Genomic DNA, 72,089 nt, shown 5'->3' with positions numbered 1-72,089 from the left:
ATTAAATAAAATTATTTAAATCAATTATTTAAGCGAACTTATCTTTTTTAAGCTTTTAAAATAGAATTTTAAGTTTATGTCACTACTGTGAAATCACAACTTGATAGGTTATAGTTCTTCCCAAGTATAAAATGCTTTACATACCTAATAAATGATTTTTTAAAGTTTGTGACCCAACTAGATATATATTTTTTTAAATTTATTGAGGTATAATTACATACCATAGAATTTACCTGTTTAGAAGTCAGTGATTTTTATTAATTTTACCAAGTTGTGCAACCGTCCCCATAACCCAGTTTTAGCACATTTCCATCATCCCAATACAATCACTCATGCCCATGTACAGTTAATGCCCATTCCACTTCCAGCCCCAAGAATCACTCATCTACTTTCTGTCTCTATAGATTTGCCTTTTCTGGACTTTTCATGTAAATGGAATCATATGATATGTTGTCTTTTACATCTGGCTTCTTCCTCTTGGCGTAATGTTATGGAGCTTCCTTAGATTTACCTGTAGCCTGGAAACACTGATATATAAATGTCTGTTATAAAAGTGTCTGTATGGTGATATTGCAAGATGACAATTTCCTAACTTAAGCAAGGTTTGACAAATACTTGATTGGAAATTATAGAATATTTGAAATATGTCATATGACATATTCTGCTGGACTAGGAAGAATAGAGGATTCACTGCAATGTATGACCAGCTCTGACTGGGACTTTTTTGGAAATGAGATGAATTGTCTAGAATATTAGACAAACCTCATTTAACTGGTGGCCGAGGGGCCATATGTATTACTTCTAGAAATGTGAGGGGTTTGTATTTTAATTTTTCAAATGGTTTTTTATGTATGAAGATTTTCAAACACTAAAAATTAGAGACAATAATATTATGATCCTCATATACCTATCATCCTGATTAAACAATTATCATGATTTTGCCAATTTTTTTGTGTATACTTTTCTTTCCTTTTTTCTCCCTTTACTAAAGTATTTTAAAAATAAATCCCATATATCACTTTGACCCATACATACTTTAGTCTACATTTCTAAGAAGTATGGACTTTTAAACCTTTTTTATAAAGCATTATAATACTTCCTAAATTACCAAAGATATTTTTACTCACTAAGTTTTCATTTGGTGATTGTCCTGGGCCTGCTTCTTGCTGGTTTGGCTTCACTGGGCAGAAGGGTAAAACCCTGCTGAAGGTGGCAGAGAGCCAGAGAGGGAAAGGGAGCGCCCCGCATGGAGCTGCAAGAACTAGGTAAGTTCTTGAAAGTAGGCCTGAGGTCCTTGCATGAGGCCATTTGTCAGGCACCTCACATTCATTATCTTATCTAGTTCTTCGTTATCTTGTCAGGCAAGTATTATCATTCTCCTTTTAAAGTCTTAGAGAGGTTGAATAGATAAATTGCCCAGTGTTACACATAAGTTAGTGGTGGTGATAGAATTCAAAGCCAGGAATGACTGACTCTAAAATTGTCCCACTTCTATGCATGCCTACTATGTAACTGTTATTGCAAGACTATATTTTTAAGCCCAAATTTCTGTGCCCTGGGAAATACAGATTATATTTGTAGATGCATTCATTATTCTTTTAGTCTTTAATAAAGGCATAAAGCTTTATTTGAATACAGGTAGAAGTAGTAGTAAACAATAATCATGATATTAATAGTATCAGTAAACACTCATATAGTGCTTACTATGTGCCAGGTACTATTTTAAGGCTTTGCATATATTAACTCATTAAATCTTCCCAACAACTCTATGAGTTGGATACTATTATTGTCCCCACTTTATGGATGGAGAAATTGAGGCACAGAATGGTTAAGTAACTAGCCTGAAATCACACAGCTAGTAAATAGTAGAACTGGGATTTAGACCCTAGCAATTTGGGTCCAGAATCCAGGCAGTATGCCTCCTATTAGAAACTCAATATACACAAACTCACCTTATAGACCTTAAGATCAGGAAATGGATTCAACAAGCAGTGCACCTGCAGCTATCATGTGGGCTGATTTTGTGGGGCAGCTGTACTCTAAAATATTCTGGCCAGCTGTCTGCCTAAGGACACCTGTGTTTGTCAGTTCATGTGCTACCTAAACTGAAATGTGCCTGGCTCATATCCCATTGCTAAATGTACTTGCATATGTGATCCTGAATTGAACTTTTCAATTTGTTTGTTGATTTATTTGAAATTTTTGATTCTCCAGTACTGGCAGCTTGTTGTCCATTTGAGAATAAATCTACTTGTTCACTGAGAAAAGGCAGCAGCTTCTCCAAGTGTTAGAAAGTAGAATATAGGCTTAAAACATTAATAATCTATAAATAGAAAATATTAAGTGTCATTATTCCCTTACAGAATCAAGGAAGAAGAGTGCTAGAAATTAACTCACTTTTTAATTCAATGTTCAGTGGACACTAGTTTTCTTTTAAACTTCTAAACTACTCTGCTAAAAACAAAACAAAACAAAATAACTCTAAAGGGTTCACGCTAGTAGCTTGTGACTTTTAAAATCAGTATTTTTTTCCAAAAAGATATCGTTTGCCATTAAGTATCACTTCAAAAATTATGCTATGCTATTTAGTGTTGTTTTATTAAATGTTTTGAAGCTAATATTTTTCCCAAAATAACAACGTTCTCATTTTATAATAAAAAACATGGGGAGATTGAATGATATATGAGAGTATAATTTCCTAAAAATGTTTTTTAAGTATATTTATTTTAGTGCAAATGAAGTTTGTCTTTAAAGCCCTACTAATGGTTTTCAAGTAATGAACTATTGGGGGAAAATGAGAACATGAAACATTCATGTGACCCGTTTCTTGACACTTTCTTTCTTAAAGAGAGAATTTTAACATTACTGTTTCCATGAAAATCACATGCTAAAAACCTTATTGTGTAAAATAACTACCTATTTTCAAGTAATCTCATATTATTTGTGTATCAAATTAAAACTCCATATTAATTATAAAGTATGACCATGTGATGAGAATATAAAATTGCTCTCATTACTGTCTCTCATGATGGCCACATATTGCTCAGAGTATTATAAATTGGTACAAGCCTTTTAGAAAGCAATTCAGCAATACTCCAGAATGATTTAGATGTGAAAACCTCTTGAGCCAGTAATCCCACTTCTGAGAACTGGAGTAAGGAAATAACCTAAAATATGGGATACTATATTCATGAAGATGTCCATTGCAATGTTTTTTACAATAACATTGGAAGCAAGATAAATGCTAAAAATAGGAAAATTGTAATTTTGGTTATAACGTTATGAAACAGAGGCAACATTTACCTTTGAAATAGGAAAATGATATACAGACAGTCCCTAAGGTCTTAGTCCAATTTAGGTGGTAAAAACCAATTCATGTACCAAGACCCTTTTCTAAGCAATGCTTTACCATGGTTGATTCTACTACTACAGGTACTTGAAAATAAATGGTGGTGAGCTCACTGAGGGCTGAAGCATCCAAATTTTTCCTTTGGACCTTTGTGACTAATCTTTTGCATAGAGAAGACATCCAATAACTGTGGTTTGTGTGAGTTATTGATTGATTGAATGAAAGAATGTATTTTAAAATATCATTATTCTGACTGTCCTTCACAGTAATTAAACCAAATTAGTGAAGTTTACGAAGAGGGTTTTTCCATTAAGGCTAGCTTTTCCTTTTTTTTTTACCCTAGTGTTTTCTCTCCTCTACAAAATTGTCCATTATACCTGCTCATTCTCACTATTTTCTGACCTTTCCTACCTAGGATTTTGCTCTTTCGCATTAACGAGATGAAAGGAACTGCCCCACACTTGTGAAATAAAGCATTTGCCACCCACTGTCCTGCCACTGATCTTAGCCAAAATGGGTAATCTCTACTCAGTGTCTCATGTTCAGACATCACAAGAGTCCACGTTATCACCACTGGTATTATTTTCTGCGTATTAACAACATGCTCACTCTTGAGTGTTTTAAATGGCAGTAAGATAAGCAGTTCCCATATATAGCTTAATAGAGGTGGTATTCAGTACACCATCAGTTACTTAGAATACTTTTATTGGGATGGGTTTTTTCAAGTTAAAAAAAAAGGAAAGTTAACTTGAATGTAGTTTTTCTATTAAAACCACAAAACCCACAACAGTTTAGCAATCTTCCGCTGTTTAATGACTTTATGGCATTTGCAACCAAATGCAGTATAAAAGCTGCATAGGAAGCCCCTGCCACTCTTTGCATTCATCTGTTCCCACCCAATGTTTGGACCTTTCAAGCTAATTTTGTAGCATCCTCATCAAAATGCTCACTCCTAATATGTCTTTGGACTATCATCTTTACTTTTTCAGTTAGGTTAAACTCTGGCTGTAGTCTGACATGATTGTCTATTTTGCAAATGAGGGATTGGTATATCTTTCTTTCTTTTCTGTTATGTGGAAGTTAATGTTAAAAAAAAATTCCCCACAAACCCAAGGTCAGTAGTTTGATTTTACAATAGAGATCCTAAGAATTTCCCACTAAACTAAATGGTCGCAAATTTCTACATTTAAAATAACTAAACTTGCTTGAGTCTTTCAAATTTTCAAAAAATTGTTCCAGAGTAAAATGATATGAGCTACACTTTAAGTTAATGAGAATTTAGTTATGGCTTGCTTTCAAACAACTACATACTCTGTGATAGATCATTCCTTTTATTTGAGTACTTTTATTTGGAACTCAAAAGTATTTGTATGTATTAATATGGAAAAACCCTTTTCCATTTAATTGATTATGAAATAAAGAGAAAGACTATGTGACTTCTTAAGATAATTTGTTGACAGCTGTAGACAGCTACTCCCATTTCCTGAACACAAGGCTCTGCATGGGGGTGTCACACCACACTGGCAGTCATCCAGTTCCTCTGACTTCCCAAGCTCCTTCAACCTCAGCATTTTGGCCAAATGATGGCACTGTTTACAGCTCAGATGACACTGCCATGTTGCAATTGTATAAGCAAGAGGCCTGCCAGTCTTGAAGTTATGTACTTTTTCAAACAAAATTTTTATTTGAGGAAATGAAAATTATTTAAAATTCTGAGCATAAGATTATATTAATATTTTGATATGGTCTAACACCTAATTTGCATAATTCAAATTCATATAAGATACATCCATATCGTGCCCAGGGATAATCATCTATTAATGTATTTTTGTTTTATTTGCACAAGCAGATCACGTTCAATAGTCTATTCATTTTTTTTCAAGTAACAGAGATGAACTGCATTCTTTGACTAGATACCATAATTTATTGAACTATTACGCCAATAATGGAGGAATTGGTTGTTTCCAGTTTTGTGATATTATAAACAATGCTGTCATGAACATTCTTGTTCATATTTGTGGGTGAAGGTTTGCATGTTCAAAGTGTAAATACCTAACAACAGAATCCGGGCATCAAAAGACATGCTCATACAACATTTTGATAGATATTGTGAAATTGCCCTCCAGAGATGTTGCACCAATTCAAGTGTCCCATTTCCCCAGGTTTGGAAGGCAGGGGCTGAGATAGCATTATCAGCATCATTTCAGACTGAGAACCAGGCCCTCATTATAAATATTTATTTGCCAGGCAAAAGGGAAATAGATGTAATTCCAAGCTTGTGTGTATGTGTGTGTGTACATGTGTGTACATATGCATGTGAACATATGCACTCCCTGGCTTAAAAATGCTTGCATACCACTACTCTATTAAATCTAATTGTCTTGGAGCCAGGAGCCAAGTGCAACTTTGAGTCCTGTATCCTGGGACTGGGTTTCCAGAGGTCAGATAGAGTCCCACATTATTGATTAGCTGAAGCCTTCAGCACAGGTGATTCAGAAGCCTGGCTAACCATATCTGCAGTTTTAGGAACAATATTTGGCACTTCAGGAAACTATTAATAAGTGAAAGACATGGGCCAGAGACCCAAGGTTAAAAACAAAACAACATCAAAAAAACAGTGGTGTTCTGAGGGCCAAATTCCATTTGCAGAAATTCATTTATTCAGTGCTACTTTATGCCAGACTCTGCTTTAGGTGTTGTGGATACAGCCATGAACAAAACAATAAAAATCCTTGGTCTCATGGAACGTATGTTAGGAGGGGATAAAAATGATAAACAGAACGAGAGAAACATTTTAAGTTCAACGGTAGTAAGTGCTAAGGAGAAAAATAAGGCAGGGAAAGGGGATGAGGAGAGCCAGGATTTACAGTTTTAAATGGGAGGTCAGATAAGTTCACCTGAGATGACATTTGAATAAAGACTGGAGGTAGCCAGGTGGACACTGGGTGGAAAGTTATCTAGGCAGAAGGAACCTCAGGTACAGCAGACCTAATCTGTAGCGGCCCTGGTGATCAGCAAGCAGTGCATGGAGGGAAGGGCAGGGTAGTAGGAGATGAGGTTAGGGAAGAGCAGGGTCAGGTCATGCAGGGCTCCAAGGTCAGAGAGACAATTTTGGCTTTTACTCTGAGTGAGACTGAGTGGCACTGAAGGGCTTTCACCAGCGAAGTGTCATGCACAGATTTTCCTTCAAAAGTGGTCAGTTCCCAGGGTAGAGCAGGCAGACTAGTGTTTTACCAGGGCATTCCAGAGAGAGAAAAATCTTTAGAAAACTGAATGGTTTTCATGAGTTTTGTACTCTTTTGCACATATATTGGTCAGCAGAATGCTTCAAGAATAATTATAGGGACTTCCCTGGTGGTCCAGTGGTAAAGAATCTGCCTTACAATGCAGGGGATGCGGCTTCGATCCCTGGTCAGGGAACTAAGATCCCACATGCTGTGGGGTGACTAAGCCTCCGTGCCCCAACTGCTGAGATCGTGTACCTCAACTAGAGAGCCCACGTGCCGCAAACTACAGAGCCCATGCATCCTGGAGCCCATGCGCCACAACTAGAGAAGAGAAAACCCACATGCCACGACTAGAAAGAAGCCTGTGTGCCACAACGAAAGGTCCCGCATGCCTCAAGAAAGGTCCCGCGTGCCGCAACTAAGACCCGATGCAGCCAAAAAATAAATAAAATTTTAAAATAAATAAATTATTTAAAAATAAATAAAATAAATTTTAAAAAAATTAAAAATAATAATTATAAAAGTGATGTTATAATGAGTCACCTGGGGGAATTCCCTGGCAGTCCAGTGGTTAGGACTTGGCACTTTCACTGCTGAGGGTGCGGGTTCAATCCCTGGTCAGGGAACTAAGATCCCGCAAGCCGTGCAGTGTGGCAAAAAAAAAAAAAGTTGTCTCAGTAATTTACACAGAAAATGAGGTTATGGTATTAGAAGCTATAGCTCTAAGGTTTCAACTAAAATATGATGTTTATACTTTCAACAGATAATTAATGAGATGGGTAAAGATTTTTAAAAGTAATAGTTCAGGATAACCACTCTCATTGACAAAAGAACAAAATTATTATTCATCTTTTTTACTATGAGATTTTGCTACAAATGACAAGTTTTACTAAGAAAAAAGATGCTGTATTAAATGTCAAAGAAAGTAGCAGCTGTATAATATGATGAAGTTAATATTGATTAGAAAATCTAATTATTTCTATAATTTATTTTGGTCTATCCCAATACAGCTGTTTGTCAGCAGGTGAAGTTACTATTTAATTGGCATGACTGAGTAATTAGATGTATTCTCAGAGCGGCAATAAAATGAAATCCTCATGTCTCATGAATGTGGTTGAGGTTTTTGTTTTATTTTGTTTTATCCTTAGGTTTAACCAGCTGAGACCCAGAAGACTTCTTGTTTTATCTGGAGACAATTTTTGATTTAAAATATTTGGTAACTGTGTAGTTATATAATTGTTTTCATCATAAGAATGATGATAAAAATGTATGAGTGTGACAAATATTTGTGATGATTTACCTTTCTCTCATACTAAACCCTTCAGGACCTCACCATCTCCTTCCTGGGCTCCTGCAGGAGCCTTCTTATTGGTCTCTCTCACTACCTCCAGGCCTTTTCATCAGGTCAGTTTATCTTCTAGAAGAAAAATTTGATCTGTATACCATATCTTCTATATCAGGTAGTAATTCATTCATCTGTAAATAATTTAAAAAACTCTATTCTGGTGGCTTAAAAAATAGAGGTTTATTTGTCTCATGCATTACAAATTCTGGGGTTACAGTAGCTCCAAATTGCTTCCAGGGTCTGTCTCTTCTATCTTTCTGCTCTGCCATCCTTATTATGTAGGCTTTCACTCTGATGCCAGTTGCTACCTGAATGCAAGATGGCTGCTGCACCTCCAGCCCTTACTTCTATAATACATTCCAGGTAGGAAGAAAGTAGAAGGATGAAGAGGACAAAAAGATGCAGAAGTCTCAGGATAACTTTGCCTCATCTTTTTCCATGAAGGGAAGCTCTTCTCAGGCACTTTTGACTAGTTGCAAGGGAAGCTGAGAAATTGGATACTTTGGCTTTTAGCCTCCATAGTAGAAGTAGTCAAAGGAGAAGGTGGATTATTATTGGCTTTTGGATAGGCAAACCTATCTTTAAAAATTCATTATTGTGTGAAGTCCATATCTCATTATTATAATACAGTATAATGTCATAAAATGAGTTCTTACATAACTTTGGGAATTTATAGACAACTTATCGGCATTTTTGCTAATCTACTTGTATTAGAATTCTTCAGAGAAACAGAACCAATAAGGTGTGTGTGTGTATGTATATATATATATAGAAAGAGATTCATTTTAAGAAACTGAATTACATGATTATGGAGGCTGGCAAGTCCAAAATCTGCAGGGTGGGCCTGCAGGCTGTAGACCCAGGAAGAGACCATACTGCAGTTCAAGTCTGAAGGCCCTCTGCTGGAAGAATTTCCTCTTGCCCCAGGGGCGGCGGGTGGTAAGGTTGGGGAGGGGAGGTGGGGGAGGTGTGTCAGTCTTTTGTTCTGTTAAGGCCTTCAACTGATTGGATGAGGCCCACCCACATTATGGAGAGCAAATTGCTTTACTCCAAGTCTACTGATTTAAATGTTAATCTCTTCCAAAAACACCCTTACAGAAACATGCAGAATAACGTTGGACCACAAATCTGGGCACCATGGTGCAGCTAAATTGACACATAAAATTAAGCACCACCAATATACCACCTACATTAACCATGCCTGAATGTCAGGAAATAACATCTGCTAAAAGGTAGAGAGCATAGGGCTCATTTAGAAATTGAAAGTAAGACTAGACATTTGAGTAGGAAAAGATGGGAAAGATGGACTGGAGGAGTAAGAGGGAGACCATATCATACAGGGCACTGTAAGCCCTGATGAGGAGAGTCTGAGTGACTGAGGAGAAATGACCTTCAGGGGTGATTCCCTTACCTAAGTAGTGAACTAATTCTTTCCTCAATCAAGAAGGGTTTGCGGCAGGGAGATCAGCTCGGTGCTTTGTGACCACCTAGAGGGGGGGGATAGGGAGGGTGGGAGGGAGGGAGACGCAAGAGGGAAGAGATATGGGGATATATGTATATGTATAACTGATTCACTTTGTTATAAAGCAGAAACTAACACACCATTGTAAAGCAATTATACTCCAATAACGATGTTAAAAAAAAAAAAAAAAAAAAAAAAGGGTTTGCGGGACTTCCCCTGTGGCGCAGTGGTTAAGAATCTGCCTGCCAATGCAGGGGACACGGGTTCAAGCCCTGGTCTGGGAAGATCCCACATGCCACAGAGCAACTAAGCCTGTGCTCCACAACTACTGAAGCCCACATGCCTAGAGCCCGTGTTCCACAACAAGAGAACCCACCGCAATGAGAAGCCCTCGCACCACGACGGAGAGTAGCCCCCGCTCGCCACAACTACAGAAAGCCCGTGCGCAGCAACAAAGACCCAACACAGCCATCCATAAATAAATAAATAAATAAACAAATAAATAAATAAGTGGTTTGCATCAGAGAATGATCGTCTAAAAACCCCAAACACCAAAATAACTCAAAACGAAACCTAAAAACAACAGCAACAAAACTCAGTTATGTTAAGAGCAATGGAGAGTAAAAGATTTTAAGTCACTTAAGACATTTTCTCATGCATTTCCTCCCTTCGCCATTCTGTCCCTTCTTTCAACCAATGTAGTCCAAGTGAAGCTGACCTTGGATTGGCCTAAGTTAGTTAGCATGTCCAATCCCCTTGGCCTCAGCGGATAGCTCAGGAATGAGCCAATACGACACAATATATCATTTGCTGGAGCTTCGGAGAAAGTGTCCTCTTTTGCTGGATTTGCTAGTGTCACCATATGATGCTCAGAAACTGTTGTAGCCATGTTTCTATCCAGGAGGTACAACGTGGAGATAAAGCTGACACAGAGAAGACAGAACTATGAAATGGAGCTTGGTGATATATTACAATATGAGTCTTGGATCAAGCTGTAACTGAAACTAGACTACTCCTAAAATGTTGAGGCAGACAATTCTTTTTTATTTGATTTAAACCCATACAGGTTAGGCTTTCTGTCACTTGCAACAGGAATAATCTTAACTAATATATGTAACATGATCACATTTGCATTTTATAAAGCTTGCTTGGGCTACAGGGATAAGTCACAAGGAGCAAGACAGGGAGAACTGTTAAGAGTTGACTAGTAATTTAGTTGAGAAATGACATTGGTTGGTGCCAGAGTGGGGGCAATTGGAGCAGAGAGAAGTGATGGATTGAAGACAGGCGGGGTACTATATAGAGGATTTGGATGTGGGGAGAAAAGTTAAAAATGACTTGTAGGTTTTCTGATTTGAGCAACTGGATTGGTGGCACCATTCACTGAGGTGAGGAACCCAGTTTGAATAGGGTTTGCCTATAAAATGTCCATGTGAGATGACGAATGGGATACTGGATGTGAAATTCAACAGATAGAACTAGGCTGTTACAGATTTAGGAGTCACTAGCATATACAGAGTAAATGAAGTTATTTAGTGAGAAAGACAAAATACCAATATCTAAGAAACAGGCAAAGGAGATGAAGGAAGAAGGGCAGAGTACAAAAGGCAACTGATGAACATGCAGCACCACAGGATCTAAAAAAAAAAAAAAAAATTAGGGTTTAGGAAGGCCCAACCAGCCTGCAGTGGTAAATACTAAGAGGTAAAGCCAGATGGAACTGAGACGTTTCCTTTAAACCTAAGAACATGGAGGTCATTAGAGAACTTAGAACAATAATGGGTATGGAATCCAGACTGTACCGGGTTGAGGGTAAGTGAGGAGTGTGTGTGTGCGAGAAGGTGGAATCATCAAATGAGGAAAATTTCTTCAAGTTATTCCATTTCGCAGTAAAATTTCTCAAAAAATCCAGAGCTAGGTCATCAGTCCCCTTTAGTCGCTAATACTGACATATTTGGCGCTTGTACACAGTCTCATGTCTTTTTGGTTGTTCCTAGTTTGGAGGAATTATAAACCATGCTGCAATAAACATTATTTTACATATCAAAAAAAAAAGGTATGGATAGGATAGCACGAAACCATTATCCTTACTCCAGTCCTTGAGGTCCTATGTTACTTCTCTGGCCTAATACCTGCTACTCCATCCCTTGGTTATTCCATCCAGCCACAGCAGACCTTTGGTACTCATCAAACATAAGACACCCTCCTGTTGTAGAGCCTTTGCACTGGTTATTCCTTCTGCCTGGGATGTCCCTCCCTAAGATCTTACCAAGGCTCTCTCCCTCTCTTCTTCTAAGTCTGCTTCTATGTCCCCTCCATGAGACCTGACCACACTGTTTAAAATTCCAATTTGCTTCCCTAAAACTCTCATTCCAACCTCTACCCTGCCTTCTTCTCTTCATACAATTGCCATGTATAAGTTTTACAATATATTTCATTATGTTTATGATTTAGTTATTGTCTCTCCCCTCTCTAGGAGAGCCCTAGAAGGCAGGGATCTTTGGTTCACTTGTTCACTGATATATCCTAAGTGCCTGAATATCTTAGGACAGTGCCTGGCACATATTAGGAGTTCAATGAATATTTGTTAAAGGAAAAAATGAAGGATGGAGGGAGGCCAGTAGGGAGAGAGAAAAAAATGGAAGGAAGAAATTTTGCCCTGAAGAGGAAGAGATAATAGGGTTGTAGATAGAATCAGGGAAAGGATTTTCTAAGATGGGAGAGATTTGAAAGTATCTTACTGTTGAGGAAGGGATCCAGTAGAGGCTGAAGATATAAGAGAATAGGCTGAACCAAGTCCCTGAAAATGTGAGAAGACATGGGATCCAGAGTACAGGTGGTGGGATTAGCACTGGACAAGTCCAAGGCTGCAAAGAGTGGATTTAAACGCTGGTGAAAATTTTATCAAGTCTCCCACATGAGTGAACAGGCACAATTTTCACATGGAATTTGTTTTGCTATGCAATAGTTGGCTCTTGAGGTCCTGGCCTCCTTCTGGATCTGCTTACCACCAATCCTCCCCACTGTCCCCAGGCCCTGGGGGCAATAAAGAAAGGATGGATGCTGATGTGGATGTCATAGACTCACTTATTGGTAGAATCCCAGCTGGGAGTGCTGGTCTGGTGGCTCCTACTTTTTCATTTTTTTAATTTTGTTTTTCACAGAAGCAGGAGATTAGGTCATTTAATAGTACTGGCAGTGGTGGGCTTTGAGGTGTTAGGAGAATGGAGAAGGCTGGATATTTTTACTATGGAGAATGGAAGAATATTAGGAATTGCTGTCGTGGTAAAATGTAGAGAAAGCTCACTAGGGGAACACAGAAGAATTAAGTCAAGTTAAGGTCAATGTCGTGCATTCATGGTTGTTAGAACCTGCCCAATTATGCATTTTGCTACAGCAGCGCTCAGCAGCCCAGTTGCAAGCATGGAGCTTCAACCCCAGGGATGAGTTGTTTGTTTGTTTGTTTGTTTGACCAGGTAGGTGAGATAGTATGAGCAAGTTATTCAAGGCAGCAAAAGTATCTTGGCTGAAGTTATGGATAACGAAATCTAACCTGGATATGGAAGGGAGTGAAGGTACAAAGAGACTGATAGAAGGTTCTAAGATCCTAGTTGATTCTGATGTAAGAGGGCCATGGACCAATTTTTGAGAAATAGTGGATTTGAAATGATAGTTTAAAGTAATATTTTGAGAGGAGCTGAGTGAGAGAGAGACAGAGAGAGAGAGAGATGGAGAGAGGGGAAATACTGGCCGGACGGGATACTTAGTGTAAGAATAGGTGGTTACAGTGTGAAATGACTAACTTATTATCTCAAAGATGGAACAGCCTGAAATGATGAAAGGTTTAGGGTATGCCCAAGGGAGTGGGTGGCTGAAGTGGAGAGTGGAGTGGAGGTAAATATCACCAGAGGTGAGGAGGTCAAAGTACCAAAAGCCTAGGTAATCCATGGGGACCTTGAAGCCACCTCAGATGATGGCAGTACTTGCAACAGAGAGGCAAAACTATGAGCAAAGTTCAAAGCCATTAGTAAGTGAAGGGGAGAGAACTACAGGTGGGTAGAGACAAAGCAAAGATACAGAGTTGACTGGTTAAGGGTTTTCACACAATGGCAGAGAAGTGAAACTGGCCAAGAGTAGTTGAGTGCTTATTGTCTGCCAGGCTTTACATACATCAGTCCATTTCATACTCACAAACAACAACTCACAAACTTCATATAAAGTAGGTGCTATTTTTATTCCCCTTTTATGAGGAAACTGAAGTTTAGAGAGATTAAGCATCAACCAGCATCTCACAGTTCTTACCACTGCACTATACTTACTCATAAAATGGTCTAAAAGGTGTTTTAATACATTTCAGCTGAAAAAAAAATCAGATCTCCTGAATATTATCAGGAGTGGGATTAGCAATGGAAATAGTCCTTTAAATTTCATTTGTACTGAAATTTTTTTTTCAATACCCAGCAAGTAGCAGTACTAAATAATTCCATACTAGGTCATTTAATAGAAACAATGCAGTCTGCATGTATCAAAACTTCTGTCTACTCCATGCCTTGATGATTTCTTCAGCAGCATCCAGTGTACTGTCTTTCTGTAAATTAATGAAATAATCATCATTACATATCAAAATAAACTCAAGATGAAATAAAGATTTAAATATAAAAAATATACCCAAATCAGTCCATCCGTAATAGTCATGTAGTGATTTGGGAACCTAGTGCTTCTCAACCCCTGATAACTTAAGCTGGGCCCAGATGGGCTCCAGCCAGTCCTTGGCCTCCGCAGCCAAGACAGAGCCCAAGAGCATTCATGGGGTGGGGGACACCTTGAGTTGCATGACTGAAAGCTCTGCCCCATATTAAGCCACTTAATCTCAGCAGGAACACAGAGACTGGGAAATGGCATCCACAGCAGCATCCCTTGCCTAGGTGGCCAAATACACAAGTCCTGAGCTCTTTAAGGAGCCCAGTAGCAAATCAAACAAACCAATTATTTATAATTCTATATCCCATTGCTGTCAGGCTAGAAAAGTGAATGAACCTCACAAGAATTCAATGCTAGGGGAGCTAGAGAAGCATCACGGCAATCACTACATCATACTGTTTTGTGATGCTGGCTGCCAGTTCAGGGCACTTTATTACTACTTTCCTGACACCAAAGAAATCTACAAATTAACCAGTATAGGGCCAAAGAGCATCACCAAAAAAAAAAAAAAATGATTGACAAACTGTATATACAGATCAGACTGAAAACAGTTTAACCTGATCCCAGCCAGAACGATATCCGTCAGTGTGAACACCCTCACTCATAACCACTTGTGGCAGTCCAAGTGGCCTGCAGCACCAAAGACCCAGACTCATAAATAACACTGATGCAGGAGGAGAGTCTCAAGGATGTGCTGATGGGATCCATATTCACTGTTTCATCCATTTGGGTAGGAAGTATACAAAATCACAGACCTCTTTCAAAGAGGCTTCTAGACAACAGAGGAAAACCCCTCCCTTAGCTCCCAACACACAGAGGATGCCAGGCAGAGCAAGAATGGAGGAATAAATTAATACACAATTACAGAAAAAAGTCAAAGAGTACAGAAGAGTTTACACTGAAAAATAATCATCTGCTTCTTCCCTCCCCACCCCTTCCTACTACTCCCACCATCCCCCAACACAACAATTTATGGCAATTTCTGGTTTCAGTTCTAGTGGTTGTCACTAAAATCTAAATAATGTGTGTTTCTAATTTTTTTATTTATCAACTTCAGACAATGTTCACCATTCTGTGCTCTGAATGAGGAAAACTTGGTTCATTCACACTATTCTGCCCCCTCCCATCTAAGTCTCACAGTTATAAGCCCCTAACTCCCACACTGTTTGAGGGTCAACTGTACTGATAAAATTCATTTGTTTTTTGAATAGGTAATATCTACATATAGTAAAACATTAAATTGATGGATAAACTTCCTCTTCTGCTTTCTCTACTTCTCCTTTTCCTTTCTGTTCCATCTCTGCAGAGTGATTTAGTCCAAAAGCCATTACATGGGGCTGAGTGAAATAGGAGATCATGTATGGGGGCAGGGGGAGCCTTGGCAGCCTGGTGCAGGGTGCTGCAGCCAGAGTGGAGTGAGTAGACTTTCCAATGTTGGTGGCATGACGTGGTGGTGATGGCAGTGGTGGCACTGACCAGGAACAGGGTGTCAGAGTCGAGGGGGGTAAGTAAGCAAGGCCTCTGTATGGCAGGGTGGTTCCAGGCAGCTTGGAGCCTGGAGGGGATGAGGCAGGTATCTGCCAACGCAGACAGGCATGGAGTGTCAGAGCCCGTAAGGGAAGAGGAGGACGTCTATGCAGTGGGTGACAGTGGTGGCCTTGGAGACTTAGAGGAGGGTATCTCTACAGGAGAGCGACAGCAGCAGGTCAGCACAGGGTGTTGAAGCTCAGGTGAGGTGAGGATGGTGGCCATACAGGGGACAGGGGCAGCAGCCTGGTAGAGGTGTCAAAGCCTTATTAGGGTAAAAGCTGCCTGTCAGGGGTGCTGGGTGGAGGGGCAGTGGCACTGACAGGAGACTGGTCACATGCAGAAGTACTGATTAAAGAAGTGGTTACATGATGAGCCAGGTGTTTTACTGTCAAAGAAGGGAGGGACAAATATGGATAGGGAGAAAGCTAGAATGAACTCTGTGGTGGTTTCAATATATTTAGATAGACATAGAAATAAGTAGAATAGACACAGACATAGAATGTATGTATATACGTTTACATATTCCCTACGTCTGTCCCCTGGGAGGGCCTGGGAATACTAATACTCCAACGGCAATAAGCACTCCTAATGCCCAGATCTTGGTTTCTTAATACCATTCTCCACTAAAAGGTGATTCCAAGTTGGGCTAGATAATGACAAAATGAACCTGGTGCATCTTGCTATGCCAGAAAGTAAGGAAATGCTCAAAAAATGATGGGGACATGTCAAAGGAAAAAGAGACCAGCTTAAAGGGGCTCCTAATGGCCAAATCTGGGGAAATTTGAGCATCAAAATAAGTAATAATAATGATAAATTATAACCCACTGAATGAAACAGGAATCCATGAGTCCTTACATATATGAATGAACAGATAAATAAATTGCTTGATGAGAGATGGAATATTTCCACAGTTTGAAAGTACCTCACCACAAAACATTCATTATTTATCAAGGGAAGAAGTGAAACTTTACAGTAGAGAAGCCTGGCAGACACCACCTCAATAAAGTAAATTTAACATTACAAGCAGTAGGAAAAACTAAAATTATGTGCTGATAGGATGCAAAACAGTGAATAAAGCATCACTTCCACGGTTTCCTGCCAAAGGTGCATAATCTGAGTCTATTCACGAGTAAATGTCAAACAAATGTTGAGGGACCTTCTTCAAAATAAGTGGCCAATAATTTTCAGAAGTATTAAGGTCAGGAAAGTCAAGGAAAACTGAGGAACCATTCTAGCTTGAAGGAGACATGACAGCTAAATACAATGCACAATTCTGGCCTGGATTGACTGATGGATGACTGGCTGACTGACACGATTATGGCCTGGATTTATTTACTTACTTGGTTGTTTGTTATAAAAAGGACATTATTGGGGCAATTAGTGAAACTTGAACTGGATCTGAGATTAGATAGAATGATATAGCAATGTTAAGTTCATGATTTTGATGGTTATACTGTAGAAGAATGTTGTATAATGGGGAATACATAATAAGGTATTTGGGAGTGATAGAGGCATCAATAATTAAGTTAGGAACCTACATAAAATTGTTTGGAAAAACAGTTCTTCAAACTTATTTATTAAGAATATTTCAAAATATTTTTTTAAAGTAACCCAGCATCCCACCCATCTCCCTCAACCACTCAGTTCTCCTCCCCAGAGGCAACACTGGGATTTTATTACATCTCCTTCCAGGGACAGTCTAGGCACTTAAAAGCTTCTATCTCACTCCCTCCCTCCCTTTTTTTTTTTATATAGATAATAGTATTCCTCACAAACTGGTCTGCTCCTTGCTTTTAGCTTATGCTCTATCACTCCATGGAGCACTTTTATGGATGTGAATGTAACATAATTTATTCAAGCAGCCTTCATTGGTGAATATTTTGTTTATAATCCTTTGATACTATAAACAGTGTTTCACTGAAAATCCTCGAACACAAGACATTCAATGTACAAGTAAATCCACAGGAAAAAATCCTATAAGCAGAACTGCTGGGTCAGAAGATATGTGCATTTATATTTGGATGATACATTTTCATACTAACCACTGCAGAGATTTTATACATTATACTAGTACTCTCAATCAATGCATGAGAGTATCTTATGAAACTTTTCAGTTGTTTTGCTTGTTTCCAAATTATCAGAAAAAATAAAATTTCACTGCAGTTTTATTTTTCTTTTCTCTTATTATGAGTGAGGTATAGCATCCTTTCATATATTTGACAACTACTGAGGACTTTACCCATAATCACTGTAAAGTGCTGCTGCTTTTGGTTTGTTTTGCCCTAAATTCAACCTGCTTTCTTTCAATTTCCACTTTCTTGGCACGTTTTGCCACCCTTTTATTTTTTGCTTTTCCAAGAGGTTGGATGAGGTGTGTCAGCTTTCCCTAGGGACTTCTTGGTGTTGCTCCACTATCTTCCAATATTGAATGCTGATGCAAAGGAGGTGAGTCCACACTGATCCTCCTCTCCTGTCTCCGCGGAGGCCTTGATCATCTTGTCTAGATGCCAAAGGATCATTTATAAAGTCCAATAGATTAAAACAAGGCATATCTCAGTGTTATTCTGTGACAATGTTCCCTGAGACAAGCCATTCCCTTCCCATTTTTAGATTTGTTTGTTTTCAATGGAAAGCATTCTCAAAATAAAGCTATACAATTCTTTCCCAGTTCCATTGGTCTGCCTCTCCGCACCACTCCCTTCAGGAACTCTAGGTATTTCATTTGTCTTCCACGTCTGTAATTTTTCTAACATTTTAAAATTCTTTGTTCCTGGGAGTTCCCTGGTAGTCCAGTGGTTAAGACTCTGGGTTTCACTGCCGTGGCCTGGATTCAATCCCTGGTTGGGGAATTAAGAGCCCACAAGCCACACAGTGCTGCCAAAAAAAAAAAAAAAATTCTTTGTTCCTTTCTACTTCTTTTTGCTCACTCTTCTCAATCCTCAGTGTGCTTACAGAAGTATTTAGTGTTCTCTGTGCTGTTTCCAATGTCACTACAATTACCAATAGCTTTATTTTTTCCCTTCAATTTCTTACCTGAGCTCTGACAGCTGCCATTTCATCTTCTTACATTATCTTACTCTATCTTCCCTGAACTTTTAAAAATCTCTGCTGTAACTTGTTTTACATGTTTTGAATTTGAAATATCACACTTTTGGTTTGCTCTATGGAAACATTTTTTTTCTTTTTTTGGTTGGATATTCTCTGATATTGTCTTTCACTGTATCTTTCTCCTTTTCCCCTTATAGTATCTTTTTAGATTCATAGCTGGTTCCTTTTAATTACTCATCTTTGATTGAATTCTCTTTGTAAGCTCCCACTGCCAGCACACCTACGTACGGCTCCTATTGTTCTGGGTAATGAGTAAGCTACCTGCTGGCTCTGTCTACGATCTGAAGACGTATTTGCAGGTTTCTATAAAGGAAGATCCAGGGAACCATTAGAAGGGAGTAGAAATTATCTCTGGCTCACAAGGTTAAATATGGTTAATGTAGAGTTCAGAGAGAGGGAGTTCTTTTAGACTTTATTTCTTTCCAACTAATTTAATTGGCTCCCTCCAATGTAATGTATCCACACTGCCTCAACACAGCTTTAGCAAAAATGACAGAGGTGAAGAGCAAATCTATACAGCCCTTTCTTTCCACCTGGTTTGCACAGGTGCTAGAAGACATGACTGTATGTTTCCACTCTGCCTCTTCCATGGGGCCAAATGTGTCTGGAGAAGTTCCCACTACCAGTGCACTTACTGTTCCTGCTGTTCTGGATAATGAGTAGGCTACCTGTTGGCTCTGTCTATAATTTGAAGATGTAGAAGCAGAAGCCTTTCTTCGTGTCTTCCTTCTACCATTACCTTCACTGATTTGGCAACTCTTTCTCACTTCCTGGGGGATCTGTGAATTTGTTTTCCATTCTCCTAGTTGTTTCTTTAATAATTTCCAAGAAGAGAATGGGGAAGGGCCATGTTTACCATTCTAAAACTGGAAGTCTTATGCTACTTTTTTCTTCTGTTACTTCTGTTTATAACTTCAAATAATATACCTCTGTTTCTAGATCCACTATAAGATGCGAGTGTTAATGGCTTTACCCTTTCTTCTACATTTCAGACAATTAAATGTTGACATTGTTATGCTGGTAAGATTTATATTCTATTCTGGATAAGTCTCCCATAGTTTGACTATAGGATGGCTCTAAAAGTTGAAAAGAGTTTACATCATTCTGTCTAGACTTATACATGAGTGTGCAGGTATAGAGAGTGCCTTAATCTTCATAAGATTGTTTTCAGTAGTGATAACATCTTATCATTAAATTGTTAAAAATAGCAATAATACATTCAGATTATTTTTAGCACAGATCTGATGGTACTGAATTCTCTTAGCTTTCATTTACCAGGGATGTATGTATACTGTTTTCAGTTTTAAAGGATATTTTCCTGGATATACAATTCTAGGCTGACATATTTTTTATTTCAGCACTTTAAAGGTGACATTTCATTGTAATCTGGTCTCCACTGTTTCTGATAAGAAGTTAGTTAACATTTGTACCTTTGCTCCCATGCATGTGAGGTGTAGTTTTTCTCTGGCTGCTTTCAAGATCTTATCATTATCTTTGGTTTTCAGCAGTTTGATTATGATGTGTCAAGATGTGATTTTTATTTGTATCCTGCGTGGTTCACTGAATTTTTAGATCTCTAAGTGGCTTTTCACCAAATATGGGGAAATTTTGGCCATTATTTCTTAAAATATTTTTTCTGCCACATTCTCTCTCTTTTTCTTTGATACTCCAGTTACATGTATATTATTACTTGACGCTGACTCATAGATCTGAGACTCTCCTTATTTTTCAAAAATAATTTTTCCCTCTTTTTTCAGATTGGATGATTTCTGTGGATCTGTATTCAGGTGGACCCATTTTTTTTTTTTCACAACCTCAATCCTCTGTGTTAAGCCCCATATATGTTTCATATCAGATATTACTTTTTAAAATTCTTAAAGTTCCATTTGGTTCTTTTTAAGAATTTAAAATTAATTAATCTAGTCACTCATTATGACCATATTTTCCTTTTATTTCTTGAACACATTTATAATATCTGCTTTAAAGTCCTTGTCTGATAATTCCTACATCTGGGTCACCTTAAGATCTATTTCTATTGACTGCATAGAAGTCACATTTTTTTTCATTAAGGGTCACATTTTCTTGTGTCTTCACATGTGTATTAATGTTTGGTTGCATGCTGGACATTGTAATGTTACAGGTAAGGAGTCTGATTACATTGTAATCCAGTAAGCTCAACTTCAAAAAGTGCTGAGTTTTGTTCTGGTAGATTAATTTTATGGCAGCAAGCCAAAAATTAAAAACTGCATATGAGTACATCATGTCTAGCAACAGAAAAAAATGGTGATTTATAAATCAGAAGGAAGGACATTATAAATGTGTTTTTGAGTAGAACAGGGAACTTACTTTAATGAAGCAAAATCGCACAAATTTCTCAAACTGTAATTTGGTCTCTGCATTACAGAATGCTGAAACTGGGATGGCTGACAATTTCTGAAAAAACAAATAGGAATATAAAATGGGAAAAACAGGAAAACTACTTACACTTTAAATATTAATTTTTGGAGCATAAACATTAAAAACAAATAGATACTTCTAAATACTCACAATAATTTCCAAAAGAAAAATGTTTTTAAAATCCTCCAGGGAATTCCCTAGTGGTCTAGTGGTTAGGACTCCACACTTTCACTGCTGAGCGCCTGGGTTCAATCCCTAGTTAGGGAACTAAGATCCCGTAAGCCATGCAGCGCAGCCAAAAATAAAATAAAATCGTCCAAATAGCTATGAGTAGAATATCATGTAACAAAACTACAGTTAACAGTTTTCAAAGCATGTCAGCAGGTTTCCTTCATAAATTATAACATACAGCACAATATTGCAAAGGCCAATAAACGTTACCTTATTTTTAGTCATCCATTTTACAAATTTATAGTCATAAGGTTCGTTGCTGTTCTTCATATCAGAAAGGTCTGTATCTAAAACAACAATAAAAATCGGATGGCCTATGTATTACATCTGAGGCAACGTGTATTTCATCTGTCTATCAAGATTCAAAATTTTCTCTCAAAATGTTCTCATGCTGGATTCATACTGCATGGTGTGGTGGGAAGTAAGGAATTCACAGAGAAGCTTTACTGATACTCTAAGGCAGTACTCACATATACATCTGATTGATCATGCTTGTGTATACAGCTTTTAGCATTGGAGGAGAGTAGGAAAGGGGAAGGACAAAGAAGAGTGTTGCCTTTCCGTTTAAAAATAACATAAGCCTCTATGATCATTATTAAGGAAATAACACCTAAATTTAGAGTACTCATCTGTAATAATTATGTCTCCAAATGGTAATTCATTATTAGATTGTAAGCTCCACAGGGGTATTGCAATCTATCACTATCCCCATCTCCTATGTCAGAGTCTAGCATATAAGTAATGAAAAGCATATTTGTAGAATGAATAAGTTAATATTATTCATTATTTATAAAGGGAAAATGCCTATGTAGTTCTCCAAAGTGATATCTTTATTGTTTCCTCTTCCAAACATTATGCTTAAAAAAATTTTCTTTTAAATTTGGTGAAAAACTTCAAATATATATTCTTATACTTATCTCTTGTTCCAATCTTGCTTTAAGGTCTGGGTAAGATATTTCTCTGGCATTCAGATTCAGCAATCTACATTTCATATTGTTTTGATTTTACTGACTTGTACTCAAGATCTTTTTGAATGCCCCAAGCAACAAACATTGATGGCTACTGTAATCAATGAAATTTTACAATTTATTACTCAAAATAAATTAAGGCAGTTACCTTTACCTTTTTTCTTTTATTCACTAAATACTACTGGGTCCCTTCAAATTAACAGTGTAAAAACCTTGACATTGAAGAAAGTTTCACCTGTGTTTTTTTTAAATGACTTAATATGGTTTTCCTTAATGATTGTATTTCAATTTTCTCCTGTGCTTTAAGAATGTAAAATTTCCATATAATAATGCTAATAATACTCTACCATTTATTACTATTTGTTAAGCATGTTACATGATTCTCTCATTTATTTGTCCTACAATTCTGATAGAAGCAACAATCCTTATTTTACAAATATAGAAGTTAAATTACTATTTCAAGTCATATGTATGTGTGTGTTTAATTCAGATTTGGCTCTAACAAAATGACAAATTAAAATAGAGTCTAACTGTAAATTACGTGAAAACTCCAAGTGACAAGTACACAATAGTAGCATACTCAAAGGTAACCTGGAGAAAGGAGTGATTACAGCAGTAGAAGAAAGAACAGGAGGGTACTTACTAACTGTAATTGACACAGGCTGTACTACTCATTCATTTTTTTAAATTTTTATTGGGGTAGAGTTGATTTACAATGTTGTATTACTTTCTGCTGTATAGCAAAGTGAATCAGTTATTTATTTATTTATTTATTTTTTTGTGATACGCAGGCCTCTCACTGTTGTGGCCTCTCCCGTTGCGGGGCACAGGCTCCGGACACGCAGGCTCAGCGGCCATGGCTCACGGGCCCAGCCGCTCCGCAGCATGTGGGATCTTCCCGGACCGGGGCATGAACCCGTGTCCCCTGAATCGGCAGGCGGACTCTCAACCACTGTGCCACCAGGGAAGCCCTGAATCAGTTATATGTATACATATATCCACTCTTTTTTAGGTTCCTTTCCCATATAGGTCATTACGGAATATTGAGAAGAGTTCCCTGTGCTATACAACAGGTCCTTATTAGTTATCTATTTTATATGTAGTAGTGTGTATATGTCAATCCCAATTCTTCCAACTTATCCCCCCCACTCCACGCCTGCTTTCCCCCTTGGTAACCATAAGTTTGTTTTCTACATCTGTGATTCTATTTCTCTTTGTAAATATGTTCATTTGTACCATTCTTTAGAATCCACATATGAGCGATATCATATATTTGTCTTTCTCTGTCTGACTTACTTCACTCAGTATGACAACTACTCATTTATTCTTGTAACGCTTAGAAAAGAGAAATTTATTGCCATGGTGCTCAAAGAAAAATAAGGGAATAAATACAATCCTAAAGACTTTATAGTTAGGAGAAAGTTGGAATCTACTTCTTTTGAAGCCTTGAGTCAGAGATTCTCAAAAAAACTAAACAAAATATTTCTTATTGAAGGTAGGAATTTGAACCATATTATAATAGCACTAGCTTATTTAAGTAACCTATGAGAATCAAAATTGGTTGTTGCATTCCCACTATCTCCTCCCTAATTTTGGAACTTATCTCACTAGAACAACTGTAATAATCTTATTTGTAATCTTGTATTCTAATCAAATGTTTCCCTTTTTAGTTCTAGGATGACGCTCACTGGTCAGGAAAGTTGCTTAGTATAGCAGGAAAAAGATAAGTTCACTGGTTAGGACATGCATCTCTGGATTCAGAGCCCAGCTCTGCTACTTATTAGTTGATTAACTTCAGTAAATTTCTTGATTTTCTATCTCATCTTTCTCAACTATCAATGGGGATATAATAGCACCAATCTCATAGGGCTTTTGTGAGAATTGTGATATTTGTAAAGCTCTTAGCATAATACCTACTAGATCATGAATGCTCAAAAATATTAACCAGTTAGCCATTGCTATGAGTTTTAAAGAGAATTACTATGTCCATGAATTTTATGGCTCATTTTTATTTTTAAGCTACCATCAAGTGAAAGTGTTGGTTCTTGCTTCTGTCTTTAGCAAATTGTGGGGCCAACCTCTAGTATATGGAAGAATTTCTACACTCGAATCCATCTGAGAAGATGAAAGAGTAAAAAAAAATGAACTTCGTCTTCATATGTAGAAGGGTCTTATAGATACTAACATTTTTCTCACACAGGTGAAGGAGGACCATAAATAACACACATCTTTTTTCCCCATCATCATTAAAGGTTTTCTAGCCCCAATCCTTTCTGCTCCTATTACAACCACACCAGTTCAAGATCTAGGACCTAAACTAATATTACATGCAGGTTGGATCAACTGAGGATAGAATGAGAAACTGTTTAAGAGCTTAATGCAAGCAAAAGTTGCATTACTGTCCTTTTGATGTTTAATGTCAAAATGTGATAAGTGCCTTTTAGTTTGGTTCTAGAAAAGACTTATTCTTATCTAAAAAGTTGTTAAGTTTCCTTTTATCCAAGAATTATGTAGCTAATATCATTTTTCTATTTGCCTTTGCTGCCACGAAGTTTGGACTCAAGTTAATGCTAACTACAATACAGCTGACCCTTGAACAACACAGGTTTGAACTGCATAAATCCACTTATACACAGATTTTTTTTGCAATAGTAAATATCATGGTACTGTACAATCCAGAGTTGGTTAAATCCACTCAATAGCATCAATATTCTAGAAATCATATTTTTTTAAGTAAAAAGGAAACTAAAATTTTACTAAAAGGAACACAAGGAACATATATTATTTCATGTACCTGTGTTTTAAATTACATACCAGAACAAGATGACAGCAAATTGTATGCTTAATAGAATATCTAGAACAAACGACTCCAAACCATGTAACAACAGGCATATTTAAGGTTAAGAACCTAATCATCAAGATGATTGTAGATGACTGACACTGTGGAAATCCATTTTTCCATAAATGAAATGCTGATATGGCTTTGACACCAATCTTTTCTTCATAATTCTGATACAATTTCACTCTTAAGTTTCTGTATGTTTTGAAATAATAAAAACTTTACAAACCTAGCAAAGACACATCAGCAATGATGAAGTATCCCCCATCAGGAACTATGGGTTTTAGGCCAACACTTTCAAGTAAATGTACCATCCGATTTCTTTTTACTTCTAACTCTTTTGGCAAAGAATTAAAGTAGCATTCTGGGTCATCCATGCGCTTGATGTCAATCCAAAGAGCTTGAGCCAAAGCTTCCTGTATATTAAGATTGAAAAATGTGGAAAGGAAATATGGTAATGTTATTTACTGCAGAATTTATTGGTATAATAAATAAAGATTGTTGGCAAAAAGTCATTCAGGGAATTACAGTTGAATTCCTGTGAACCTATGTGAATTTCTACAGATTAATGGAGGAATCAGTTACATGGAAATGATTAAATCTAATGTGAAGAGCTGAGAATGAACCATGAATATCCAAACTGAAACAGAAGTACAGTTGTCCCTTCGTATTCACAGGGCATTGGTTCCAGTATTCCTGCAGATACCAAAATCCATGGATGCTCAAGTATCCATAATACACTCAGCTCTCTGTATCCCTGGGTTCTGCATCTGTGAATTTCAACCAACTGTGGATCCACAATCTTTGGTTGAATCCATGGATATAGAACCCATGGATAGGGAGGGCTGACTGTAGTCTATAAAGATGGCTTACTTGGCAATGCAAAGACATAGTTGTTTTCTATTGAGGTTAGCTTTAGAGTTACTTGCTAGATCTAAGTCTGAAAGATGACCAGAGAAATGATGAACCAGCCAGCATTTCCCCATTACCTTGCAGGACGAGGTAGCATAAATGAAAGTTGACCCACTGTGGCATTCCTCATAAGTGTGCATATCCCTGCTCTAATCATTCACATCCCAGGAAGGACATCTAAGTCCCACAGGGGTTAGAAATGAGTTTCTGGGGGCATGTGGAGTTACTTCTCTACCATTCTTCAGGAAAGTCAGAAGAGAAAGGGCCAAACAAAAAAGCCTGTATTGTCTAGATCAGGCAGGCATCTTAGAAGGCAACAGGTCAGGAACAGATAAAGAAGTCCAAATCAGGGCATCCATAGAAAACAAGGATGTGTACAAGCAGGAGGGCAGAAATTTGGTAGGTGAACTTAGAAATACCGGTTCTCAGAGCAAACAAGGAGATCCAAACAAATAATCAAGTACCCGGGACAGTTAAGAGACAGAGGGGCAGAACAAAATTGCCAAATTTTAAGGAAATTGATCAGAACCAAGAGACAGCAAGAACTAAAGGATAAATTCATCCACTCAGTCAATATATATTGAGTACCTATGTTAAACCTGGCATTGTGATAAATACTGGGGATATAATGATAAACAAGATAAACATGGTCCTTGCCTTTATGGAGATTCCAATTAGTGTGTATTGGCAGGGACATGTGAGAGGAATGAGAAAGAAAACAAACAGATGAAAAGGTCAGGATATAATTTGTTCTGCTGGAAGAACTGAGAAGTCTGGTGTGGTGGAAGGGGAGCAAGAGAGATAGCATGGCAAGAGAAGACACTGAGATGGAGAAGGGCAAAATCACAGAGAAGACTGCATGTCAACAACATTCAGCCAGAAAACAGCAATAATAATAATTCCCCAGAACTAAAAAAAAAACTTGGATAAATAAGGATCAGTTGTTTCAGCCTCAGAATCTGTGGTTCACCATTGGAATCTATGGTTCCAGTCTCCAAACATGGTTGTCTGAGGGCATGGGAAAGAAACAGGCACTTAGCTGAAATGGAGAATAAGATAGTTCAGAAAAACATTTTCTACGTTCTTAGATGAATCTTTCTTTTCCTCAGTAACTTATTATTCCCTATAGTAAGAGATATTGCCTAGAAAATTCAAAGCCCAGGAGCCATAAACATCTGTCCTCACTGTAAAATTATACTGGACTCCTCTTGTTGTCTCTCACCCCACATGTGATCCGCTGGCCAATACTGTCAGCTCCACCTTCAAAGTATATGCAGAACCCAATCACTGTCTACCACTCCTACGATCCCCATATGGGTTCAGTCCATTGCTGTCTCTCTCCTGGATCATTCCAATAGTCTCCTAACTCAACAAAGCGGCTAGAGTCCCTTTGATAACACAAGTTAGATCATGTCACTCCTGTGCTCAAAACTCTCCAGTGGCTTCCTATCTCACCCAGGCTTTACAGTAACAAACATATCCCTACTCGATCTGGCCCCCAGCTACCTCTCTGATTTATTCCCTCCTATTCTTCTCCCTTGATCATCCCGTCCCAGCCTTTGTGCTTTTCACTGGTAGAAACTGCCTGCCCTAGGGCCTTGTACTGGTTTTCTCAGTCCGTAAGGCTCTTCTCTAGTTAACCATGTGAGTGCTTAACCTTCAGTTCTCAGCTCAAATGTCACCTTCTGAGTGAGGCTTTCAAAGATTACTCCTTTTAACATTGTGTATTTTCCCCATTAGCACTTCATCTGTATTTTATTTTTCTCCATTGCTTCTATCAACATCCGACATATTATGTTATTAGGACATTTACTTGTTTTTTCTTTGTTGTTGTTTTTTTTTGCGGTACGTGGGCCTCTCACTGTTGTGGCCTCTCCCGTTGCGGAGCACAGGCTCTGGACATGCAGGCTCAGTGGCCATGGCTCATGCGCCCAGCCACTCCACGGCAGGCATGTGGGATCCTCCTGGACCAGGGCACGAACCCACGTCCCCTGCATCAGCAGGCAGACTCTCAACCACTGCACCACCAAGGAAGCCCCATTTACTTGTTTTTGATCTGCACTCCCCCACAAGGCTCTAAGGTCCAGAAGGGCAGGAATTTTTGACTGCTGTATCTCTAATGCTCAGTAAATATTACTGAATAGGTGAATGGATCTATTTTGAGAGGATGAAACGAGTTTAAAATATAATAAAACCAATGTCCGACTAGGCTTTATCACCATATCACTTTAGAGAGTCACTGGAAAAAGAATTTTAAATTAGGATTTTTTTTCTCCTTTAGTAGGTATTTTTGATGGGAGGCAAAAAAGTTTATTATAGCCAACATATTTTTTACTGTTTTGGCCTTTTAACTGCCTTCCAAAAAAATAAATTTTTTCTCAGTGTTCTGATTATTCACAAAGTAATAGTACACAGATCCCTGTTTTACAGATATTAAAAAAATAGAAAATATAAAAAGTCTTGCAACCCACCCCTGACCCTATCTACTAATTTCATCTATTCCCCCTTTACCCCTACAAATAGCCACGTTTACTAGTTTCTTACAGATTCTTCCAGAGATCCTTTAAGAAAATAGAAGCAAATCGTTTCCCCCCTTTCTTATACAGAATATAGCATAAATATATACTGCTCTGTATCTTGCTTTTTTTACTTTATATCCTGGAAATCTTTCCATGTCAGTAATTATAGAGCTTCCTCATTCTTTTTTCTTTCTTTCTTTCTTTCTTTCCCTTTCCTTTCTGTTTTTTTCACTTTTAAACAGCCATGGTGATACAGTAATGGTCCCCAAAGATGTCCATGTCTTAAAATCCAGAATCTGTAAATATGTCACCTTGCATGGTAAAATTAACTTTGCAAATGTGATTTAAGTTAAGATCTTGAGATGGAGAGGTTATCTTGGATTATCTGTGGGCCTAATGTAATCACAAGCACCCTTATAAGGGAAAGAAGGTGGCAGGAGAGTTAGTGTCACAGGGGGACATGTATTGACAGAGGCAGAGGTTGCAGTGATGTAACCACAAGCCAAGGAATGTGAGCAGCCCCAAGAAGCTGCAAAAGACAAGGAGCAGATTCTCCCTTAGAGCCTCTAGAGGGAACGCAGCAAGGCCAACACCTTCCTTGTAGCCCCACAAGACCCTTTTGGACTTCTGACCTCCAGAACTGTAAGATAAAAAATTTGTGTTGTTTTAAGCCACTAAGTTTGTGGTAATTTGGCACCAAGAAATAGGAAACTAATACAGTCATATAATATTTAAACGTTCAGACAGACCATAGTTTATTTAACCAATTGTCTATAGATGGACTATCCCCTATCTTCCTCAATGAATGGTCATATACATCGAGCTTCTTAAGTGTGCAGATAATAGCTATAAGGTAAATTCCCAGAGGATACATTGCTGCTTCACAGAGCACATATATCTCTAATTTTGCTTGGGGCTGTCACTGTCGTCCAGAGAGTTTGCAGTACTTTGTAATCCCACCAGCAACGTATAAGTGTTTAAAGTTAAAACTTCATGTATTAAAAACAAAACTATTCTTGATAGCAATGAGTTTGTGTTTGCTCCTAAATTTCCAAAGTATACTAGAAGCCCTGCTCAAAAAGGACATGAAGGGAGGAACGAAGCCAATTCACATTCACAACATAAAACTAACACCTCCACCCAAAGACTATGCATCAGCCCCAAATTACTATAACGCCTACCTGTAAAGGAGTCGCACAAGTATAAACGGTGTTTTGTTGAACTGTCTGTAAATGTTTTATCAAACGTTTAGGACCAATGGACCAACCAAGCTGGAAAAGAAAAGTAGATTTAAAAAAATGAATCTAATTGTAAGTACCAAATCTGATAGAGTAGCTAAGCTTAATGTAATTATTAAATATATGCATTTCTAAAATGCTCACACTATGAAAGTAGTGTAGTCTTAGTAGTTAGAAACATTTCAACCCTGATCTTTTTGTGGAATAGTTTCCAACTGGAGTCACTAAATTCTGCCTTCAGAAGGTAAACAGTGTCTGCAATCATTATTATCTTTCCCCCTCTTTGATTTGCTACTTCTAATATTCTGGAGGTCTAATAACCAGTTAAAAGGTTGTATGACTTTGGGCTTCCCTGGTGGCGCAGTGGTTGAGAGTCTGCCTGCCGATGCAGGGGACGCGGGTTCGTGCCCCAGTCTGGGAAGATCCCACATTCCATGGAGTGGCTGGGCCCATGAACCATGGCCGCTGAGCCTGCGCGTCCGGAGCCTGTGCTCCGCGGCGGGAGAGGCCACAGCAGTGAGAGGCCTGCATACCACAAAAAAATAAATAAATAAAAAATAAAGCTTGTTTGACTTAAATATAGGTAAAAGTAACTCTGAATGAGGGCCGTAAGGGAGTCTTCCATAATTTGGTTCTCCAGCCCTCATTTTTGATACTCTCTGCTTCTTAGCCAAGTTTAGAAGAGGTGAAGTTGGAAGATAACTAAGTTTCAATTGGATCAATTGTGATTGTACTACATAGTGCAGTGGTTAAGTGCGTGGATTCTGAACCTAGACTTCCTGCCCTGGCTTGAATTCGAATTCATTAGCAAGGTAACCTTAGGCAAGTTACTTAGCTTCTCTGTACTTTAGTTTTATTGTCTGTAAATGGGAATAATAAATTATACCCACCTCATAATGTGGTTATGAGAATGAAAGGAATCAGTATGTGGAAAGCTCTTAGAACCTGACACATAGTAAGTGCCAAAACATCAACTACTAGTTTTTCTCCTTTTATATTAATATACAGTAATCTGAACATTCTTTGCAAAGAAAAGAGTACCATTAGTTGGTTACTTATAAAATTAAAAAATTACCTAATTTTTCTTACTTTTAAAGGAATGATTAAGTCTCAAAAAGGATAAAGGCCAATATGAAAACTGAATGAGTAAATAAGCAGATCAGTAAGTACAAAACCCTGGGCAAACTGAATATCTATGCATTTAAAACGCAAAATACTCTACAAGAAGTAAAATACAGGCCTGTTTTCAAACAGTTAAATTCTTCTTCATCTTACCTTCCAGCCAGTTACACTGAAAGTCTTTCCAGCACTTCCTATCGTTATTGTTCTCTCCCACATACCTGGAAAAGTGGCTGAACAGAAAAAAGAAAAAAAAAAAAAGGATAACTGCTTTATAATCAGTCTACACGCAGTATAATCTAAAACATAAATGCCTTATAATATAGTCAGTATAGTTATTTCAATAGGTTTTTTAGAGAGAATTTAACTTTAACCCAAACACAGTTGAAAATGTTACCATGCTTGAAAACATTTAAGTGGCAAAATTATCTCCCAGGGCGTGAATGGCAGAGGTGCCAGCAGGCAGCACTCCAGGCCGGTTCAGTGCTGTGGTCACAGGAGCAACAGCACTCAGTGCTCAGTGTTAGTAGTAGCTGGGTGCCCAGCATAATCATTCTGTGGCACAGTTTTGCTTGTGGTTCTGGCTAGTGTTTAGCTCACCTCTACTCTGCCCATTTTCTGAGTCTACTTCTACAGGATTCCTAGGGCAATGGTTCTTCAAATACAGTCCCCACACAGCAATAGCAGTATCACTGGGGAACTTGTAAGAAAGGCAAATTCTTGGATCCTCAGAAACTCTGGGGAAGGGCCAACAATCTGCATGCATGTGTGTGAGTGTGTGTATGTGTTTTATAAATAACTTACTGAGATATAAATCCCATGACATATAGTTTCACTCGTTTAAGTGTACCATATCCACAAAGTTGAGCAACAATTACTACAATCAATTTTAGAACATTTTTTTTCACCCTAAAAGAAGCCCTATACCTATTAGGTATCAACCACTAATATTCCCATGGCCAATAATTTTAGAACTTATGCCTGAATGGAGCTTATCTAACACATGTATTTTCTTTGTAATGCACAACACAGCTTTCCTGCTCTTAGAAGCATTAGACAGCACTTCAGCACTATGTTTGGGGGCCATTTAAAATAGCAAAATCACTGTGAAAAGAACACTTGCTTATAGAACAAGCTGTAATAAGAAGGCAGAGTGTTGCCTTGTTGACCTTAAATGGAAACATGCATGTCAGGCAACTCAAATTTTTCACCCCTCTGCACATGTCTGTGAATGAAGCACTCTAGTGATTTGGGGGTTACAAATGTATTTTAGTGAGTAGATGAATTCACAAATATAGATTCCATGAAAATGGCAAATGACTATATAAAAATTTTCAAGTTGATACCTTTAGCAAAATCATTCATTTACTTATTCATACACTCATCAAACATTTATTAGCAATGATTAGGTGCCAAGTACTAAGCTAGGTCTAGAGGAAACAATGACAAGAAAGATGCAGTTCCTATCTTCAAGGAGCTTAATGTCTAGTGGGGGTTGGAGACAAGAAGAACAATTATATTACAGTGTGATAAGTGTTATAATAGCAACAGGCATGCAATATTCTGCAAGGATAGGAGATAGTGTTAGGGGTAGCTCTCTGCAGTCAGTAATGCTTGAGGTGAGATTTGGATGACCACATAGGACTTTACTGGGTAGAGAAGGAGAAAGAAAGGTGTTTTGGGCAAAGGGGATGCAGGTATCAAAGTCATGGAGGTATAAAATACAAGAGTTGGTGAATTCTGTTGGACATCGGTAAATTATTCCTCGTTAATCTTCTGAGAATGCTACCTACAAAACTGCTTTTTGGATTCCTCAAGTAATTTAGTTGTGAAATTCTTTACGTGCAATTCCACAAGTTTTTCACCTGTTTTTTTTAGAGGTACAATAGATGCTCTTATATTGTTCTAAGAGTGCTGGTATGCACAAAGGGAAAATAAATACCCATTTCTGGGGGGCTAAGTTACTGTCTTCTTGAAGTAATCTTCTCATAAGCAAGTAAAGTGTCTACTAAAATGTAAGATAGCTAAAGAAAGTTCCAAAATGGATGCATATGCAATTTTAGCCTATCACGAAATACCTGTCAACATTTGTAAAGGCAGGAAAACAATATAAATCAGAGAAGTTACCACTGTAATCTCTGTGAAGTATAAGAAAACCCAAAAAGACAAATGAAGAAAATATTTAGAGGGTCCATTCTAAGAAGGAATATTCTAACATTTGATGTAAATAACCATATCCTTTCAAGTTTTGAGACATTTCTAGTCTTCAATTTAGTCTTCTAAAATATTCCAAGGACACGACAGATGTCCCACTTTCTTATTTGATCACAGAAAAGTCCAAACTATGTATAATGCAGATTATCACTTCCTTTAAAGTAATAATATATATCTAAAATCAGGAAGGCCTATTAGTAAAAACAATATTTAGAAATAAATTCTTTGAAAATAAAAATTACCCAAACTAATATAATACTAATATGTTTTAACGATAAGTTATACGTGAAGGAAATAAAAACTATGCACACATCAAATGTAGGTTTCATTCACAAAATATAAAATCTAACTATAGCATAAATTTAAAAGGAGAGCTAAGTAATTTCTTGATGGCTATTTTGGCCATATAAAAGTGGATGTCTTTTTTTCAAGGAGTAAGCTGATAAGCTAAATAATTTACAACGAATTTTATACTAATTTTCCAAATATCAATGGTTTAGTATATAAATATCAGTGTATTAGTATAATCTCTTCCAGAAGAGAGGTTTCATTTGTCGACTGTAATGTCATTTTACTGAAACCTGCAGAAATCATTTGAGTCAAGAATCTGATTCAGTAAGAACAAGTTCTACTATTTCAATAAAAAGGGCCCTAAGTAATTTAAAACATCTGAATGTCTATGTCCTCTCCATCTCAGAGATCTGGGGAGCTACAGAAGTTAATGTAAACAGACAGGCAGAGCAGATGACCACAGCACTGCATATGAATATAGTAACCTAAAGAAATAAAAAAATCTTTGCAGGTCTGATGATTTTAAAAAAACATATCCAGTGCCAGTATTGGTAAGTTTAGCTTGCAGTTATACCCGAAAGGCAGCTGGTCTTTGTACTTCTCATTTATGACCCATGATCCTTAAATCAGCCACAGCAGCTACTACAGTTATTCACAGGTGACTTAGGCTTCATTAGAAGTCAGATAAAAATGAGAGACATGATGAAGAGTGAAAACTACACCAGGAAAAACTGCTTCTGTGACAACTTGAAAATGATGCTAATTTCATGATGTATGGCCAGCAAGCCTTACTGTATTATATTAAAGAGCTACTATTGCACTCTGTAAACTGATGGAAGAGCCATTTAGCATCTTTCATGTAACAAAGGCCACTGTATTTAATAGAATAAGTTTTCACACATTTGCACTCTCTAAATAATGAAATAGTGAATTCATTTTTTTCTTGTTTTAACTTTATGAGTTGTTAAAACAACTAAAAAATCTGAGTTAAAAATATATATCTTTAGGAAATAACATCATCATTTACACTTTTACCATGAAGGGCTTATAAGGTTTAAACAATAAATTTCAAGATCATTTAAAGTAGTATTTTGGAAAGAATATTGCTAAACTGAGTTAACTAAATTTTTTAAAGCCTTGAGTCACTGCATAGGCATGAACATTTGTAAAACATGTAAAATGTTAAGTATAAAATTATATTTATTCATTAGATAGATACTTCTTCCTTTCTCTGCTTAATCTAAAAAAATTACCAAAACATTTAATTATCCTTGTTGGTCTGATTTTCAACTGGAGAGAAGTTAGTGACCTGAGACAGAGATCATCAACAAGATGTGAGAAGGTGAACTGTGATGCAATTTTGACAAATAACAAAAGTCTGCTGGGCTAAGGCACCACACCTTGCAAATCTCTACTCTGTTTATACATTCTTCCTTAGAAGATTCATTCTCTTCCATGGGTTCCACTATCAACGAAATTTTGATGACTGCCAAAAATAAATCCCTTCACAATTTGATCCTGACAATCAGGCCTATAATTCTACTTGTTTCTAGACATCTCCTCCTCTATGTCTCAAAGACACTGAAACTTAGCAAGACTAGAGCATGAGAAGCAGGAATTTCCTTTGCTCAGCTCTTCCCCACAGATGTGTTCCTCCTCCCATATCTCCATCCCTGGGTAAGGGCCTTATCACTGCCTAGTGGTCCAGGCTAGAGATCTCAGAATCACACTTGCTTGCTTGCTTTCCCACCTTCAAATGCTACGTTCTGTGCCCTATAGTTTTTACATCTAAGTAGCCCTCATGTATCATCTCCACTGCCAGGGCATCTGACTTATGATCCTCACCTGTAGCTGGTTCTTACCTTTATAAAACAAATCCAATATGGAACTAATTACCCTGCCTCACAGTAGTTCTCAAAGTATGCTCACTGGTACCCTGATGATCAAATTAATTATTGAGTTTTTAAATAGAACTTTAAAAAATCAATTTTAAGGTTTCCACAAAATTTTCTTAAGCCACAAAATTTTCTTAAGCACTTAAGGTAAGTGCTACCACTTATCTGATAGTGAATGCTACCAACAGTGAAACAAATGAGCATTAGAAAATGAACATTAATGGCAAAAATCAGAAAAACTCAGATGTATTTATTTCAATAGCACTTTGTTACAGGTAAATACACACAGACTTGTAGTTTTTACATTGACTTCTAATTACTGAATTTCTGTTAAGAAAATTGTCTCTAGTTTCATGATGAAATAAGTATGTATTGTCACTATTTCATGATGTGAACATCATGACTTCAAGATGCTCTATCACTAAAGTAAGTTTCAGAACCACTGACCCCCTCAATGAAGTTTAAACTCTTTATCCTCATACATAAAGTCCTTCAGAATCACCCTACTTTTCCACTCTCATCTGTGCCAGTTACTGCGGCACACCCTTCTACCACTTAAGTATATCTTGATCTTTCATGCCTCCTTGTCTCAGTACATAAAAGTTTATCTGATAGGAATTTTCTTTCTATTTCTCTGCCTAACTAAGTCCCGTCTTTTGCCCTCTCCTTTGTTGATCACCTGAAGCAGTTGCTTTCTCCTGTGTCTCTACAACAATCTGTGATTTGCCACGGATAATTATGATATGTGCAACAACTATTTATATATAAGTGCACTAATTTTAAAATTTATTGGTTCCTGCCAGTGATTTTAGTTATCCTTCCCTCACCCTTTTCATACTTCCTATTCATTTTATTCAACAATTACTTTCTGACTGTCTACCATGCACAAGACACTTTCTGGGAACTAAGGAGTCAGAAGAGACCAAAGCATTTAAAAATTCCTACCTTCTTGCAGGTTTGAAGTAAAATATATAGATCCTGATATTTGTTATAGAGGAAAAAACAAAAACAGAATGGAAAAAGGACAAAGAAAATGCTGGAAGGAGAGGTGTAACTATCTTAAATGTTGTGGTCATCAAATTTGACATCTGGGGCTTCCCTGGTGGTGCAGTGGTTGAGAGTCGCCTGCCGATGCAGGGGACACGGGTTCGTGCCCCAGTCCCACATGCCACAGAGCAGCTGGGCCCGTGAGCCACGGCCGCTGAGCCTGCGCATCTGGAGCCTGTGCTCCGCAACGGGAGAGGCGACAACAATGAGAGGCCCGCGTACCGCAAAAAAAAAAAAAAAAAAAAAAATTGACATCTGAATAAAGACCCCAGAGAGGTGACAGACGGAGCCATTTGGATATCTGGTGAAAAGTGTTTCCAGGTATACGTAGGGCAAGTGCAAAGACCCAAAGGTTGCAGCCCAGTTTATAACCCTATAGTTGATATAAGTTTGGATTACCTGAGAAGACACTGTGGCTTTTGTGAGATGGCCCAGTAGTAATGGTGAGATTCCAGGCAAGGGCCATGCAGCAATACCTTACTGTCCTGACAATTTTTTCCTGTTGACCTGGCATTTTGGCAACCTGCTCAGCAGGGACAGACCAGTTCAGGAACAATTAAGTTCCCTATGTCTTATATGCCAAGTAATAGCTAGATCCTTGAAAAAAGCTAAAAATAAAGACAAAAGTACTAGTTCTCTGGTTTCATAGTTTTAGAGTGTGATCCAAAATGTCGTCTCCTAAGTTTGTACTGCTTGTCCTTCAATCTGCTCATAAATTCACTCAAGCATCATTCATTCAAGGCCCATTTTTAAGCGCTCACAGACATTTACCCATTACAAAGACTATTTTAAAGCTCTTCTGGGATCCTTTCCAATCAGATGTTCCACACGTGCCCAAACACATTTAGATTTGTGACTCTATGTAATAATTGGTACCTATTTTAAAATGCTTATTTCCAGTATATACAAGCCATTCATAAACCTCATCACTGATGCAGAGTGTGTCATATTTGATGCAAAGGTCAGCGATTACTTGGAGTTCCTCTTTTGTATACACCTACACATATGAAAGGAAACAAAGGAGCAGAGCCAATTAGTCAACATGTGAGAAAATGACGGACCAGAAGACGGCATAAAGAGATCAAAGACTCACCTTGCCAAGGGGGTTATGCGGAGTATTTAGTATTATAGCTTTGGTTTTGGAATTAAATTTGCTTGCCAGTTCTTGAGGATCTAATGTCCAGTCAGCACTAGACCATTTTTTCCCATCAACAAGTTTCTAAGCATGAAGAATGAAGCTGTGATTTAATTCAGTTAATTCATGTTTGCTGTCCTACAAAAAAATAATCTAACAAGGAAAAAAAAGTAGAGAAAGGCATGGCAAAGGTAACTGAATAGATGACAAAGAAAAGAAATAGAAATAACTAAGCTTTACTCTGCCTTAAGAGCCCAACAGGATGTGAGTTCCATGCTCATACCTGTTAATTGGAAACATGAACTCTGTCAACATTAACGGCTGTGAAAGTGCCTATATTCCTTCAAAGGAGCCAGCTGTAACTATGGTTAACACATCTGATACTATAAGACTAATAGAAGATTCTGTGATTCACCTTGTATCACTTATTTTGATGAAAATTTTAAAAAGACAATGGTTCTATACTGTATTCCTAAAGATAAAAGCAGAATTTTAAAAAAATTACTTCATTCAGAATTCAATAAGCATTTATTGAGCACCCAGCATATACCCTGCACTATTAGTCACTGGGGACCAGAGCTATAAAAGTGAGTCAGAAATGGTTTCTGACCTGGTGGTGCTCAGTCAGTAGGGGAGACACATAACCATAAAAAATAGTATTACATACAATGTAGACGCTGATACAGCAGACAGATGTGCAAACACAAGATAAAGTAATAAAAGATCCCCCTTTAAAGTTGTTACCTTCAGTCATAGTAGAGATATATAGTAAATCCCAAAATGTAATCAAAGTAGGAACTTTACTGGCAACAAAGTAATGGTATTTACAAAACTTCTTAAAACATGTGAATCATAGGGGCAAACTTACAGATCTCAGGGGGATAAAAACAGGTATTGCTCCAGCCATTCTCACCATGGGCTCATAGCAGTCATAGAAAGGCACTATCACTATGACCTGGAATAAAACCAAATAACACAACATGTCAATCATTAATCCATTTAACAAATATTGTGTACATACTATGTGCAAGGCACTATACTACATGCTGAGATGAAGCAGTGTAGAAAGCAGGCTTTGTCTTCGCACATCTGAGTGAAAAGACCTTAGGGATAAACTTGTCGGGATCCTTAATTGGAGCCCTTGATCTCTTAGGGAGATCTGTGGATAGGCTTGCAGTGGGACCCTTGGAATTGTATGTAAAATTTTCTACATGCATAGGTATATTTTTCTGGGGAAAGGGGTCATAGCTCTCATCACATTCTCAAAGGGATGTTCCAGCCAAAAACTTTGAGTTTAAATTTCAAATTAGAAAATAAATGATCAGTGGCAGAGCAAGACCATAAGGAAAGAGAGCACTGCAACTGATGCTCTCTGCTGTGGAGTACTAATTTATAAGTATTATCCTGAGAGTAAAGACGTTTGTCATTTCTCAAAAGCATCCCCAAACAAAAAGTGTATGCAGGTAGACAGAATGCTACTGCTAATGTCTGATAACCACAATTTCCCTCCAGATGACTTATATCTGGATCCTTTTTTCTTAGTCCCTTGAGATATACTCCCTGTTCCTTTTCTCCTACAGGCTCTCTCTCAATCACTCATGGCCTGGCTTTCAGGTCAGTGGGCCAGACTAACCTGTCCAGTTGGTATTCCTTCTGCAGTATGCCAGCCTGGACCTAGCATCCCTAACTTTTTGCTTTTCTATAAGGAGGGTTTGAACACATAATTTATATCCATTGTACACATTTGATTTTCTATCTTTTTTAAACTTAGAAATATTTCACAAAAATTTTAATATTATTTAGTTTTAGCATTTATTATTTTAAAGGCTATTTGAGAGTCTATTGAATTCTAGAATAGTTTTGTTATAGTTTGCTTGTATAAATAACAGTGCAATGTTCACTTGTGACTATGCATAGTATCTTCATTTTAAAATCATTTGCTGAATAAATTCACATGATTGCTACTGCTAGACTAAAGGGTATAAACATGTTTTATGGTAATTTATATATATAGTCAAACTGCTTGTGAAAAATCTGGCAACAATTTATAATTTTACAAGTCTACACTAAACTGCCACATTTAAGTTTGTGTTGGTTAAATTCATGGTACCTAATTATCACCCTAAATTTGCACTTTTTACTGCTTGTACTTCTTTTTCAAGGCCTTTCTCATTGGAGTCATAGGAGGCCCTTATATTCTAAAGCCCCCTTGTTTGTACTAGTCATCCAACTCACACTGAGTAGTTCCTATACAACGTGCTGTGTTATGTGTTGGGTACTGTGGAGGACAAAGAAATGAGCCAGGAATGAATCTTTTCCTCAAGTTCTTAATTAGACTGTGAAATTCTTAGGGACTAAGATGACCCATCTTTGTAGCCCTGGTGAGAAACAGTGCCTGGTATGAAGTGAGAGCTCAATGAAGGAAAGTAAATTGGGAAGGCAGCGAGGTGGAACTGAAGAATATACTTAACATGCTTCCCTGAAATTTCCTTATTTTTACAATGGAAATAATTCCCCTCTCTTTTTGAAGAATATTTACTGAGCACTCACTATTTCAGGTGCTAGCTCTATAGCGATAAACTAGTTTTCCTGGAACTTACATTCTCCTGCAAGACATTTATAATAAATAAGAAAACAAGGAAGTAAATCAGCTAATTTCAGACAGTAATAAATACTATAAGGAAAGTATTAGGTCAATATGATGGAAAGTGGTGTGTGTGGTTTCAAAATATTAGGTAAGATGATCAGGGAAGAAAGGATAGAGGAAAGAAGGCCTAGGGCTGAGCCCTGGGACACACCAATAAAGTGCAGAGAAGGAGGAAGCAACAAAGGATTAACAACACCAAAGTCTCAGATAAAACTTTCAACTATTTTATAGGAATAAAGGAGATTACGTATATGAAACTATGACTGTTCCATCCTGGAACATTCTCCAGGATAGATCATATCTTGGGTCACAAATCAAGCCTTGGTAAATTTAAGAAAATTGAAATTGTATCAAGTATCTTTTCCGACCACAATGCTATGAGACTAGATATCAATTACAGGAAAAGAGCTGTAAAAAATACAAACACATGGAGGCTAAACAATACACTACTTAATAACAAAGTGATCACTGAAGAAATCAAAGAGGAAATTTAAAAATACCTAGAAACAAATGACAATGGAGACACGACGACCCAAAACCTATGGGATGCAGCAAAAGCAGTTCTAAGAGGGAAGTTTATAGCAATACAATCCCACCTTAAGAAACAGGAAACATCTCGAATAAACAACCTAACCTTGCACCTAAAGCAATTAGAGAAAGAAGAACAAAAACATCCCAAAGTTAGCAGAAGGAAAGAAATCATAAAAATCAGATCAGAAATAAATGAAAAAGAAATGAAGGAAACGATAGCAAAGATCAATAAAACTTAAAGCTGGTTCTTTGAGAAGATAAACAAAATTGATAAACCATTAGCCAGACTCATCAAGAAAAAAAGGGAGAAGACTCAAATCAATAGAATTAGAAATGAAAAAGGAGAAGTAACAACTGACACTGCAGAAATACAAAAGATCATGAGAGATTACTACAAGCAACTCTATGCCAATAAAATGGAAACCTGGAAGAAATGGACAAATTCTTAGAAATGCACAACCTGCCAAGACTGAATCAGAAAGAAATAGAAAATATGAACAGACCAATCACAAGCACTGAAATTGAAACTGTGATAAAAAATCTTCCAACAAACAAAAGCCCAGGACCAGATGGCTTCACAGGTGAATTCTATCAAGCATTTAGAGAAGAGCTAACACCTATCCTTCTCAAACTCTTCCAAAATATAGCAGAGGGAGGAACACTCCCAAACTCATTCTACGAGGCCACCATCACCTTGATACCAAAACCCGACAAGGATGTCACAAAGAAAGAAAACTACAGGCCAATATCACTGATGAACATAGATGCAAAAATCCTCAACAAAATACTAGCAAACAGAATCCAACAGCACATTAAAAGGATCATACACCATGATCAAGTGGGGTTTATTCCAGGAATGCAAGGATTCTTCAATATATGCAAATCAATCAACGTGATACACCACATTAACAAACTGAAGGAGAAAAACCATATGATCATCTCAATAGATGCAGAGAAAGCTTTCCACAAAATTCAACACCCATTTATGATAAAAACCCTGCAGAAAGTAGGCATAGAGGGAACTTTCCTCAACATAATAAAGGCCATATATGACAAACCCACAGCCAGCATCGTCCTCAATGGTGAAAAACTGAAACCATTTCCACTAAGATCAGGAACAAGACAAGGTTGCCCACTCTCACCACTCTTATTCAACATACTTTTGGAAGTTTTAGCCACAGCAATCAGAGAAGAAAAGGAAATAAAAGGAATCCAAATCGGAAAAGAAGAAGTAAAGCTGTCACTGTTTGCAGATGACATGATACTATACATAGAGAATCCTAAAGATGCCACCAGAAAACTACTAGAGCTAATCAATGAATTTGGTAAAGTTGCAGGATACAAAATTAATGCACAGAAATCTCTGGCATTCCTATATACTAATGATGAAAAATCTGAAAGTGAAATCAAGGAAACACTCCCATTTACCATTGCAACAAAAAGAATAAAATATCTAGGAATAAACCTACCTAAGGAGACAAAAGACCTGTATGCAGAAAATTATAAGACACTGATGAAAGAAATTAAAGATGATACAAATAGATGGAGAGATGTACCATGTTCTTGGATTGGAAGAATCAACATTGTGAAAATGACTCTACTACCCAAAGCAATCTACAGATTCAATGCAATCCCTATCAAACTACCACTGGCATTTTTCACAGAACTAGAACAAAAAATTTCACAATTTGTATGGAAACACAAGAGACCCCGAATAGCCAAAGCAATCTTGAGAACGAAAAATGGAGCTGGAGGAATCAGGATCCCTGACTTCAGAGTATACTACAAAGCTGCAGTAATCAAGACAGTATGGTACTGGCACAAAAACAGAAAGATAGACCAATGGAACAGGATAGAAAGCCCAGAGATAAACCCACGCACATATGGTCACCTTATCTTTGATAAAGGAGGCAGGAATGTACAGTGGAGAAAGGACAGTCTCTTCAATAAGTGGTGCTGGGAAAACTGCTCAGGGACATGTAAAAGTATAAGATTAGATCACTCCCTAACACCATACACAAAAATAAGCTCAAAATGGATTAAAGACCTAAATGTAAGGCCAGACACTATCAAACTCTTAGAGGAAAACATAGGCAGAACACTCTATGACATAAATCACAGCAAGATCCTTTTGGACCCACCTCCTAGAGAAATGGAAATAAAGACAAAAATAAACACATGGGACCTAATGAAACTTCAAAGCTTTTGCACAGCAAAGGAAACCATAAACAAGACCAAAAGACAACCCTCAGAATGGGAGAAAATATTTGCAAATGAAGCAACTGACAAAGGATTAATCTCCAAAATTTATAAGCAGCTCATGCAGCTCAATAACAAAAAAACAAACAACCCAATCCAAAAATGGGCAGAAGACCTAAATAGACATTTCTCCACAGAAGATATACAGACTGCCAACAAACACATGAAAGGATGCTCAACATCTTTACTCATTAGAGAAATGCAAATCAAAACTACAATGAGATATCATCTCACACCAGTCAGAATGGCCATCATCAAAAAAATCTAGAAACAATAAATGCTGGAGAGGGTGTGGAAAAAAGGGAACACTCTTGCACTGCTGGTGGGAATGTGAATTGGTACAGCCACTATGGAGAACGGTATGGAGGTTCCTTAAAAAACTACAAATAGAAGTACCATATGACCCAGCAATCCCACTACTGGGCATATACCCTGAGAAAACCATAATTCAAAAAGAGACATGTACCAAAATGTTCATAGCAGCCCTATTTACAATAGCCCGGAGATGGAAACAACCTAAGTGTCCATCATCGGATGAATGGATAAAGAAGATGTGGCACATATATACAATGGAATATTACTCAGCCATAAAAAGAAATGAAATTGAGCTATTTGTAATGAGGTGGATGGACCTAGAGTCTGTCATACAGAGTGAAGTAAGTCAGAAAGAGAAAGACAAATACTCTATGCTGACACATATATATGGAATTTAAGAAAAAAAAATGTCATGAAGAACATAGGGGTAAGACAGGAATAAAGACACAGACCTACTAGAGAATGGACTTGAGGATATGGGGAGGGGGAAGGGTAAGCTGTGACAAAGTCAAAGAGCGGCATGGACATATATACACTACCAAACGTAAGGTAGATAGCTAGTGGGAAGCAGCCGCATAGCACAGGGAGATCAGCTCGGTGCTTTGTGACCGCCTGGAGGGGTGGGATAGGGAGGGTGGGAGGGAGACGCAAAAGCGAGGGGATATGGGAACATATGTATATGTATAACTGATTAAATTTGTTATAAAGCAAAAGAAAATAAAAAAAATAAATCCCTCAAAAAAAGGAAGTATGACTCTACTTCCTTACCATGTCTCCTTAAGTAGCTTATTGTTTGGCGTAGTAGAGTGAATTGAGATGTAAAAGGATAATGTAACACAAAGTAACAGGTATCTTTCATAAAGAAGGTACAGATAAAGTATGGGGAGAGTTCAAAGAAAGGAATTAACAATACTGATCATGGCAAATATTCATTCTTCACACCCAGCTTAACCAACACCTCTCTAGAGCTTTCCAGATCTATATTAGCAGAGTTGATCACTTCTTCCTCTTGTCACCATGGTAACTTATACATTCCCCACCACCGCCTATAGCACTGCATTCCTCCTCATGTGTTTACAAGTCTATCTCCTCTACTAAACAGGGAACCCCTTCCATGCAGAAACCGTCTTTTAAAAATGTCTCCCACAATGTCTAGCGTATCCTCAATAAATTCTGAATAAATGAAAGAGGTGAGGAAATATGGAAGCAGGGGTATTGGAATGATAATGGGGAATTAGGGGCAGAGCTGACTGAGGTCAGTGCCAAAGTGGGTTTTATATCACATCACTAAATAAAGAAATCACTCAGCCTTCTTGTTATACATCCCTCACACAGTGCTGCTAACAATACAGGGTACAAAAAGACAGGGACCAAATACTTGTTGATTGAGTTCAGATTAAAGGTTATTTTAGCAGTGAAAACTATGATTCATTTTCCCGCATCACTGCTAGCCCCTTTTACCTTCCCTTATTTAAATAGGCTGTAAATATAAGAATAAATGACATGCAACAAAATGGATGAATCTCACAGACAAAATGATAAATGAGAGAAGCCAGACTCAAGAGTACATACTGTATGATTCTATTATATCAAGTTAAAGAGCTGGCAAAATGAACCTATGGTGACAGAACACAGAAGAGTGGTTACCTCTGGAAGAATATAGACTACGAAGGGGCAAAAGGGAACCTTCTGGGTTGCTGGAAATGTACTATATCTTCATCTGGTTTGTGGTTACATGGAGACATACATACACATATACATGTAAACATTTACTAAGTTGTACTTAACATTTGTGAACTTGACTGCACATACATTATACTTCAAAAATAATTCAAATAAAAAAGAGTATAAAATAAGTAAAAATAAAAGCAGGACAAATGATAGTGATTAATATAGGCAACATGATAATGTTAATATACTTACTTCATCTCCCTCATCAATTAATCCTTGAATGGCATTAAAAAGAGATCCATATGCTCCTACTGTCACAAGGATTTCTTTATTTGGATTTATTTGATTTTGATAAAACTTTTCATATAGGCAGGACAGAGCTTTCACAAGTGATGGATGACCCTGTTGAGTAAAAGGAAGAACAAAACCTTAAATTTAATTATGGGACTTACTTCTTTGAGATAGTTTGGCTCTAAAATGTAAGAATTTTTAACATCTGGGTTTTATAATTTTCCAATTTGTATTTTTAAATGGCAATAAATTAAATTTTTTTCCTATTTTCAGAGGGTTCCTGCATGAATGATCATGAAGACTTGTGATAAGTTTTTTTTTAGTAGAATCTATGAAATCTCTGGATATCCTAGGCATTCCACCACAGAAAGATGGAGGTTGTACTGAGGTAGAAAGAAAGAAAGTAACTAGTTGGAAATAGAGAATATTAAGTAAGAAGCCAGTGCTGAGGCTGCATAAGTTTGAAAGGGAGAGAAAACATGTCTAAAGTGAATATTCTCCTTCCCTGCTTGTTGTAGGACCCCATCCTGGAACAATGGTAAACAAAGGGCCAAGACAGGACTGTGGAGAAGCTGGAAGTAGCGGACAGCTCATCCTAGGAGATAAGGGTAAGGGTGGGTGTTCCTCTGGTTATCAAGTTAGGACAGTTGGTTCCAGAAAGCCAATTACGGAGAAGTGGTAGAAGAACATTCACGCACAATACAATATAAAACACAAGCTCACACCCCACAGAGTCCTCATATACTTACAAAGCCCCGTGTGTACTGATTCAGACTATCAACTGCTGCAATCTTTGATAATTCTTCCTTTACATATACAGGAGGGGATATATCTGGAAGGCCTTGGCCAAGATTCACAACAGAGGGGTCTGCAGCCAACTTGGTAAATTCAATCCTAAGATAAAAAATACTAATATCAGTAAGTATTAAAATTACAAAGTTAGCTGTTTATACCTCATAGTCTTTAAAAACTGAAAAATAAGACTTAGTTTAGTCTTACAGATCAAACACAATTAATGAGTTCACGACAAAAATTTTACCATCTACAAAATGACTTTACCTGGAAAAATTATGGCTGAACTGATGAACTTAATGTTTCTTACAAATCTCAGTTCCATGATACCCATATTTTAATCATATATATATTTTTCTCAACCATCTGCTGCTAGGTTCTCTTATCAACCATTAGAAAGGAGCGCTAATAGGAAAAGTTGATGGATTAGAAGGTAAGTTCTCCACAAGGGCATCCACCCAATCTGTCATTTTCTCTGTCCATTTCCAGTGCCTAGCTCAGGACCTGGCACATTTGCTAAGAGAATAAATCAGTGTATGAATCATTATTTCCTTCCATTTCCACTGAATGGATGAATTTAAATAAGTGGTTTTATTTATAGACTATAGATAAAGTTAAAATTCCCAAATAAGGATATAAACATGTGGAGGAAAAAAACTTCACCCAATGATTATTGTTTATTCTAACGTACTCACCACACATTGCTATCAAGGCCTTCAATTCGTTTTGCATTTTTGAATTTCAAAGACATTTTCTGAAAGATATAAATATTGAAAGGGTTTTAAAATTTCTTTAATCAAAACAAAAATGCCAGAAAATCATGGGTAACTCTTGCTTTTCCCTATTGGCACCATGGAAAAAGCAGTACTGTAGAGATAAATTCTAGACGCCAATACAAAGTTCTGAAGAGGAATTCATCTCCCACCTACTGCTCTAAGGAGTGTTCTTCCTTATGAACCTTAGATGTTTATCTTCTCACATAAGAACAAAAATATCACCCTAGCCTAAAAAATAAATCAATTTAAAGGCCTGAAATATACTGAAGAGAACAATAATGATACTAAAAAAAGTCAGTTTAAAGAAATATCTTGAGGGGACTTCCCTGGTGGTGCAGTGGATAAGACTCCGCACTCCCAATGCAGGGGGCCCAGGTTTGATCCCTGGTCAGGGAACTAGATCCCACATGCATGCTGCAACTAAAAATCCCGCATACCGCAGCTAAGAGTTCGCATGCCACAACTAAGGAGCCAGCGAGCCGCAACTAAGACCCGGTGCAACAAAACATATAAATAAATAAATAAATACTCGAGTCATGCTGTGAAGATCATTTTAGGTCAGGTGTACTAACAGTTTCACAATTAAGTTCCTTGTATGGCATAAAGGAAGCACCAAAACAAATGGTTTTAAAACTACTTAATAAGGAGTTCTAAATAATAATAATAGTAGGTAACATTATTGGGTACTAAGTATGTACCAGGCACTGTTCTAAGTGTCTTAAATAATTAACTCATTTAATATTTACAACAACTCTACACAGTGGTTCTATTAGGAGCCATAATGTACACATGAGGAAAGTGAGGTACACAGAGGATAAGATCATGTAACTTTACATCTGCCCAATTCATGAAAGCTAGTAGCATTTAAACCCAAACAGATTCAACTCAGGATGTGAACCCAGGTAGTGTGACTTCAGAACACATATTCAGTACTGTTTCCGCATACTGTCTTTTACTTAACAAGACCTTTGATTACTAGAATGCTGTCTCTTAAAAAAGTATATTAGACATTTAGGTCAGGTCTACTCACATCAAGCAAGTGAGGGCTGGGGTATAAAAATATTAAAAGCTAAAATTATGGAAAAGCATGCAATTTTTTAGTTCTTTAGAGTCTAAAATTAAGTTTATATTATTTCTCAAAAGCACTGAATTGGTTTTGAGTTCATTGTTGCCAAGCTGCTGGAAATTAAAAAAAAAATGATTGGCAGCATTTTTGCCAAGATTTTCCTAATAGAATATTAAAGTAACTTTAATTCCATCTGGGAGGGAGATAATGATAATGGTTATTAAACAGACCATTGTTCTCATTCTATTCCCAATAATGGAACCAAGAAAAATATCTTTTTACTCTCATATTTTTAATCTTTGAAACTCCAGTGAAGTAAAACACGCAAATTCTCCAGAGGTTAATGTGCCTTCCAGAACAGCCTAATGATTAAATGCCCACCTGAACGTGATGCTGTTATAGAGACTACAATTATAAAACTAAAACTCTGAGAAAGATAGAAAAGGTATTCTAACTGTTCTTTGTCATCTCTAAAACATGTTTAAAGTTAATGATTCATTTAATCTATGACTACAAACACAAAGTAGAAATTCATATATAAAAGTGAGCATAGTCTACAGTAGATAATTTAGACACAAAGTCCAATTTCACCTAAAATAGTTGGATAACTGCGGTCAAAATGCATTTTTCAGATTTAAAATCTTTAACATTTGTATCTAGATGAGCCTCTTCTCCCACAACTCTCTGTGCCTCTGTTCCTTCCCACTGTATACCTCAACCATTCTGACCTGTTAAATATGCTATAGTCTTCTCTCACAAGCTCCGTATGTGATCCTTCCCTTACCCAAAAGGTCTTTCTACACCAATGTTTCTCAGCCTTTTCTTTTTGTCACCACCGTGAACCCCCTACCCCAACCATGGAGACTTTTTAGACATTTTTTCTAATCATGTCTCCCCCGCTCCCTCATTAAATATTAAGGAATAAGATTTTGTCGGATAGAGTTGAGCTTTGGATGATCACAAAACATTGTAATAACCAAGATTTATTTCACCTGCCAAGCACCAGTTTATCCCTCTTGGGGGCAATAATGCCCCTGTTAAGAATGCATGTTCTGCATTCGATCTAAGCCCTGCTCTCCACAACCTCGTCCCTTCACTTGGCTAACTCCTATTCCACCTGCCACCTTCAGTTCTCAAGTTAGACTTCATTTCCTCCAGAGAGCCTTCTCTGATTCCCCAAGTCATGGTTAGATGCTCCTCCTATGTGTTCCTCTGACATGAAGCATTCCCAGCATTTACTACATAACATTGTCTTTTTTCTGTTTATTTGTCTGTATTCTTTCTTAGACTATAGGCTCTATGAGGACTATTTCTAGGTTGTTCACTGTTCACTGACTGTGTATTAATCAGATTTCTCCAGAGAAACTGAACCAATAGGATGTGCATATATATATATATATATATATATATATATATATATATATATATATATATATATATATATATATAGTGATTTATTTCTAGGAATTGGCTCATGAGATTTGTGGGAGCTGGCAAGTTCAAAATCTGCAGAGCTCCAGCAGGCTGGAGACCCAAGGAAGAGCTCATGTTGCAGCCCGAGTCTGAAGGCAGTGTGGAGGCAGAATTCCCTCTTCCTGGGGGAACCTCAGTCTTTTTTTTCTCTTACAGCTTTTAGCTGACTGAATCAAGGCCACCCACATTATGGAGGGTAATTTGCTTTACTTAAAGTCTACTGATTGAAATGTTAATCTCACCTGAAAAATATCTTCACAGAAACAATCTAGACTGGCGTTTGACCAAATATCTGGGTAGTGTGGCCTAGGCAACTTGACAGATAAAATTAACCATCAGAGTGTCCAACACACAGTGCTATGCCTAGCACATAGCAAGCTTTTAATAAATATCTGATGAATGAATGAAAAAAACCCACACATTAGGAGTGAACTTATGGTGTCAGCTACCTTAAGTTAATGCTTCAGTAACACATGACCCCAAAGTCTTGGTTGCTTAAAATCATAAGGGGTTATTTCCTTCTCATGCTACATATTCACTGAAAGTTAGCTGTTGCTCTGTTCCATGTCACTCTAACTCTTGAGACACAGGCTGATGAAATAGCCTCTATCTGGAATATGGCTAGTTTCATGGCAGAAGGAAAAAATTCTTAAGAAGTTTCTGCTTAGATGCAGACACATCACTTCTGCTCACATTTTATTGGCCAAAGCAATTTCATGGCTAAGACTGACACCAACATGGCAGAAATGAATTCTGGAGTTATAATGAGATACGTGGTTAATATGGGTTGAATTGCCCCCCCCATAAGGAGATACGTGGTTATTATGGGTTGAATTGTTCCCTCCCCCCACCACCACCGCCCTCCCATTCTTTTTTTTTTTTTTGCGGTACACGGGCCTCTCACTGTTGTGGCCTCTCCCTTTGCGGAGCACAGGCTCCGGACGCGCAGGCTCAGTGGCCACAGCTCACGGGTCCAGCCGCTCCGCGGCACGTGGGATCTTCCCAGACCGGGGCAGGAAACCATGTCCCCCGCATCGGCAGGCGTACCCTCAACCACTGCGCCACCAGGGAAGCACCCGCCCCCCCCCCCATTCTTATGTTGAAGTCTTAACATCCAGTACTTCAGAATGTGACGTTATTTGGAAATAGGTTCATTGCAGATGCAATTAGTTAAGTTGAGGTCATTAGGGTGGGCCCTAATCCAATGTGAATGGTGTTCATGCAAAAAGGGGAAATTTGGAGACAGACTAGCATACAGGGAGAATGCCATATGAAGATGAAGGCCAAAATCGGGGTGATGCTTCTAGAAGTCAAGAAACACCAAAGTTTGTCAGCTAATCACCAGAAGCTGGGAGACAAGCATGGGACAGATTCCTCCTCACAGCTGTCAGAAGGAACCAATACTGCCAACACCTTGATCCTGGACTTCTAGCCTCCTAAACTGTGTGGTAATACATTTTTGTTGTTGAAACCACTCAGTTTGTGCTACTTTGTTAAGGCAGCCCAAGGAAACGAAGATAACAGTGAAATGTATAAGACATGCTACAATGCCCAAAGACATCAAGATTCAGCAGTAGGTGCAAATGCTCACTGCCTAAGAATTATTGTCCAGAGTAGATCCGGTATTAGGAAAAGAAAATAAACCTAAAATCCTATGGGGAATTAAACATGAGCCCCAAGTGTACAATGGAACATCTATAGGGCCTGTATAATTTCTGGGCAGCTAACTCCATGAGGTGGCTTCTGTTCCCAGGTAGATTAATACCTGGCATACATATACTGAACTGTTATGTTATAAATGCAAAACTGCTAGGGTACTAGTAAGCAGCATCTTTTGTTGTTAATGTGCAGCTGAAAAAATGCAGTTCTACAGAATCACCATTAAGTGCCACTCTTGGCAGAGATAAGAAAAAGCTTATTGTTATTGTCTTTAAAATGTTTACTGTACCTGTCAGAATAGCTATAATCAGGAACCTTTGTGCACTATTGGTGGGACTGTAAATTGGTGCAGCCACTGTGGAAGACAGTATGGAGGTTCTTTAAAAAAATTAAAAATAGAACCACCATATGATCCAGTAATTTCACCTCTGAGTATTTACCCGAAGAAAACAAAGACACTAATTTGAAAAGATATATACACTCCAATGTTCACTGCCTCATTATTTACAAACAGCCAAGATAAATGCCCATGGATAGACAAATGGATAACGAAGATGTGGTGTGTGTGTGTGTGTGTGTGTGTGTATACACACACATACACATACATACATAGAATATACTCAGCCATAAAAAAGTAAAATCTTACCATTTTAAACAACATGGATGGATCTAGAGGGCCGTATGCTAAATGAAATAAGTCAGACAGAGAAATACTATATGATCTCACTTATATGTGGACTCCAAAAGACAAAACAAACAAACAAAACAAAATGAAAACAGATTCACAGATACAGAGAACAAATGAGTGGCTGCCAGAAGGGAGGGGGCATAAAATAGGTGAACGGGGATTAAGAGGAACAAACCTCCAGTTATGCAAAAAACAAATCATAAGGATGTAATGTACATCATAAAGAATATGGTCAATAATATTGTAATAACTTTGTATGGGGACAGATGGTTACTAGACTTATTGTTGTGATCATTTCATAATGTATACAAACATCAAATCATTATGTAATATACTTGAAACTAACATAATATTGTATGTCAAATACATTTCGACTTAAAAAAAATGTTAACTGCAATGGTACTGGAACAGGAAAGTCTGGAAAGCAGAGAAAAATATTACCCATTATCCTAAGACTCAAACATACTCAAGTTTCAGTTGTATATAATTTAAGGGCCCTACCTGTTTGACCTGATGCATTTAGATGGGATAGGACAAGTGTAGAAAAAACCCCAGTTGTATATAATTTAAGGGCCCTACCTGTTTGACCTGATGCGTTTAGATGGGATAGGACAAGTGTAGAAAAAACCCAAATGGTGAGCTTCAGCTGGGGAAATTAAGGCTGTCAATATCTGTGAATCACAGGGTATGAGTCAAGTATAAAAAAGATAAAGAATGCAAGAGGGCTTTCCTGGTGGCACAGTGGTTGAGAGTCCACCTGCCGATGCAGGGGACACGGGTTCGTGCCCCGGTCCGGGAAGATCCCACATGCCACGGAGCGGCTAGGCCCGTGAGCCATGGCCACTGAGCCTGCACATCCAGAGCCTGTGCTCCGCCACGGGAGAGGCCACAACAGTGAGAGGCCCGCGTACCGCAAAAAAAAATTTTTTTTAAAAGAATGCAAGAAAAGGCCAGAAACCGAAATTACAAAGCTAATTTTTTGAGAGGAGAAGACAATAACCAGGCATGAGAAGCAGATGGACTGAAGTACTTCAAGACTAGGCTGGAGCAGAAAGGGAGCACCCGTGTAATGGGCATGCCTTTAATGTGGTGCCAGGCTGCTGGGGTAGCCTAAACATATATTATCTTTTAGATCTATGAATTAGGTATTTATAGTTGTAATCACATGTGATTTTTTAAAAAAAATTTGCCTTTTCTCTTGATGGAATATCTTAAACATTTTATGAATTTTCTTAGTCATCATAAAATTTTCACTTTTAATTAGTAGGTAATATTTCAGGTTATGAATCACACCTTACTCCTTCATTCCCCTAGTTTGTGCATTTATTATTCAAGTGTTTGGCAATTTTAGGTAAGTATGTTTCTTCTGTATATTATGTGGTCCCTGCTTTGTTTCCTTCAGTTTTAGTTTGATGTGGAAAGTGAATGTTTAAACAGATCAGTTTCAAAAAGAAACGTTGTGCCTCTTTCCCTTTGGAAAGATGATGTATTGACACATTACCAGTTTGAGAGTCTGCTAGAAATTTGATAGTGCCCCAAACTGACTAAAAGGAAACTTTGTTATACTCTTTCCTAGCTTGGAGAGTGAGAAACAGACCAGTGCATAGATGCCTTTGAAGCTCCAAAACTATATGAATCAGATCTCTTAGTTGCACAGGCAGAAACTCAATCTCAACAGCTTAAGGAAAAAGAGGAATTTATTAGAAAGCTCATGTCACCATGAGAAGGTAAAAGGTGTAGCCAGCATCAAGGGTAACACTGAAACCAGAAACTTAAACCTCATCAGGGCTCTGCTTCGTCTACTTTTCTATGCAATCTCTGTCTGCTTTTCTCCACATGAGACAAAACACAGTTATACCTCCTGATTTCACCACCACAGAGGGCCTGAGAGCTGCCTTCTCTGGTGCCAATTTCAAAAACTCTAGGGAAGGGCTCTGAATGGCTCCTCCCCCCCTCCCCAATTTAAAAAGTACTATATTAATATGCCTGTTAAGACTATAATGAAAAGATATCAGAGCAGTGTGAAGCAAGATCATGAGAGAAATAGAGATGTAGTCAACCAAGGATGCCATTTTTTTGGATGCTTTTTTTTTTTCAAAGGTACTTACTACCCAATCAAAAAACGGTATAGACCTGACTCCCCATCTCCAGCCCCTCTAGATGTGCTCCCTGAGCTAGAACCTGTCAGTGCCCCTGGTAGTATCTTTACAAATATACCAGCGCCTAACAAAATATATGTTTGGAATGGGGAAAAGAGCATTTTCCAGAAAGATAGGAGGAACTGCTGTCCTTAGAGAAAGGGAGGGGGTGTCAGGTCACAGCAGTCTATGAAAGTCCATCTAAAAGGGAAGGCTGATAGGGAGAGGGGTACAGACACCCTACTTCTATGGCAGAGCTGAAGGTATGCAGTGTAAATTTCTATGTCTGGAACAGAGAGCCGGGGAAGAGGTGAATGGAGAACCAAATTCTAAGGCAGGGGTGAAATTAAGTTTCCTCCTATATACCAATGCATTGATTGCAATCTCATATCTCCCTTATATTCGAACCACACTGGCTTTCATTCACCCACGGAACAAATATTTATCGAATACTTATTTTATACAAGGCACTTTTCTTCTTGGGATATATCAGTGAGCAAAACAGACTAAAATTCTCTATTCTCATTGAGCCTTTCTCCTTTCTATGCCTTAAACACTCCAGGTTTGTTCCCATCTGTCATGGATTATATTACTCTGTATAATTATTCACCCCTCCTTTTTGGAAGGAGGGACTTTGAGATTGGACATGTGATTTGCTCTGGTCAATGGAATGTGAGTGAATGTGACATATACTAGGTCCAGGAGAAACTTTAAAAGCTGTTGCATGGTTTGGCTCAGCCTCTGGTTCTTCTCTCCTCTGCTGTGCAAAGAACATGTCTCAGGTAGGGTTACATTTTTACCTTAGATCCTGAAATTTAGAAAAAACACATAGGGCTTCCCTGGTGGCACAGTGGTTGAGAGTCCACTTGCCGATGCAGGGGACACAGGTTCGTGCCCCAGTCTGGGAAGATCCCACACGCCGCGGAGTGGCTGGGCCCGTGAGCCATGGCTGCTGAGCCTGCGCGTCCGGAGCCTGTGCTCCGCAACGGGAGAGGCCACAACAGTGAGAGGCCCGAGTACCGCAAAAAAACATAATAAAATAAGAAAATAAAAAAACACATAGAGTGCAGCTGCAACCTGCAGCAAAGCCACAGCTGACTTATAGCCTACATAAAACCTGAGTGAGAATGGGAAGGTTACTGTTATAAGAAGGTAAGATTTGGTGGCTTTTATTACAGCAGCAGAGCTGACTGATATAAAAGCTTTTGCAATTGCTGTGTCCTCTGCCTAGAATGCCCTCTCTTAGGTCTTCATGTGGCTGGTTCCTTATGTCCTTCTATTCGATATGCTCTCTATTCAAATAGAAACTCCTCAGAGAGGGCTGCCAAAACTATATGCCCTAACGTTACTCACCCCCTCTGTCCCACTAGTACCACCAATGGTTTTAGCAGTTTTCTCTATTTCATTTTCTTATGACATTCACAACTACCTAAAATTATTTTAACTTGTAAATGATCTGCCTCTCACTAAAATGAAAACCTCAGAAAACAAGACTTGTGTTGCTCATTGCTGTATCTCCAGTATCTAAAATCGTGTATGAAAGGTAATGTGTTCAAAAGTATTTTTTGAACAGATGAATGAAATCCTACCTCTTTAATTATCCTCATGTTGAATTATTTCAATGGCATTCTGCCTCTAATCCATCATTTGCAGTGCTCCAGAGCTAAACACTTAAAACACAGACTGGGGGCTGCTACTAGCTTGCCCTAAAATCTCCAAAGACTCTCCTCAGTCCATGAAATGTAACTCAAATTCGAACCTGGCACTCAAGGCTCTTAATCTCATTTCAGCCTTCTCTCACTCTGTGCTGCTGCCTCATATACAGTGACTCAACAGCGTAGGACCACTTGCCACTCTCTAATTACCTTCAGTGCGTTTCTGTTTCCGATGCTTTTATTCAAGTTCTTCCCTCTGTTTGAGATCAGCTTCTCCATAATACCCACTGTGGTTGGCTCAGAAATGACCTCCCCCAAAACATCTGCATCTTAGCCCTGAAACCTGTGAATATTACCTTATAGGGCAATATATATCCTTATATCCTTGCAGATGTGATTAAATTAAGGATCTTGAGATGAGGAGATAATTTCGGATTATCCAGGTGGGCCCTAAATTTAATCACAGGTATCCATATAAGAGGGAGGCAGAGAGAGATTATACACACACAGAGAAGGCCATGTGAAGATGGAGCAGAGAGTGATTTGAAGATGCTGGCAATGAAGATTAGAGTGATGTGGCCATAAGCCAAAGAATACCAGCAGCCATCAGAAGCTGGAAGAGGCTGGACTGGATTCTCTCTAGAGCCTCTGGGGGGACTCTGGGTGACAATGATGTATCAAGGTAGGTTCAATGTTTGTAATACGTACTCCACTCAGGTAAGGAATGTTGATAATGAGAGAGGCTATGCATGTGACGGCCAGGGGATACATGGGAACTCTGTAGGTTCTGCTCAATTTTGCTCTGAAGCTATAATGCTCTTTAAAAAAAAATTTATTAAAATTTTAAAAACTTAAAAAAAAAAAGAGCTGCCAGCGTATTGTGAAATCATGTTCTCTTTCTCCCTTTGGACAAAATGCTGCTCAAGCAAGCAGACACTAACAAAATTATCTCACAGGTAATAGATGTTTTCTAAGGTATGGCTGTCCATTCAAAAAAGCAGACAAATTACATTCTTTTGCCACTAGATGGCACAGGAAAATAACAGAATGTTCCTGTAATGAAAAAAATGAAAGTGGAAATGCAAAGTAGGGATGTAGACTTAAAAGACTCAACAAAATATAAAACACTCATATACATGTTACCCAGATTCAGTAATAATATCAAGATTTTGCCTCATTTGCTTCATCTCTCCTGCTTTTCCTTTTCTTTCTTTCTTTTCTTTTTTGATTGCTGAGTAATTTTAAAGCAAATCCTAGACCTTAAGTCATTTTGCCACTATATACTTGGCACATATCTCTAAAAAACATTGATATTCTCTTATATAATTTCAATGTCATCATCACAGCTCACTAACAATGATTCCTTGATATCATCTAATACCCAATCTACAGTCATATTTCTCTGAGTGTCTTTAAAAATATCTCTTTACATTTCTGTTGATTGGGTCAAGTTCCTAAACAAGGTCCATATATCATACTGGTGGTTAAGCCTCTTTCCACCCCAGAGCAGTCCCTCTGAAACACTACCCACCACCACTTTTGCCCTGTGCTGACTTGTTGAAGAAACCAAGTCAGGAATCTATCCTGTGGTTATGACCCACATTGTGGATTTGTTTGCTTTTCTAATTCGTTACATAACTTGGTCCTCAATCTGCCATATCTCCTATAACTGGTCTGCACTTACAGTCACTATATAATATCCTTTCTTGAGTAGACAGAGCCAGACTTAGAATACCAGAGCTAGACACAGGTGAGAATGGTATTTTAGTTATGCCGCTTATAAGCTGTGTGACCTTGGGCAAGTTACTAAACCTATTTAAGGCTCCACTGTTTCATTTGTAAAACAGGATTATAACAAATCATAACTTGAAGAATTTTATAAATATAAAGTGGAATAATAAGGGGATTAGATCAAGATGGCAGAGTAGGAGGACGTGGAGATCACCTCCCCTAACAAACACATCCAAAATACATCTACAGGGGGCTTTCCTGGTGGCGCGGTGGTTAAGAATCCATCTGCCAATGCAGGGACACGGGTTTGAGCCTTGGTCCGGGAAGATCCCACATCCCGCGGAGCAACTAAGCCTGCATGCCACGACTACTGAGCCTGAGCCCGAGAGCCCGTGAGCCACAACTACTGAGCCCACGTGCCACAACTACTGAAGCCCGTGCGCCTAGAGCCCATGCTCCACAACAAGAGAAGCCACCGCAATGAGAAGCCTGTGAACCACAACACAGAGTAGCCCCTGCTCACCACAGCTAGAGAAAGCCCATGCGCAACAACAAAGACCCAACACAGCCAAAAAAACAGATAAATAAAAATAAATAAATTTACAAAAAAAGAAAAAATGCACAGACTGAATATAGCATAGTAAGATGTTTAAAAAAAAATACATCTACATGTGGAACGATTCGCATGGAAGACTAATTGGAAACTGACAGAAGAACACCTATACAACCAAAGCTGCAAGAAAGATTTCCACTAACTGGGTAGAATGGAAAGAAGGCTTAGGGTAGGGAGCTCCGCCACAGTGAGGGATCTGAAAGGACTGAGAGAACCCTCACCCTGGGGAGCAAGTGGGTTGAGCCACAGACGGGGTGTCCTAGTCCCAGGGTCCTACATGGAGGAGACAAGCCCCCTGGCTGCTGGGAGAATTGTTGGAACAGAGAGAACTGGAGAAGCCTAGACTTTACCTGTGAAGAGTACATGGGGGCTGGCCTGCCAATAAACAGGGCAGAGAGAGCTCTGCACTGGTGGCTGCTGGCTAGCTACATTTCCTAATCCAAGCAGAAAGAACACCCCAGCCCCACCCACTCCACATCACAGCTTGGCGCTAGATCTGGGGCAGACACGTCCTGGGAGAAGACTCGATCTAGGGACACAGAGATGGCCTAGGGGCCTGGGTTGTGGTCCAGCTGGAGTGGTGGCCATTGTTAGTGCTTACTCCTGCAGTGCCTGGGAACCACCATGACCAACATGATGAGGTCCCTTTCACAGACACATGACTGTACCAGCTCCACCCACTCCACGCCAGAACTTGGCACTGGATCTTGGGCAGACAGGTCCTGGGAGAAGACTGCCACAGAGGCAGCCCAGATCTCTGGCGGCAGCATAGTCACCTCATTTCCTACAGCCACAATGTCCTGGCCCCAGCCCCAGCCTAGTGAGTGCTTGGCCTGCCTACTCCACACCATAGCCTTGCACTAGATCAGGGATAACCACAACAGGGTTAGGAATGTGACTTTAGGTTGTGTCTGAATGGAGCCACAGACACCTACTCAGGTGGTGCCTCAGACCTCTGTGAGTGCACAAGCCAAACACTCAAGGGGAATGAAGCCTGATCAATCCAGAACCTCAGTGCTTCTGCTCCAAAAACTGGTGAGCAGACCCTACCACTGACAGGGTGGCGACAGCCACAGAGCAGACAGGAAGTCCTGCTTCATACCCTGCACAAGCTCTAGATCCTCCAACACCAACCACAACCCCTAACAAGGTGATAGCAGTCAGCACACCCTAAGGGAAGAGCTGGCTGGCATCCATATCAAAACCAGCTTTCGCACCAAAGACACTGGTTTGTGTCTTTGAAGGATATGCACAGTCTGCACAGGGATGCTCCAACATGAAAGCACCCCTACAAGACCACAATAGATAACCATTTCTCCCTAGTTCACAGAGAAAGAGAAAGTTAAGTCAAATGAAAAGGCAGAGGAAATTCTCCCAATTAAAAGAGCAAGAGAAAGCCCCTAAAAAAACTAAATAATGAAACATATAATCAGTCTACCAGACACTGAGTTCAAAGAGTTATTAATAAAAATGCTGACTGGATTAAGAAAGAGAATTGATCTAAACACAGATTATTTCAACAAGGAACTAGAAACTATAAAGACCCAACTGAAAACAGATAATTGAATTTCTGAGATAAAAAGCACTCTAGGAATAATGAATAGCCATCTTAATGACACAAGAAATAATCTGGAAGATAAAATAAATCACCCAATCAGAACAACAGACAGAAAAACAAATAAGTAAAAAAAAAAGAAAGCAACATATGAGATCAATGGGATAATATAAAGTGTGCCAATCTATGTATAATAGGGATTCCAGAAGGTGAAGAGAGAGGGGGGATTGAAAATGTATTTAAAGAAATTATGGCTGAAAAATCCCCAAACCTAAAGAAGGAAACAGATATCCAGGTATAGGAATCACAGAGAGTCCCCAGCAAGAGGAACTCAAACAGACCTACAGTAAGACATAATTAAAATAGCAAAAGTAAAAGAGAATTCAAACGGCAGCAAGGGAAAATCAAAGAATAATTTACAAGGGAACACCCATGAGACTATCAACTGATAGAAGACCCAGAAAAACAAAACACAAAATGAAAGAGGGGAAGTTGCAATACCACAGAGATTAAAAAAAAAAAAATCAAAAGAGAATACTGTGAACAATTATGTGCCAACAAATTGGACAACCTAGGAAAAATGGACAAATTTCTACACATACAGCTAGCCAAGAATGAGTCAAGAAGAAACAATTTAAACAGACCAATCACTAGAAGCAAAATAGAATCTGTAATTTAAAAAATTCCTCGCAGGCTTCCCTGGTGGCATAGTGGTTGAGAGTCCGCCTGCCGATGCAGGGGACGCAGGCTCGTGCCCTGGTCCGGGAACATCCCGCATGCCGCGGAGCAGCTGGGCCCATGAGCCATGGCTGCTGAGCCTGCGCGTCCGGAGCCTATGCTCTGCAATGGGAGAGGCCACAACAGTGAGAGGCCCGCGTACTGCAAAAAAAAAAAAAAAAAAAATTCCTCACAAACAAAAGATCAGGACTCAATGGCTTCAATGGGGAATTCTACCAAACAAACAAAAAAAGAACTTATTCTTCTCAAAGTATTCCAAAAAACTGAAGAAGAGGGAAAACTCCCAAATTCACTCTACAAGGCCACCATTACCCTGATACAAAATCAGACAAAGACACTACAAAAAAAGAAAATTATTACAGGCCAATATCTTTGATGAATATAGAGGCAAAAATCCTCAACAAAAGATTAGAAAACTGAATCCAACAATACTTAAAGAGGATCATATACCATGATCAAGTTGGATTTATTCCGGTGTCACATGAATGGTTCAACATACACAAATCAATCAATGTGATACACCATATCAACAAAAGGAAACGCAAAAACTACAGTATTCTCAATAGATGCAGAAAAGGTATTTGACAGAATTCAACAACCATTCATGGTAAAAAGTCTTGTCAAAGTGGGTATAGAAGGAACATATTTCAACATAATAAAAACCATTTATGACAAACCCACAGCTAACATAATATTCAATGGTGAAAAGCTGAAAGCCTTCCCACTAAATTCAGGAACAAGACAAGGATGCCTTGTCTTTCGCTGCTTTTATTTAACATAGTATTGCAAGTCCTAGACACAGCAATCAGACAAGAAAAAGAAATAAAACGTATCCAAATTGGAAGGGAAGAGGTCAAACTGTCACTATTTGCTGATGACATGATACTCTATGTAGAGAACCATAAAGTCTCACACAAAACCCATTAGAACCAATAAATTAATTCAGCAAAGTTGCAGAACACAAGATTAATATACAGAAATCAATTGCTTTTCTATTCCCAAGTAATAAAATATCAGAAAGTGAAAGTAAAAAAAAATCCTATTTAAAATCACATAAAAACAAAACAAAACAAAAAACTTAGGAAGAAACTTAACTAAGGAGGTGAAAGATTTATACACTGAAAACTATAAAACACTGATACAGGAAATTGAAGATGATTCAATGAAATGAAAGGATATCCTGTGCTCTTGAGTTGGAAGAATTAATATTGTTAAAATGGCCATACTACCCAAAGCAACCTACAAATTTAATGTGATCCCTATGAAATTGCCCATGAAATTTTTCACAGAACTAGAATAAATAATCCTAAAATTTATAGGGATAGGGAGGGTGGGAGGGAGACACAAGAGGGAGGGGATATGGGGATATATGTATACATATAGCTGATTCACTTTGTTATACAGCAGAAACTAACACACCATTGTAAAGCAATTATACTCCAATGAAGATGTTAAAAAAAAATTTATAGGAACCATAAAAGATCCAGAATTGCCAAAGCAATCCTGACGAAAAAGAACAAAGCAGTAGGCATAACCCTCCCAGACTTCAGACAATAGTACAAAGCTACAGTAATCAAAATAGCATGGTATTGGCACAAAAACAAACACCCACATTAATGGAACAGACTAGAGAGACCAGGAATAAACCCACCCACCTATGGTCAACTAATCTATGACAAAGTAGGCAAGAATATACATGGAGAAAAGATGATAATCTCTTCAATAAGTGGTGCTGGGAGAACTGGACAGACACGTGTAAAACAATACGGTTAGAACTTTCCCTCACACCATATACAAAAATAAACTCAAAATAGCTTAAAGACCTAAATGTAAGATATAACATCATAAAACACCTAGAAGAGAACATATGTGAAACAGTTTTTGACATAAATTGTAGCAATATTTTCTTAATTAGCCTCCCAAGGCAAAAGAAATAAAGGAAAAAATAAACAAATGGGACCTAATCAAACTTAAGTTTTTGCACAGCAAAGGAAACCATCAATGAAACAAAAAGACAACCTACAGAATGGGAGAAAATTCCATTTACAATGGAAGGAACCCAAGCATCAACAGATGACTGGCATAAGAAGATGCGGTATATATACAATGGAATATTACTCAGCCATAAAAAAGAATGAAATATTGCCATTTGCAGCAATGTGGATGGACCTAGAGAATATTACGCTTAGTAAAGTAAGTCATACAGAGAAAAACAAATACTATATGACAGCACTTATATGTGGAATCTAAAAATACAAATGAATGTATATATAAAACAGAAACAGGCTTACAGACATAGAAAACAAACTTATGAATATCAAAGAGTGTGCAGGGGGAGGGAATTAGGAGTATGTGATTAACAGATACAAACTACTATACATAAAATAGATAAGCAACAAAGATTTACTGTGTAACACAAGGAATTATACCCAATATCTTATAATAACCTATAATGAAATATAATCTGCAAAAAAATTGAATCACTATGCTGTACACCTGAAACTAACATAATATTATAAATTAACTATACTTCAATTAAAAAAATAAAAAATAAAGTGAGATATTAAATAAAATGCCCAGCAATATGCCTGATACATAGACAGGCAAGCAGCTGCCCAGTGAAGGTCAGGTCTAGCTGATGACAAGAGATAATTTCAGTTTATATAACAGAAATACCCATTCTAATAAAATAATTATAAAGTATCTAAAAAATTATGTTTTTTGGACATTGTAGAATATGTGCAATATTATTTCTGTAAGTGATTAAGCAATACTTACAGCAGAAGTAGAGAGTCCAAGGATTTTTGAAGCACAAATTGTCGTCAGGAATTTAGGTCTACTGCCAAGGGTGCACAGTCTCCCCCGGGACAAAAACATGCTACAGTAGAGGACAAAAGAAAAAATTTTAAAGGGAGTAAATATATACTTATATCACTATTAAACATTTATAGCTAGGTGATAGACCATAAACTTATATAAAATAGAAATAAAATTTATTGATAGCTAAGTTTTCTTTCTATGATATAATCTCTCATCACTAGAATCATTCTAATAGAATCCTCCTTATACAAATTTATGCATGTGTTGTTTTAAAGTAGAGATCTGTAAGGATATGGTGAATTTAAAAAACAAAGTTCTAATTTAGTCAAGAGCATTAAACTACAGAAGTAAAACTTCCATTCCTAGTAGGCATAAAATCCAGAATATTTCATTCTAAGAACTACTTAAATTTCGGAATCATCTGGAGAAGTCACTAGTAAAAACGCAATTTGTAACAGTAAATTAAAGTTGTTAGAAACAGGTTATTTAGAAAGTTGTTTGAAAAGGATTATAGTAGGTCCTTGATAAATATGAAGAATATATGAATGAATCTTCCCTTATTTTCTCAGGTGGTACTGCCTTCAACAATTCCAGAAGATAGCTAGGTAGCTAGAATCTATTGAAATGGCTTGCTAAGAGGCATGAATCTAGATTACTTCTCTACTTGTAAGGAAATCATTATCAATCATGGGTCAAAGTAGGGAGATCAAAGCAAAATGGAATTCTTATTATACTGCCATTTAGAAGTGAAAGCATTCAGGAAAGCAGGAACTTCCCATAAGGTTTTACTCTGACAATGTTCTATCAGTGGATGGCATTTCCTTCATCTTTAATAATCAAACTTTTAGAAAAAAAGACATACTTTATGGATTCAAAGGGACCACTGAAACTATCAATAGCTATGAATCTCTTTAAGTTACCAAAATGTGAAGGCTACAGATGTGAAAAATAATATATTGGATGTTTCTTAAAAAGTGAAATAGAAAATCCTTACCTTGTCAATAAAATTCAGCTTAAATGACAGCCTCTTAGCCATTCTACATCACATCAGCCTAGGTTAATTCTCTGCAAAGCACTTTCTGTTTGTTTGGCTGACCACTCACTCATTCATTTGACCATTTAATGTAAGCGCCATGAACAGGGGGACCTGGTGCATTTAGGTCACCACTGTCTTCTCTGGCACATAGGAGGCACGTGATAAATAAATGTGTCAAATGACTGAATGAATACATAAAATCACATTATAAATTAATGATTTAAGTGAACTATTTATGATGAGTCCTTTTATGAAATATTGATTCTTTTGTAAAGTAAATAATTACCTCTTATGTTTTACGTCTTCCAAGTCAAAGACCAGGTTTTCTTAAATCAAGAAATGCCTATTCTTTGGTCATTAATAGTTCTGTTCAGGAATAAAGTATTAATTGGATTAGGCAGTTGGGCTAGTTCTGAGGAAAGGTATTACCAAACAACAGTGACTATGTTGAACAATCTTCATTCAGTAGCATAGAGTTATTTGATTTAGGACAATATATTTTTCAGAAAATAAATGCTCATTTATTTAAATTCAACCTAATTTATTTGTTATTAAGGAAAGTATAAGTAAAATTCTTCCTTGCAAGTAGAAAAGTGAGAGAAACCTCTTCTACCTTCTTCAGATAAATGGGGTTGGGGAGCTGGGAGGGGAGCAAACAGGACTAGGAGTCAGGATACCTGGATTCTAACCCTTATTTTTGATATTAAAAAAAGGTTTCTATCCTGGGACAATTCCCTGACCTTTGGTGGACCTTAGTTTCCCCATACTTCAAAACAGATGAACAAATGAATCCTTGGTTTCAAGGTAATCTCAGAAAGTACTGTACATCAGTGGCTGGTTGTGTGTGACCTCAGACTGCAGGTCTTGGGAGATTCCCCCCAGGTTGGGTGAGCCACACCCTCTGGCCACCACACCTCAATACCCATTCCCCTTTGGAAGTTGACACTAAATCTACCTGTTTTCATCTGGAAATCCCAAAGCCTAATTCCCACCTCTTCTTCCCTGTTTTCTGCAGCACATAACCGCCATAATGCAATGTATTTCCTGGCAACTGACCCAGCCCTTCATTTCTCTTCCACTTTCCAAACTTTCTACTGTGTCTTTTAGAACAGCTGCACCATTCTCAGCAAATCCCATTACATCTTTATATTTTCAGAGTGTTCCTTGTACCTCCTAGCTTGAACTGAAACCTTATTGCTCCCTGAAGATACCACTCCTGTATGCCTTAGTGTCAGCTTTTGCTTGTATATGCCTCACTTATCTCTTTCTTACCGTCTATTTTACCATTACCAGACTACTACTTCCATCATCTGCTTCAACGATATTATCTTCTGGCCTGCTGATAACTCCTTGTCATTCATTAGAGATTTTGTCATTAGGCACACAGTTTTCTTCTCAGCTCTAAGTACTGTGATCATCCCAGGTAATTCCCATGTCTTCAGAGATGGCCCATCCAACAACTGACATCCCTGTGCCCATCACTCTTCTCTTCCATCCCACCCTAGGCACTCTCTCCTACAGTCACACCCTGAACCTTGCCATTACCTCAATCTGGTCTAATTCCAGAACAATTAATTGAAGTATTCTGATCTTTGACCATAAACTACCTATCCTTCCAATTTGCTTACCTATTCCAATGATTACTATTCTTAAATATCATCAAGATCTCTAGGAGGCTGCCTCTCCTTTTCTCAATCAGCCCTCACCTTCCTTTATTTTCCAATTTAGACGCCAGTTCCACTGCTTCAATAATGCTCTTTACAATGTCCTAGCTCCCCTTGTCTGTCTTTTATAGATAGGTATCCATAAAACCCTGGCCCTGGAGGAACTCAATTACAGTGTCTGTTTTTCCTATGGCCCATGAAGCTGTGGACTGCTGGAGAAAAATCACAAAGGATAGGATTGGTTTCACCACAAATTATGGTCATTAATCTCAAACTGACCCCTAACACTCTCCAGCATTTCTACTATATTTTATAGGTAGAGGATGGCAGAATATACCCCTCCAAAAAATTGCCACTTTGGCCTAAGGATTATTGTGAGCTAAAGGCACTGGAAAAACAGCCGAGGCAAGAAGAGTGATCTGATCTCCCCTTTTCTTCCTGAACACAGGAGATAAAATTCCCATGTGAAAGATACCTGCCCTATACTGGGAAAAAAGAAACACTCTTAGGGAGTTAAAGCTGAGAGAATTCTGTACAAACAGACCTTGTTAAAATAATTCTTATCTTCCTTTAGTCTCCCCATATTTTTTGGTTACTTTTCCACATGGCCTCTCTTTGTTCAATCTAGCATAAAAGCACTTGGTTTTGCTACTTCTTTGGGTCTTCATTTCCTTGTGAAAGCTCCTGTGTCACACAGAACTTTTATCAAATGTGTGCTTTTCTCCTGTTAATCTGTATTATGTCAGTTTAATTCTTGGGCCCACCCAAAAGCCATAAGAGAATAGGCAGTATTTCTCTCCCATAGTACAAAATGATTACTTAAATTTTTCCCACACTCCTCTAACATAAAACCCTCTTTAGTCTAAGCAGATGACCTTGCTCTCTATCACAGAGAAAACAGAAGGCATCAGATGTGAACTCTTTCAACCTACCCACATCTAAAAAACCAAACCTAAAAATATTCCTTTTTTCTTCCTACTATAATAAAGGAAGTGACCCTGCTACAAAAGGACAGTCCCTCCTCCCATGACTTAGATGTCATTCCTCTCCCCTCCACAGAGACTTTGCTCCATTGATTATTACCCCTCTCCTCGGCATATTCAGCTTTCCTTGCTCAAGTCTCCTCAGTTATTGGGTTGGCCAAAAAGTTTAAGGTAAAAATAAAAGACCCATTATTCATTTTCACCAAGAACTTCATTGAACAACGTATTCACTCTTTTGTTCCACGACCTTCTGCCATTTTTCAGGCAACTTCATAATTCCATCTTCCCAAAACTTTTTTATCTTTTTGAGCAAAGAATTGTTCCAGGTGCCTTTTACAGTCTTCGAGAGAATTAAAAATTTTTCCATTAAGAGAATTTTGTAAAGACCGAAATAAATGGAAATCCAAAGGTACAATGTCTGGTAAATATGTCAGATGAATCAGAACTTCCCAGCCAAGCTGTTTTTGTCTGGTCATCAAAGAAACATGTGGTCTTGCATTATCCTGATGCAAGATCATGCGTTTTCTGTTGACTAATTCTGGATGCTTCTTGTCAATTGTTGCTTTCAGTTGGTCTAATTGGGAGCAGTACTTGTTGGAATTAATCGTTTGGTTTACTGGAAGGACCTCATAATAGAGGACTCCCTTCCAATCCCACCATATACACAACATCACCTTCTTTAGGTGAAGACCGGCCTTTGATGTGGTTGCTGGTGGTTCATTTCCCTTGCCCCATGATCTCTTCCGTTCCACATTATTGTACAGTATCCACTTTTCATCGCCTGTCCCAATTTGTTTTAAAAACGTAACATTTTCATTACATTTAAGTAGAGAACTGCATGCGGAAGTACGGTCAAGAAGGTTTTCTTTGCTTCACTTATGTGGAACCCAAACATCAAAGTGATTCACATAACCAAGCTGATGCAAATGATTTTCAATGCTTGATTTGGATATTTTGAGTATGTCGGCTATCTCCCAAGTGGTATAACGTTGACTGTTGTCAATCAATGTCTCGATTTGATCACTATCAGTTTCAACTGGTCTACCCGACCATGAAGCATCGTCCAGCGAGAAATCTCCAGCACAAAACTTCACAAAACACTTCTGACACGTTCAGTCACTCACAGCACCTTCTCCATTCACTGCAGAAATCTGTTTTTGCACTTAGGTTGCGTTTTTACCTTTCTTGAAATAATAAAGCATAATATGCCGAAAATACTGCTTTTTTCTTCCATTGTCAATATTAAAATGGCTATACAAAAATTCACCAATTTTGATAAGTTTTTAAAAAATGCACGTTGGTTTGACAGCTGGCACAATACAATCTAAAAAAATTGTTTCAAATGAAGTTAAAGACAACTAAGTGCTACTAGGGCCATCTTACTGAAAAAAACCGAACTTTTTGGCCAACCCAATGAAAACATATCATTTTATTAACTGTCCCCTTTCCTCAATCTATACTCCTCAACCCAGTACAATCTGATTTTTGTACCCATCATTCCATAGAGGCAGCTCTTGCGCAAGTCAATTTTGACATTCATATTGTTAAATTCACTGGACATTTTGCAATTCTCACTTTCCTTGAGCTCTCTGCAGCTTTAGATCAGCTGATCAAGCCCTGTCTCCTCCCAGAAACACCATTTTCCCTTGGTTTTTGACCTATGACAATCTCTCATTTTCCCAAACTTAAATGACAGAATTCCTCAACGCCCAGATCTTTTTTCTTCTCACTCATTACTCTCTCACTAGGTAATTTCATTGTAAAAGGAACTGTGAGGGCACCAGTGAATTATCGGCTCCAAAGAAATCTAAGCAGGCTGATAGATACAGATTCAGAACCCCTGAAGCTTTTTTTCTTCTGTACTTTAAATAAACATTTTTTGAGCAACACTTTTCTAAAGCAATTAACATTTCATATGCATATTCACCGAGAAGCTAAATGAATAAATTGGGATGTCATTGAAAAGTTGGACAAAATCAAAAGGTATATGGCTTTTCATTTTAAACAATATTTTCACTGTTTCATTTGTACTTAAAAACTGTTCTGTGAAGAAAATCAGGAAATTGTGAATCAGGGTATCTAGTAAACCTGATTATGGCATATTATACATAAGATAAACTCCATAGTCATATACACATGATCAATAGAAAATAAAACTATTTATTATCATTGGTGTAGGCTGTTTAAAATGAAGATACAGAAGATATGTGTGGCACAGCTTGGGGGGACCTGAAGCTGAGAAGGCTGATGGATTGTTGGAGAATCCAGAGCTAAAAGATGAGTAAAGCAGTCGAGATGAATTGTAAAAAGTTTGAAACTCTGGACTTAAACCGAGATAATCAATTCATAACCACTTTGCATATGTGGAGGAGAGGTAGGAAAAGATTTAGTGAATTTCACAAAGTACATATGTTCAGGTTAACAGCAAGCTCAAGGAAGATTAATGTGAGGTGCCTGCAAAGAGGCCTAGTGCTAATGAATGCACAACCCAGGTTAAGAGTCTGACCCAAGGAAAGTATATTTCCACCTCACGCTGTACCTGTTGGTCCACTTCTAGAATGTTTATAAGGCTTACTGATACAACAGAGGGCATATAGGAGGTGAACAAGGTACTGGCGGGGGAAGTACAGTGGGAATAAACCTCAAAGCCATGTCACTGAAGCAAGAATGGAAAAAACCAGCCATACTGAGCTGGCACAAGACTTACGTTAGAAGACATGATCCTGAAATTGCTGAAAAGCTGTTCTGTGAAAATGGGATTCGTGTAATTAATCATAAATCTCTGCAGAGGGAAGGAATCTGGCTGTCCGGTTTAAGTTGTCACGAGTTTGGTTTCAGCCCCACGTGAGTTAAAACTTTGTAATGGTGGGTGTGCAGCCAGCCCGGTGTGGAAGGAGCCAGCTGCCCGGCTGCGCCCTCAGGTAGCAGCGGAGGAGCCGCGCGCCAGCAAGACCGAAGAATGTCCGTACTGGGTGGGGGGCTCCAAAAGCAACAGATTGGGCCTCTTTTCTCTTATATCTAAAAACTATGGGTTCCACCAAGAGTCACTTATGTGGCAAGTGAGCAGCCTTTGTTCCCTGTTTTTAATTGAGAATACTGATTACGGATGAACTGGAGTCGGTGTCAGCTTCCCACACCACAAAATGCCCAAATTGCAAAAATGAAGCGCAAAAGGAGGAGACGAAGACCGGGGTCCAAGGGACCCCACCCTAGAAGACCAGTCACCTCAGGGCCATTCCTTCTCCGGAGCAAGCAAACTCTGAAATTCCAGCGCTGACCCTCTACTACCAGCCCCGTGGTCCGCCAGGGCCCGGGGGTCAGCGGCCCAGGCCCGCGCTCCCGCCTCCGCTCCTGAAGGCGAGTCCGAATGCTGAAGGAAATCCAGCCCCGGCTCTTCCTCCCAGCCCGCCAGGCGCGCGGCCCGGCAAGCGCACCCCAGCTACGCCTCCCTCCCTCCCAGCCTCCCTCCGCGCGGCTCCGCACCCGAGACCACTGCCATCACCCCCACCAAGTGCCCAAATTGCGCCCCACTCACACCCGTAGCGCGACCAGCTCGCCTCCCTGAGTTCCAGTCCCTCGAGGCCTGGAGAGCCTGATGGGGCGGGACTCGGACGTGGGGGCGGAGCGTGGACGGGATTGACTGTGGGGTCGGAATTCCTCAGCCGATTGGCTGAGGAATAGGCCGGGGTAGCGGACTGGACGCAACTGGGCGGGCGTGGAGAAGGGGGCGGTGAAAGGCGCGGGGCACAGGAGAGTAAGGGGGCGGGATGGAGGTGCGCGGAGATGTGGCCGGGGATTGGCTGTGGTGTCTAGACTCGGGCGCGATGTGCAGTGAGGACAGCCGGCAACCGGGACTGGACTTGACAGGTGGAGGTGCGGAGCCGGATCAGGGCCGTGCAATAGAGGCGGGTCTAGGTAAGCAGTGAAATGGGGTGGAGGCTTGTATATGGCTAGGATTGGGTATGAAATTGAGGTCTAATTGGATGTATGTGACCTATTGATTTGGGGCGGGTTATAGGACAAAGGATTGATTTGGAAGAAAAGGCAAACTGTGGGGTCACAGGGCTTAGGTGAGGGGAAGGCTGTAGTTTGAACGATGTTAGAAGGTGCCAGAGAGGGCAAGGCTAAAGAGAGTGTGCGAAAAGTTTTGTAGATGTATTTATCATCTATGATGGTGGTGAGGGGGGGAAAAAAGGAACTTTACTTTCCTGAACAGTAATACGAATTCGACCAGAGAACCGAGAATGGAATAGGGTATGAAACTGAGAAGGAAAATAAGTGACACTTTAAACGTGAAGAACAAAAATCTGCTAAGAGAAAAAGGAACACCAGAAATTACTCCTTTATTGAGGGCAGTGTTAGCGAAAGGAGAGGTTCTGGTAAGAATTAGGTTTCATAACTAGATTTTCCTTATCTCCTAATTTAAGAAAATGAGAGGATAGAAGGAGTTGGGGGGCAATAGCTTGTTATTCAACTGCAGAGGAAACAACAAAGATAATCTCTGGTTGAAGGAATCTACTCTGCATCTAGGTACTGCGAGATTCAGAAGATGATTAGGTGAATGGAGAGATGCTTGTGTACAATAGGGACAAGTATTTGAGCTTGTATTAGGTGATTTGGAGGGGAGGGTTCAAGGAAATGGAGATTCATGCTGTCTTGAGTGCTGTCTGGAAGTGGGGGTGATTATTAGATTGGGCATCATAATACATCTTATGTAGAAGAAGGGAGGTAAATTGCAAGGCTAAGTCTGTAGTTGGTAAAGAAGCAATGGTTTTGCTAGCCGGGAGAAGAGGAGGTTTGCTATTTTTATAGTTTGCAGTGACCTTGTTTTTATTTGAGTTTAGGCAAGTTTATTGAGTGATCTTATCTGTTGTCTCATTTCATCATAATCAGAGTGACTGATGTTAGTGTTCTGTTAGATTTTTATATTTTACAGGGGAACACCAGGGCTAGTTCCTAACAATACCGAAGCCTTAAGGGTAAGTGTCAGTTCAGTTCCTGATGGCAGGTACTGCTTATCTTTTTCTCATATTTAACAAATACATGAATTGAAAACATAGGTGTGGAGGCTTCTGGGGGAAATGAGGCAGAGAAAGTGAGTGTCTCAAACCTTAAAGAGGAAGAAACAGGCAATAGACAAGTAAGTATATACAATGACTTCAGATGGTAATAAGTGCTATGAAAGAAGCAATGAGGGGTGGAGACTGCAGAGAGTTTAAATACGATAGTCAGGATAGGCTTTTTTTTTGAGAAGATAACATTTGAACAAGAATTGAATGATAAAGACACAACTTTGCAAAAAATTATTCTGCATAGGAAAATAGCAGTTGAAAAGGCTCTGATATGAGAATAAACTTGTCATGCAAGGAATAAGAAAGAGGCCAGTGTGTTTAAAGCTGTAATCCGGGGGAAAGTGCTTCCAGATTAGGGTGGAGAGGAAGTCAGGGACCAGATCACGCAG

The 72,089-nt window shown here is 38.4% G+C and overlaps 1 protein-coding gene across 4 annotated transcripts; it reads right to left on the bottom strand.

Moving 5' to 3' along the window:
* Positions 1-13,598: 13,598 nt before the first annotated feature.
* KYAT3 (kynurenine aminotransferase 3) lies at positions 13,599-70,243 on the bottom strand. 4 transcript variants are annotated; one of them, XM_081225593.1, is made up of 14 exons: positions 70,186-70,243; positions 62,904-63,003; positions 46,729-46,787; positions 45,991-46,135; positions 45,203-45,352; positions 38,396-38,482; positions 37,486-37,611; positions 37,269-37,389; positions 31,102-31,178; positions 29,770-29,859; positions 25,387-25,573; positions 21,561-21,637; positions 21,069-21,155; positions 13,599-13,971 (listed from the first exon to the last, which is right to left on the bottom strand). In XM_081225593.1, exons 2-14 carry the CDS (start codon positions 63,000-63,002, stop codon positions 13,909-13,911), a joined length of 1,368 nt encoding a protein of 455 aa, XP_081081719.1. In that variant the 5' UTR covers position 63,003; positions 70,186-70,243; the 3' UTR covers positions 13,599-13,908. The 4 variants fall into 4 exon arrangements, with proteins under 4 accessions (XP_081081719.1, XP_081081721.1, XP_081081722.1 ...); XM_081225595.1 differs by having other exon boundaries at positions 70,164-70,194; XM_081225596.1 differs by lacking the exon at positions 70,186-70,243 and adding an exon at positions 69,336-70,024.
* Between the last annotated feature and the right edge of the window lie 1,846 nt (positions 70,244-72,089).

Source organism: Mesoplodon bidens (genome assembly GCF_964165515.1).
Source record: "Mesoplodon bidens genome assembly, chromosome: 2".
In the NCBI taxonomy this organism is placed as follows: domain Eukaryota; kingdom Metazoa; phylum Chordata; class Mammalia; order Artiodactyla; family Ziphiidae; genus Mesoplodon; species Mesoplodon bidens.
The sequence above is the reverse complement of the archived record's forward strand: the minus strand, read 5'-3'. Positions and strand labels throughout refer to the sequence as shown.

Bases quoted from the DNA above. Each gene is read 5' to 3' on its own strand.
- KYAT3 (XM_081225593.1), bottom strand. From the start codon at position 63,002: ATGTTTTTGTCCCGGGGGAGACTGTGCACCCTTGGCAGTAGACCTAAA. The intron at 37,612-38,395 runs GTAAGTTTGCCC...CTTCATGCTTAG, and splicing joins TTTTTATCCCCCTGAGATCT to AAACTTGTTGATGGGAAAAA. The intron at 21,638-25,386 runs GTTTGTAAAGTT...TTGTTGTTTTAG, and splicing joins TGCTGATGTGTCTTTGCTAG to ATACAGACCTTTCTGATATG.